The sequence below is a fragment of the Elaeis guineensis genome, chromosome 5 (genome assembly GCF_000442705.2).
Source record: "Elaeis guineensis isolate ETL-2024a chromosome 5, EG11, whole genome shotgun sequence".
Classification (NCBI taxonomy): domain Eukaryota; kingdom Viridiplantae; phylum Streptophyta; class Magnoliopsida; order Arecales; family Arecaceae; genus Elaeis; species Elaeis guineensis.
Window position 1 is genome coordinate 126,987,879 of NC_025997.2, and position 60,620 is coordinate 127,048,498.

General features: G+C 36.2%; 6 protein-coding genes across 6 annotated transcripts; 4 read left to right on the forward strand and 2 right to left on the reverse strand.

Annotated features, from left to right (window-relative positions):
• Window positions 1-1,272: 1,272 nt before the first annotated feature.
• On the reverse strand, window positions 1,273-3,070 carry LOC105045847 (uncharacterized). The gene is made up of 2 exons (XM_073257044.1): window positions 2,900-3,070; window positions 1,273-1,609 (listed from the first exon to the last, which is right to left on the reverse strand). Exons 1-2 carry the CDS (start codon window positions 2,994-2,996, stop codon window positions 1,383-1,385), a joined length of 324 nt encoding a protein of 107 aa, XP_073113145.1. The 5' UTR covers window positions 2,997-3,070; the 3' UTR covers window positions 1,273-1,382.
• A 7,620-nt stretch (window positions 3,071-10,690) lies between these two features.
• On the forward strand, window positions 10,691-14,854 carry LOC105045844 (monothiol glutaredoxin-S12, chloroplastic). Its single transcript, XM_010924266.4, has 3 exons — window positions 10,691-11,162; window positions 13,771-14,338; window positions 14,573-14,854. The coding sequence occupies exons 1-2, from the start codon at window positions 10,743-10,745 to the stop codon at window positions 14,275-14,277; spliced, it is 927 nt and encodes a 308-aa protein (XP_010922568.1). The 5' UTR covers window positions 10,691-10,742; the 3' UTR covers window positions 14,278-14,338; window positions 14,573-14,854.
• Window positions 14,855-20,616: 5,762 nt separating this feature from the next.
• LOC105045846 (uncharacterized) lies at window positions 20,617-23,033 on the forward strand. The gene is made up of 2 exons (XM_010924268.4): window positions 20,617-21,595; window positions 22,409-23,033. Exons 1-2 carry the CDS (start codon window positions 20,681-20,683, stop codon window positions 22,715-22,717), a joined length of 1,224 nt encoding a protein of 407 aa, XP_010922570.1. The 5' UTR covers window positions 20,617-20,680; the 3' UTR covers window positions 22,718-23,033.
• A 1,352-nt stretch (window positions 23,034-24,385) lies between these two features.
• LOC105045843 (uncharacterized) lies at window positions 24,386-32,791 on the forward strand. Its single transcript, XM_010924265.4, has 7 exons — window positions 24,386-24,664; window positions 26,205-26,236; window positions 26,763-26,801; window positions 30,428-30,508; window positions 31,917-32,005; window positions 32,161-32,211; window positions 32,339-32,791. Exons 1-7 carry the CDS (start codon window positions 24,591-24,593, stop codon window positions 32,378-32,380), a joined length of 408 nt encoding a protein of 135 aa, XP_010922567.1. The 5' UTR covers window positions 24,386-24,590; the 3' UTR covers window positions 32,381-32,791.
• Window positions 32,792-34,407: 1,616 nt separating this feature from the next.
• Window positions 34,408-41,416, reverse strand: LOC105045842 (internal alternative NAD(P)H-ubiquinone oxidoreductase A2, mitochondrial). The gene is made up of 8 exons (XM_010924264.4): window positions 40,921-41,416; window positions 40,291-40,510; window positions 39,891-40,051; window positions 39,618-39,683; window positions 37,192-37,355; window positions 36,882-36,996; window positions 34,809-34,988; window positions 34,408-34,729 (listed from the first exon to the last, which is right to left on the reverse strand). Exons 1-8 carry the CDS (start codon window positions 41,335-41,337, stop codon window positions 34,577-34,579), a joined length of 1,476 nt encoding a protein of 491 aa, XP_010922566.1. The 5' UTR covers window positions 41,338-41,416; the 3' UTR covers window positions 34,408-34,576.
• A 4,485-nt stretch (window positions 41,417-45,901) lies between these two features.
• LOC105045841 (iron-sulfur cluster assembly SufBD family protein ycf24) lies at window positions 45,902-51,729 on the forward strand. Its single transcript, XM_010924263.4, has 2 exons — window positions 45,902-47,498; window positions 51,164-51,729. Exons 1-2 carry the CDS (start codon window positions 46,050-46,052, stop codon window positions 51,380-51,382), a joined length of 1,668 nt encoding a protein of 555 aa, XP_010922565.1. The 5' UTR covers window positions 45,902-46,049; the 3' UTR covers window positions 51,383-51,729.
• Window positions 51,730-60,620: the final 8,891 nt, after the last annotated feature.

The window sequence follows — 60,620 nt, forward strand, 5'->3', positions numbered from 1 at the left end:
AGTTGACCACCATGACAATATTCTACTTTAATAATATCAAATAATATTCTCTTTTATTAAAATCAAGGTTTATTATACTTTTGCAAAGCTTATTCATATTAATAAAATATACGTGCTTGAAATATATTACGATATTTTATATTTTAATAATTTCTCATAAAAGTTGAATACTTTCCCTTCAATTAAAAAAAATGAATACTTTCATTTTATTGTTTATGATATTTTTTTAAAATTATTTTATTTAAATTTCTAAAAATATTATTAATTTCTACCCATTCCTATATTTGTATATAGTTTTTCTTACAAGTTCTTTAATACAAATAGTTTTATTTATGCTGCAATTAAAAATTAATAATAGTATGTAGTATATAAATCTTTAATACTTTTACATTATATATTTTATTTAAATAATTTATAATTTTTTAATATATTTTTAATACAAAATCTAGTTGGATCAGTCTTTGAGACTCTTGGCTAAATCAATCTCATGCATCCTCATTTGCGGTCGGAATTAAATTCAGTATTAACGTATACTCTTAACTAGTATTTTTATTTTGTCTCAGGTAATCATATACTGAAGATCTTATCCAAAGAGTTGCAGCTTGTGCCATATGACCTCCTAGTTGATGGGGAGGTTGAGAACCTCAATCGAACAAATCCATCGATCGATAAAAGAAATAAAAATATGCTACAGACTAATATCTAATAATTTATTATAAATGCAGGACAACTTATTATTTTCTAATATCTGTTTAAAATGACACTAAAACTTAGAAATCCTATGATTTCCTGCGATGGCTTTTTAAGTCAAATCAATACTAAAATTGCCGATCAGCTTGCAGCCCAAGGGGAACAGAATTTTATTTTCATGCGATGGACTCAGCATGTCGATTAAATGAGGGAGTGAATATCCTATATCCTGGACGGTCGTATGAAAATGCTATCTGATCCACTTGGTGGCTCGATTGGCATCGGGATGACGTACTCACACGAAGAAAAAAAATCTCCTCGATCCGGATGGAGAAAATCGATCACTTTGAGTGTCCTATGGTGGAGTCTTGTGATTTGGATAAGTCAGCCGCAAGATGGAAGCCATTCGAATTGAACATTCCTCGATGGAAGAGGGTTCTTATGGTTACGCCTAGAGAGGATTGCTATGCGGGTTGCTATGCGGGTCACCTCCCTTCTTTTTGTAATAACAAAAAAAAAAACAATACTAAAACTAAATATACCATCATAAATTAGACTACTTATCAAAAGGAAAAAAAAAAAGAAATTGAACAATGTCCCCTTTATTCATAAGCTAGATATTGCCAACATGCTTCCATTCATTCATAGCAATGCAAGATTCAGCATTAGGACATTGTACAAGGTGGCAGAACCTAGTTCGGTATAGGATGTTTAGGGTGGCGGGAGTGGAGGCCCTGGCTTGGATTTGGCTTAGAATAGTTCACATGATCTTCTTCCATTGCCGCCGGTGGTTCAAGTGGAGAATGCGGCGGTATGGGCACACCGGGGGTAGGCGTAAAGGAGCCATAATCAAAAATATTGTCGGTGTCCCGAGACTTATCTCCATCAACATTATCAGCATATGCCTTGGTATCTTCTTCTGCTCAAAAGGAGAAGACAAGTAAATTAAAGAAAGAAATAAAAGAATGACATCTCTAGCAAATATGGCTAGAACATTCATTATATGAGTAATATCCTTATCATCTTAAATGGCATGTTAATATCTTTATTATATAAATATATACCATACTAGGTATGTATACATAAGGAAATAAAATTAAAAAACCTAGATTTAGGCAAGTAAATAAATTTTATCCGATTGCAATTTTAATAAAAATTGTGATAGAAAGAAATAAGAAAAAATAAATTAACTATAAAAAAGAAATAATAATAAAAACATTTCCCTCTCTTGTTATTCTCTCATAATCAATTTGTGAGGATTAAACGTTTAAAATGATGTTCAGACAAATAGAAAAAAATAAAATTCCAGCTCTAGAAAATATAAAAGAATATAAAATATTGTAGACAGATAAAAAATATATATAGCTATAATTTAAATTTTTATATGAATATTTTTCTCAAACTTGCATTGCTTGCATCAAGTGGTAGTATTCAATTTAAGGTCAACCTAATTTTTGTTGGTAATTTACATTTTCTAATATAAATCACTTGCATTCTCATTTACTAATATTAAATATTCATATCCACAAATCAATTTACTTAACTCACAAAAATGAAAATTTATAGGTGGATAGATTTTAGAAATTTAAGCAATTTTATAAAAAAATTGATGACTCTAATGATGTATTTAATGATAATTAATTAACTAATAAGAACAATAAGAAATATACTATTATGCATTAATCTTTCTTTTTGGAGAGAGTAGGGGGAGGAATCACCTCGAGAAATACCTCTAAGTGGTATTAGTAAGATATAAAATTAGCCTACATTAGTGGAATAGGATGCATGAGAAAAAGATAATCGAAGATCAATAGGCAAAACTATTAGTTGAGCGAACTAGGAGAATCGCCTTGTGGTTTTACAGTTTCAAATCCTAAAATTTGGAAGGGTTTAAAGTATTTGGGATAAGACATCTTGTTTTGTGTAGCCCATTGTTTACATATATTTTATATAAATAATATAAACAATACAAAGATAGATAGATAAATAAATAAAAGAATATCAAGGATAATACAAAGCAATGAATCAAAAATTTTCAAGGGCTTAGAAAGTCACTGCATACCTAGTGTGGTCATATTAGTGATTAAAACATTAAAATTTTGGAGGGTGACCCGGTCATGTAGCCCACTATATATAAAGATTCTTTCTATCATCACCATCATTATCAACAATAAGAACAACAACAATAATAATAAAATAAATATGCCACCTAAAATTGGAAGAAGTTTTCTTGCAGAACATATTGTAATGCAGGACAGGAACAAGAGAAGCCACCAAACACCAATGAAGCACGATCCCAATCTCATCTCTAGCCTCCTCTCTGGACCTTTGAACCTGGTTATTGATAAAAAGAGGGCATCCTCGGGTCTCTATATGAAGAACTATTAGTATCATTTAAAGACACTAATTATTGATAGATTTGCGACTAAAAATATTGTTTCTCTCATGGAAAGATTTGTAGATGCTGACTCTAGATTCATTGTTCCTCTTGCGGATAGACTTGTGGACATCGATATACAACAAACAGGAGTTAAAACTCTCTAACTAATAAATGTCTCTATTTTTGGAGAGCAAGGATGGGTTTGGCTGGGGAGTTTTAATGAATTACCTTGGAAAAGATCCACACTTAACCTTCAATAAGCATATAACATGTGCAATGCACAAAATATGATTTATATTTTCTTTTTCTAACTATTCTTGAAGCTAATAATTATCATATGATTCTAATTAAATATACACAATATTAGAGAATATCATGAAATATCATGAAAGATTTTCGATAGATATTAGAGAATATCATGAAATATCAGAAAATATCAAAGGGATTTCCCATTGATATACCATATTAAAGAATAGGATAAATTATGTTCCGATCCCTAAACTAAATCAATTTTTTTTAAATGATCTCTAAACTATAAAAAGCTAAAGTTTAGTCAACTAATTTAATGTTGCTTTCAGATGCGATTTCAGTGATTTTCTCTCACTGTAAGTTCAATATGGTAATTTTTGATGATTATGAAAGTATTCTTTACTTGCAGCTCAATCGGTGCTGATATAGTTTAAAATATTTAAAAAAAATTAAAAAAATATAAAAAAAAAGACATCATAGTCTTCTCTTAGAAGGCATCCTCTCCTCTCGTCTTTTCGTCCGCAAGGGCCAGATCGTCCTCCTCCTCTCCCCCAACTACATCCACTTCTCCATCATCTCTCTTACTGTCGTATCCCTCAGCAGCGTTCTCACTACCACCAACCCCTTAAATATCCCATAAGAAATTATCAAGCAAATCTCAGACTCCGATCTGATCCTGACTTTTGCCACCCGCCCCCTCATCGACAAACCTCCCATGATCATGATTTTCCCATTGTCCTCCCGAGGACTGTTGGATCGTCATGATCCTCCATGATCCACTTTATAAAGTAAGAGAGAGAAAGGAGTAGATCGTGGGGGACCCCGCTTCCCTTGTGCCCCATTTCTTTTTTGATGGTCTCATCGATTTATTTGCCTGAGAAAAGAAATTAGCATCACGTGCCTCTGGTTGTCATTTTCATTAAAATAAAAATTAGTGGAGAATTCTTTTTCTTTATTTCTCATTCTCACCCTTTCTCTCTACCACCATTTGGCCGCTATATCACTGTTTCACAAGGATAGGAAGTGACAAAAAAATTAAAGAGACAGAGAAGGACGGAGGATGGAGGGATCGAGGAGAGATGGTAGAGGACCCCACACCAACTTGCTGCATTTTTTAGGTGAATTTTCTGCCAATCCACTCTTCTGCAAGCAAATCTTTGACTCCTACTGATCATGGCTTTCACCACCTGCCCTCTCACCAGCAAACTCCCCCGTGACCATCCTCTTTGAGGAGAGGATGTATATTTTGCCCAAGAGCAGAGAATGTTTTCTGAAATTAGAGATTTGATCATATCAATAGTATTTTTTTTAAAATATTTTAAGTCATGTCAGTATCGATTAGACTATGCAAGTAAAAGGTGCTCTACATAAGCATTAAAAGTTGCCATATCAAACTTATGGTGAGAGAAAGTCATTGGAATCGCACCTGATGGCAACATTAAATCGGTTCAGATAGTTTGGGAACTAAATTTTATATTTTTATAGTTTATGAATTATTTAAAAAAATCTGACTTAATTAAGAAACCAAGAATATAATTTATCCTAAAAAATATTACAAAATATTAGAGAATATCAAGAAATAGTTTTTAGCTAATGTACCATATTAGATAGTATCAAAAAGATACCGCAATACGTATCATGTGCACTAAAATCATGGGATCCTGATTCTGTTTATTTCTTGCACTGAAATTATGGGATTTCAATTTTCTAGATATTTGTACACTTATATATATATATACATATATGTTATTTTGATGAATAAAATGAAATAACAAAATTTTTCTGCTAAATTCCAACATGATATTAGAGCCATACCATCCTATGGCCTCCATCAAGTCATAATTTTACTTTTCTTTTGCTTTTCTCCATAGGTGACACCGATACCAACTCTATCATATCTTCGATTTCCCCCGTCTCCTCCACATCTAACTATGAACCTTTATGATCTAATGATCCTTTGGCCAACCTTGTAGGTATTGCTTCTTATTTTTCTTTTTTGGATAATTTATGAATCGTAGATTCAGGACGCACTGATCATATGACTTATGATCTCGATCTTTTGAATACATCTCATATTCATTCTGATTTTTCTGTCAAACTTCCTAATAGCGATACAATTCAAGCAGCGCACACTGGTTCCATTAAACTTACCCCATAATTGTCATTAAATGATGTTTTATATGTTCCCTGCTTTCAATTCAATTTGTTATTTGTCAGCAAAATCACTAAAACACTCAATTATTCTGTTATATTTTTTCTGAGTGTTGTATTTTTCAGAACTTGCAAATGAAGAAGGAGATTGGACTAGGTAGAGAGCTTGATGGTCTTTACTATTTGGAGTGTAAATCTAATCCTTTTGCTTCTATACTTGTCCATCAAAATGAAGTCAATCTATGGCATTGGCATTTAGGACATCCAGTTTCTAGTTTATCTCAAAAATTTTCTACTTTAGATTATATAATTTTTTTTTCTCGAATAAATACATTTGCACAATGTGCCCATTAGCTTAACAATTTTGATTACCATTGTGCCCATTAGCTAAACAATTTTGATTACCATTTTCTTTAAATTCTATTTCATCAACCTTTTGTTTTGAATTAATTCTTATGGATGTTTGGTGATCTTATAATACTCCATTGATTAGTGGTGCAGGCTATTTTCTTAAATATTGTTGATGATTTTTCATGTAGTACTTAAATTTGTCTCATGTAACATAAATCTGAAAATTTTATCCTTATTATTTTTTTTTGCAATAATCAAAATACAATTCGACACCGTCATTTGTAAAATTTATAGTGATAATGGTCTTAAATTTTTTAATCATGATATCATCAATTTTTTGAACTCATTTGATGTGATCCATCAATATAATTGTATTTCAACCTCTCAACAGAATGGAGTAGTAGAATGAAAACACCAAGATCTCCTAAATGCTGCTTGTGCACTTTATTTCCAAGCAAATTTATCATTAAAATTTTGGGGTGATTACATCCTTACAGTTGTCTACCTTATTAATTGAACACCCACTAAAGTACTTCAAGATAAAACTCCTCAAGAGTTATTATTTAAAAGATTCCTTTCTATCATCATTTAAAGATTTTTGGTTGTTTATGCTATGGGTATAATCCAAATATCCAATATAAATTTGATGCCCATGCCTCACCTGGTATTTTTATTGGATATCCTTTTGCTAAAAAAAGTTATAAAATTTTTTATCTTCATTCCAACAAAATTTATGTTAGTAGAGATGTCACTTTTTTGTATCTATTCTTCTTTAGAATACAGTCTACTTCTATTGGCTTATCTACCATAGTTCTTTATCTATTCTTGATCCGGATCTTGCTTATCCACCTAATATATCTCTAGCACCATATTCTTTTTCTAATACGTGTATCTACTTCTCAACCTAACACATCTTTACCGTCGAATCCAGTTATACCACCTTTGCATTAAAGAGCTCATCGACCTCCTGCTTATTTACAAGATTATCACTGTTTCCATGCTCAAGTTCAATCTACTTCTTTCATGACATGTACTTTATTTTCATTTGCAAATTTTTTATCCTATGATTATTTTTCTTCATCTCATCATTTCTTTCTTAGCTCCTTAGCATCTACGGTTGAAGCAAAAAAATTTTCTCAAGCTATAAAATTTTTTGAGTGGAGATAGGCAATGAATACAAAAATTCAGACTTTGAAAGATAATAATACATGGTCCTTAGTCCCTTTACCTTCTTATAAGAAATCTATTGGATATAAATGAATCTTCAAGATCAAGCATAATTCTAATGGAAATATTGAATGATTCAAAGCTTGCTTAGTGGTCAAAGGCTATATTCAAGCAGAAGGCATAGATTATCATGAGACTTTCGGTTTAGTTGCCAAGATAGTCACGGTGTGAGTCTTACTTGCTATAGCTGCTATTAAAAATTGATCACTTTATCAATTGGATGTTCAGAATACTTTTTTGTATGAGGATTTGGATGAGAAGGTATATGTCTTTTCCTTCTGGATATTCTCGATAGGGAAAAAATCTTGTTTGTCATCTTCATGTCTTTTTATGGATTTTAACAAGCTTCTCAAAATTGGTTTACTAAATTCACCTCTACTCTTTTAAATGTAAATTTTACTCGATCCCAAACTGATCATTCATTATTCTATCTTCACTGTGGCAATTTATCTATTTTCATTCTTGTATATGTTGATAATATTATCATTGCTAGTGATGATAGCCATACCATCTAGTGTATTAAAGCTTTCCTTCACCAGTGCTTTCGGATTAAGAATCTTGATAATCTCAAATATTTTCTTGGAATTTAGATGGCTCGATCCAAGGATGGCATTTATCTCAATCAATACAAATATGTGCTTGACCTTCTTCAAGATTATGATTTTGCAAGAGCTAGAATAGTAGATTATCCAATGGAGCAAAATCTCAAACTTACCAACACCAATTGCTAAATTCTTCCTGATCCTTCTTCTTATCATTGTCTTATGGGATAACTTATTTATCTCACTATCACACGGTCAGATATTATATTTTCTTTTAATATCTTGAGCTAATTTATGCATCAACAACCATATAAACCTCACCTAGATGCAGCTCACCATCTTCTTCGTTACTTGAAAAAGTTGCCAGACCAAGATAATTGCTTTCATCTATTGGTGATCTAAAGCTCAAAGCTTATTTTGATTCTAATTGGGCAAGTTGCCTTATGATTCACTATTCCACCATGGATTTTTGCATTTTTCTTGACTCGAGTCCTATATCATGGAAGGGCAAGAAATATTCTACTATTTCTCGTTCATTAGCTAAAGTCGAGTACCAAGCTATAGCTGTAACTACATATGAGATTACATGGTTACATTCTCTCCTATATGATTTTGGTATCTCTTAATTGTTACCTACTCCCTTGTTTTGTGATAACAAAGCTACTCTTTACCTTACTACAAATCTAGTTTTTTTTGAATGAAAAAAATACATAGAAATTAATTGTCATGTCATTCGTAAGAAGCTACAATGTGGTTTAATATGGCACCCTCTTTCTATATCTACCAAGCTCCAAATTGTCGATATCTTTATCGAGTCATTGGCAAAGGATCAGTTTGCTTTTCTCAAATCTAGCTGGGCATTCATGATTTTCATGCACCAACTTGATGAAAAATATTATAGAATATCAAAAAATATCATAAAAAATTTTCAATAGATATTAGAGAATATTTTGAAATATCAAAAAATATCAAAGAGATTTTTAGTCAATATATCATGTTAGAGAATATTAAAAAATATCAAAGAATATCAAAAAAGTTTTATAGCTAATATACCATATTAGGGAGCATTAGAGAGATTCTGCAACATGTATCATGTGCACTAAAATTATAGGATCCTGATTCTATTTATTTCTTACACTACAATCATAGGATTCTAATTTTTTAGATCTTTGTATATTTGTATATATGTATGCCATTCTGGTGAATGAAATGGAATAATAAAATCTTTCTACTCAGTTCCAACACATGATCGATGGTTTCTCTTGCATTACTTTTCTATAAATCGCCAATACTACTACAACATTATTTAGCACTAAAAATTTTAAAAAATATAAGAAGGCTTTATATTATTTCATTATTTCTATAATATTAATGTGGCATTTGGCAATTATACTCCTTTCACAAAATTGTACTAATCTCTATGAATAAGGATGGGATCATACAGATATAATATTTCTAAATATAAGCAAATTGCAAAATTAAAAAAAAAAGTGATGCTATAAAGCCTCACCATGATATTTGAAGGAAAAAATATTTTTTTATATAGTATGAGAGGAATGATGGAATTTATTAAGCAATCTAAGATACAATATAGCTATAGCATGTCTTTGCTTGATATAGAGTAATTTGTTAAAAAAAAATGTACTCAAAGAAGAAATCTTCTAAGCAAACATATGATCTAGTCAACAGTATCACAAAAAAATAAAGATTAGCAATAGTAGCAATCAATAATTAGATCCTGAAATGACATTACATGCTTACCCTACAATATCAAGAAGGTGATGTTCTCCTATCCTTTTCATTTATTTCATTTATTAATTATATAAGTTAATAAATATATAGATCGCTAAAAGTATTATTTTGTTAATCGATTTTAGTAAAAGCCAATGGAGGGCAATTTGGTAATTTAATGCCAATTACTTATATTCAATTACATCCCTATTCTTGAATTGCTGAAACTCGATCTTCACCTGCTCCATGTGCTCCATTTCTTGTAATTTTTTAGAAAGTAAAATATTATAAAATTGAAGAAATGGAGTTTTATTAAAATGATAGATAGATGATCTCCCTTTCTTCTCATGATCCTAATTCATAGAAAGAAAATTAATTTAGGATCTCTTATATTGATAAACAAAGGAATTGGCCTTAGAGATTGTTATAAAAAAAATCTGATCCAATGATAGTGGGAGGAAAAATTTCAATTCTATATAAAAAAAAAAAATAAAAAATATTTATAGACTTTTTATCATATATGGTAATTCATTACAGAATCTTTTATCTATGGTGTTGTGATCAACATTCTCATCGGAGCAAAATTAGTAGTGCCCAAATCACTTTTCTAATAAAATCAAAATAAAAGAAAATATTCATGCGACTTGATATGAGATAATGGATGATGGCCACCATATGCACCAATTTTCAAATGTCCTATTTAGTCAGTGGTCATGCTATATTACGGTATCAAAAGAGAAATAATCATGATAATCTCAAGAATTAAATATAAGCCATGCTAGTCTACTATCAAGCAGTCAATGAATATAATTTATAAATTTTTTAATGATGACTTTCCTTCATATTAAGCAAGAGAGAGAGAGAAAGATGGCAATTTAAGGGTATTATGGAACGGTTGTAATGCATCATTTTTGTAGCAAGAGGTTGTAATACATCATTAAGGTATTGATTTTGTAAGAATTGAGTTGCTATATGTACATGATTGAATTTTTAAATAATTAGATTTTAAATAGATGCTAAATAAATATATATTTTTTTAAAAATAATTATTTATATAGATGGCAAAAATATAGCCTATAGAGTTGATGAAAGTAGAGCCCGCCAAAGGAACTGAAAAATAGTTTGCTCATTTTAGCCAAAAAAAAAAAAAAGGAAAAAAAATTGGTTTGCTCTCCATTTAGAAAGGTGCCAGGCTTATTTGTGACGTAAGCATTAAAATGGACCATAAAAATGGGGCATGGTCACGGTTAGAATTTAATTGCAAGTAAATTTAATTTTGGATCAGTAAAAACCTATTTAGTATCTATCACGTGCATGTCACGTGCAGTTAGGGTGCAATCAAAATAAAGACACGTGTGTTGGGTGCAGATATCCGCGACTCCGTGATAGCCTTCTCCCGAGTAGAGAGACGGAGGGAAAAGATGGCCGCAGCGCTCCATCTCTGCGGACTCCAATCCTTCTTCCCCCTCCGTACCCGTCCCTCTCCCAAGTCCTTCCCCTCGTTTTCCTCTTCTCTCCCTTCTTCTTCTTCTTCTTCTTCTCTCGCTCTTCTTTGTCGCTCCGCGTTCCTGCGCTCCTTCTCCTCCTCCGCCAGGCGCCGCCCGTCCGCCACCGCCGCCTCCTTCGTCGTCTCTGCCGCCCTCGGGAAGCTCTCGGAGACCGAGCTCGTCCCCGTCCCCAAGGGGCCCGAGGGGTTGGATGGCAAGTTCCCCTCTGCCGCCGGCGTCTACGGGGTCTACGATGGCGACGGCGGCCTCCAGTTCATCGGGATCTCTCGGAACGTCGCTGCCAGCATCGCCGCCCATGCCAAGTCGGTCCCCGACCTCTGCTGCGCCGTAAAGGTATTCAATTGATTTTCGTGGTGTTATCCGTTGTTATTCGACCAATTTTTGGGCCTTCTGGGAAGTTTCTGTTCTGTTAATTGGTTCGGTCTTATGAAAAATCGAATTTTGTTCGAACTTTTAACGTATATAATGTCTACTTTTTGAAATTCTCTTGCAAAATTTATCAATTTTTTTTTTAAATTTTTGGTTGTGAATTTAACTGTGAGATTCCAAGAAAGCTTCAATCGAGCTGTTTATAGCGTGACTGCATTCCTATATCTCCTCAAAGAAGTTAACTTTACTTCTCTAAAGAAGTAGAAGATTCATAGGTTGGATTAGAATTCTAGTTCGTCAGTCTCCTCTCATTTCAATCTTTTCCAATCTTCCATTGAGGTTTTCGGTGACGAGGTCGAGCTCCAACTGTTGTGGTTTAAATTCTTGAGGATGTAGTTATAGAACGGAACAGCATCCATTCCGCTAGCAAGAGACGTGGAACTCGATCCCAAAAGCGATGTTTTTGGGTGATTGTCAGGGAGAATGACTAGTTCTTGTAAGACTGATCTTATTTGTTTAACATTTTGATTAATGTTCTCTCAAATGAGGCAAATTCCATGAACCTATGATGGAGGAAAAATGCGAATTGTCATTTACAGTATTAGTGCATTAGGGTTGTTCTGAAACTTATGTTCTTTTTTGGGGCAGAGTCAATCTAAACTCCTACTGTAGTTTAATATAATAATGGTTCTTATGAGTTTGACAGCACCAGTGTGTTGCGGGATTTGGGGCAAAAATCATTATGATAATTACCAGGCCTTTTAGAATTATTCTGGAGGGCAACTAGAGCAATTATTTTGCTGATAACTGGCCCCCTTGGAGGCCTTTCCATCTTGCTGAGATTTATGATGTACTTAGCAATGCGCCTTTTCTTATTCATTTACATAGAAATGCTAATTTTGCCAGATTCTAGTGCGAGGAGGGTTTTGAAGCTAGGGAGATGATCTTGTTTTGTAGACTTGATAGCACATTTCTCTTCTTTTAAGAAAGTCAAGTTCCTTTTCAAAGTGTATATATAATTTCATATGCAACGTAGACATAAACAACAAACTTGATGGCACATACTTCCTATCTAATCCCAAATATTCTATTTTTTTCGTAATTAGTCTTCTGTGAATTTTTCTTCATCTTTGCTTACCCTCCTCAACTTGTATTTGCGGCTCTCCTCACAGGTTTCTTCTCACACAATTCTCTCTCTTTTTGCCATATGCTGGTCCTGCTCTTAACCTTTGAGTAGTATAATTAATCCTTTTGTTTGTAACACCCGTTCATTTAATCTCAACTCTTCAACAAAGTCATCTGATGTGCATGAGGTATCTGCAGTGCCCAAAACTCATGCATACAGTAATTCATGCCTGAACTAGTTTATATGATTTTTCTGATACTGTTGGCAGTCAATGATCACAAAAAGTACTTGGATTGTTTCTCTATTATATTCTCTTGCATTAATCTTATTGAATACATTTTCATCTTAGCACTCTGTTGGAGAATTTAGATTCATAAGTAGTGAAATCTATTTGTCCAGACAACTAATCCAGCCATCAAATTTAGTGACAATTTGCCTCATCTTCTACTTCCAACTTCCAAGTTGCACTCTGTATACCATTTTGTGGTCCCACTAATTTTGATACCTATATGTTCAAAAGTTTCTCTGCACATTTTCTAGGTTCTCTTCTCTTTGCCGCATTTATCTGTATTTGAACTATACACTGAACGAAGGCCTAATTTCTCTTTATATTACTGGAACTAGCTTCCTTTCCAAAACATTGTGTGCTCCTGACTTTTTAAAATATAATTCTGATCACCTTGGAGTTCTCAAGAATGACTATTGATGATGGAGATATTCATTGAATTCTTTTAGTTTCATAGCTAGACAAACTATTGAATGAAGTGTGGCTTATATAGAATATGTCCACACACACACACACACATTATATCTTTAAATAAAACTGTGGATGGAAGGAATGGATTTTCCTTTTTCTTTTTACTGAGAGATTCTGCATTGTCTTTTTTTGATGTGAGAGATTCTGCATTGTCTTAATATGATTCACATCTCTTCATGCTGAAGATAGGACAATTCATAAGTTTTATCTGACAGGAAGCTTTTGTTTGATACTATTTTTACGTGATATGGTTGAATGATGTTTTTAATGTTTACTTGGCTGATTAAATTGCATTTTTAATTTCCAAAAGCATCATCTAAGAGTGTCCTTAATTGAATAAAGAATATTGAATATTTATACTTCTACCCATATATGTTGGTAGTTTCATATATTTTTCATATCACAGCAGAGTGGGCTTGGCTATGATGAAGGGAATTAGAAGCATGAATTGTTGAACACCATACAAATTGCTTGTGTCCATTCTATGCAGTTGCAACATGTCACTGTGTGAATCCAACGAATTCTGTGGTTGAAAATGTCAAAGCCTTCAAATCTTTAAGTAACAAGAAATGGATAAAAATGGCACTCAAACTGATCTTTTTTCCAGACATGCACCAGGGAGCACAAATTTGATGTATGGATCACTATCCACAATATGTTACTCAGACCTCTGCACCTTATCCTTGTAGGTGGGGCTAGTAGATAATGCTGCACCTGACCGGACAGTGCTGACCAGTGCCTGGAAATCATGGCTGGAAGAGTACATTGCAGCCACTGGGAAAGTCCCTCCAGGCAATGAAACCGGAAATAACACTTGGTTCCGGTTGCCACAGAGGAAACCAGACTTGCGTTTGACACCTGGTCGCCATGTTAAGCTCACAGTCCCACTGGAGGAGCTGATCGATCAACTGGTTAAGGAGAACAAGGTTGTTGCATTCATCAAGGGATCAAGGAATGCTCCACAATGTGGCTTCTCACAAAGGGTGGTGGGGATATTGGAGTCCCATGGTGTGGATTTTGAGTGTGTGGATGTCCTCGATGAGGAGCATAACCATGGGTTGAGGGAGACGCTGAAAAAGTACAGCAACTGGCCTACTTTCCCGCAAGTTTTTGTTGGAGGGGAGCTTGTGGGAGGATGTGATATTATTTCCTCCATGGCAGAGAAAGGGGAGCTCGCTGCACTGTTCCAGAAGTAGTACCTTCTGTGGTTGAGAGAACCTTGAAGGCTTGAATTGCATGTATCATTGGGATACAGAGGTATGATCCTCCAAAACCATTTTGTTATACCGAGCATATTTTTTGTAGTGTAATGTAGAGAGCTAAGAGTAAAGCAGCCAAAAGATCAAGGACAATATTTTTTTTCTTCAAAAGAGAGGAAAAAAAAAGGAATACCTATACAACTTATGTTAGTATGGGATTACTTTCAATTTGGAAAAAAAGAAAAAGAACCTCTTTCATCTAATTATTTGAAGTTTCTCGGTGGAATTCCAGAAGGGTGAGCAGGCCAGAGGTGAGCACGAGATATGGATGTTGAACTTTTGATCTCAACAGTGGTGACCTGGCTTGAACTTGCTGTCCTTGTGTATCTTTACACTCAGGCCTCCTCGTAAGTCAGCAGTATGTATCCTGAACTAATTCAACTCATCATCATTCATTGGGATTATGAATTAGCATAATAGGGTCCGCATGACACCAATGTTACAAGCACTGGCTATCTTGTATGCCATTTTGGATGATATAATGCACTACATTAGTATATTCATGTTCAACTTAGATCTTCCATGCCATTGTGGTTCATTGTATTATAGGCAGGAGCTGGTGTGCCCATAGGTTGGTTGTGGAATGTTAGAACTAGGTTGCAGGAATGTTTGGAGCCTGAAAGGAGTAATTCAAGCCTGTTGGCTTCCTTCTGGGGACATGCTTTCCACGTGAGTCCGCCATATATGAACATTTCAAAGGTGATGATTTCGTAAAATTTCAAAAAACTTGTTAGGAAGGGATTTAGGCTTGCATTGATTTCTATTTTATTTTAAGGGAGTATAAGATATATAGCTTAAGAGTAGAATATACTGCATCTAATAATAAGCAAACAATAATGAAAATCTATATTAACCAAAAATTATCATTATATTTCAAGACCAAAAGAGTAGATGTTTTTGTTTTCGTTGATTTTGAAGGCATGCCTTCAAAATTAGTGATGATTGCATTAGCTAGATCCTCTATATGATTCTTTGTGTTTTCTCTTTCTTCTGGAAAGGGTGGTCTGCCACGGGTCATTTCATTATATGATGAAATAAAAAGAAAAGTGGCTAAAATTCCAAAAAGAACCACAACTTCAATGGTACATCACCAAATCTTAACATTTGTACAAAGACGAGAACAAGAATGCACAAAAAAATCAACTCAAACAGAATGCTCACCATCTTACAAAGAACCCCACATAAGGACACTAGTTATGCTGCCTTGTCACCCAGTCGTGGACTTCGTCATCATTTTAAATTCTAATCCACGTATACTTGCATGAATAAATGATCCACAAGCATGCACACAGGGGACTTTGTTACTAGTACGATGGTTGAATCGAATGGTAAAGTGGGACAGAATTGTCAAAAAAAGTCCATGGCTCCATTCATTAGAATTTTTTCTGTTCTTCTAATATATTTTTGGGATTATAGTCTCCCCCCCATGATTTATGGTTTCTCAGGTTCAAAGAGAAAGTGGAGGGGGAGGACGGAAGCCACTTAGCTTACTCTTATGAGAGCCAAGATCCGGTGCCAATTCTCCCACTCTTATTTGGATTACTGAGGTTGGCATTGGCATGGGGGATGTAGATGAACTGGTTGAGACCTTTAGGAGATCGAGAGGAGGGATGTAAGAAAGGCACGTCGAGATTTCTTTCATGGAGGGAGTTTTCTTTGGACAAACCTTTATTGCTAAGTTGGATTTCTCTAAAAACTCAGACCCCGGATTACCCAAGGGTCTAGGCATGTAGCATTATAATGCGAATGAAAAAGATATTTGGTTACAGGTATAAATAAACTATAATTAGTATGTTATAATCATGCTGCAGTATGGCATCCTTATTATTTTAATTAAGTTTACATGACTAAGCCATTTATTTTGTGATGGAATCATTCTTGAGGAATATGCTTTTCCTCCAACCAAACACACCCATCCACACGTTCAACCGCTCTAAAGACCAAGTTTACACTCATAGGGAATGGTTGTCTGGGAAATATAATAGCATCCTTATCTTTATGTAACCAAACTTTTCTTTTTCTTGACAACCCTCTTGTGGGTTGTAAAGACAAGCACACACTCTTATTGGAAAGGGTATTGGGGAATTGTAGCAGCATCCTTATCTTTATGTAACCTAACTTTTAGAGTTCCTATATTACAAGTCACACAGATTTTGAAAATGGATTGAAGGACCCGTATCTAAGCTCCATATAAAGCAACTAGGCTTAGGGAAAAAAAAATCCATGCATCTTCCATTTTCTTCCTAAATTAAGTGCACTGCATGTGTTGCTTGTAGTATTGAATATAAAATAATAAAAATGTATAAAATGCCTGAATTAATAATTTTTAAGGAATGGATTAAGCTACCAATAGAAACAGGGAAGGAAAAGAAAAAATTGATACTTTGGAGGAAAAAGTATCCTAGGATGAATGTATTTAGAGGTGTTGCTTTGGTTAATCAAACCAATACGACCCAACCTATAGTTTGCATCAAATTAGATCTATTTGCTTGGTGGGATTGGATATAGGTTGGTAAATCTCTATATTAAAATACTACAAGAACACATGTAGCATTTTTTTAGGGTACATCACAAATGGCATTTAACAAAAAAAGTTGATATATCATAGACCTCTTGGGGCAGCCTTATCCTTTGGTTGAAGATTTTTTTTTTTCTTCTCTCTCTTATATTTTTGTTTTGCTGTACTATTCTAGACAACATATTATAGGAAAGCACATCTTAGCTAGGGGAACAAGCCACTGCTGCACAGCCACATAGTTCCCTTTGTTGGGCATTGGAGGCTTTGTTTTATTTCTTTTGCTGGATCAAAATAAATAAAACTATGAAGGGGCATATCATACAGGTGGGACTGACGAATAGTGGTGGGGTTATTAGGATATGATTGTTTTTTTTTTTTTTTAATTGAAGTATAGATATGATCGTTGAGGACGCAGAAGTGTGTTGTTTAAAAAGTAATATTTTTTTTTTGGAATGTTTGTCAATCAAAAGAATAAAGAGTGAAAGAGAAGAAAAATAAAAGTTAAAAGTGTCATTATAGGTTTTATTAACTGGAGATTAACGCATGTTAAAGGTATAATGGCTGTTCTCCCGTACTTTTCTATAAAAATAGCTATTGAATAAGGAAGGTTCTTTTGTTTTTGTTTTTTTTTTTGTTTTGTTTTTTTTTTTTTTCTTTGAGGAGAACGGAGACTAGTGGTTGTGCCCATCAGTCACCAGCTTTATTCAGAATAAAAACAGAATTTATAGAGTCCCAGAAGTTAACTAAAAGATACAGAAAAGGATATACATATAAGAAAGGATGTATTAAATCAAGGAAGACGGAGGTTTTGGCATTCTGGAGATAGATGACCACATCATGTGAAGCTTCACGGATGGTACTTCCAAGTTTTGGCTTTATAATAGAATAAATGATTTTGAGAATATAAATAGTTTTACTTGACTAGACTGTCTCGGCAACATTTTTGTTAATTTTCTTGGTTGAATTATACAAGAGTTTACTTCCATTGCTTCATTTTATCTGGAAACCTTGTGGTCCAGCTGCTGTCTCTCTCATCTAGAACTTTGACGATAAAATGAGGGTCTTGACGTGGCACAATCTCTTGGCGTGAGGATATAAGTAACCTGAGTCATCCTCATCTAAATCTTTTCATCTGTCCCCCATCTTCAAAAAGAAAGAGAAAAATAAAAGCAGCTACCGTAAAATGAAAAGATTATGTTATCATGCAGAGACGATATGCTTCTCTTGTTCAGAATTTAGTGATCACTTCTCTTTGAATCTGCTCATCAACGCACATAGCTCTGGTTGTTATCTGAATCCATTTGTATCACCTGTGTAACCCAAGTTCTTATCCGCACCTTTTGATGTTGATACAACTATATATAAATTTTTAAAGACGATTATGCATTTGATAATGTTGGACCGCCGCCTTGTGGTTTCCACATCCAAATCTTCTGCATGTCATGTTTCTAAAATTTATGTTCTTCAAACAACACAATATGACATGAAGAAAAATTTTTTTGACGCCATGCCACAAAAGGATTGCTTAGATTCATGGTGTATGAGATAGACTTGGTCCATGTGCAGTCTTGTGGCCCATTTGCAATTGCCAAATGTGACACCAGCCTGTCTATTGGCTCCCATAATGCGCATGAGAGAGAGACATAGAGAATTAAATAAAAACCAGTTGTAGATTTTTTTTTTTTTTTTTTTTGCTCCTTTTCTCATTTTATTTTGTAAGAACCCAATTGTAGATACTTTTCAAACCAAACATCCCGATTATTAAGTACAATATGGTGGGGTATTAAACAATATTCTGGTTACCGTGGCCTCCTGTGCTTACCAAATTCCTTACTCCTCAAGCTGATCGATAATAAATTTAGAGAAGACATCCCCTAAATAAGCTGGTAAGTAGGAAAGTGTTCCCTTAGTCCATGCCAGCACCCCCCCCTCTCCCTCTGTCGTCCAAGCATAAATTTTTCATTGGTCTGTTGGGTTGAGGATCTATTCCAAACTTCCCTGTCAAGGAGATTCTAGAAATAATAAGGTAAGAAAGTGAAACAGCCAAGGTGGTAGGATAAGCAACAAATTGGTAGGGCTTAGAGCTTTATTAACACAGGAACGGTTTGCCATTTGGCAGAGGGCCCGTTGAGCCATGTTGGATCTGCCAACCCAAGGCAACCCAAACCCATCTCTGTGGAACCCATGGCCTCGACCAACCCAAGTTTTCTTTTTTCCCCTGTGATAATAAGGGGGGCAAAAAACGCCACCCAAACTTTATTGACTGAAGAAATATGTACAAAAGGACCAACATAAAGTAGCCTCACTGTTTTGTGGCAGCCATCCTTAGGGCCTCCTCTTTTGTCTAGCTCGCCCCTCTTGGCTCAGCAGTCTATTATCTTGTACAACCGGCTGTTGCGATCTTCCCCAGCTGCTTTTACCGTTTGGCGGATGCTATTCTTCCATGTCCAAGCACAGCTGAATCCATGTATGCTACTGGAGCTTGATTTCCATGTCGTTTTCGTCTTCTTGTGTTTTCTTATCCTTCCTAAACTGCTAGAACTTTTCCATGTTGCAATGTAAATTGGTGGCTGGTGAGACTCAGCCCTAAAGCCTCCACTTACATTGTAAAATAAAAAAAGATTAACACGGCATATAAATAAAATCTAGGGATTAAGTGAACCATCCGACCAACCCATTTATAAACGATAAATTTATATACCCGAATCTCTTATTTTATGATTGCCTTGTTATTGTTAGCCAGTCTTTTATTCTAAGCTGCTTTAGAGTACATCACCAATAGACCTTCCTCTTAGAAAAGCCAGCCTTGCCCACCTTTCCACCTCCAAAACATTAAAAGCCGCCCTGCAACCTGGTGGCAGAACCCCAACCAAGCTAAAACATAATCGCCATCATTATTAATTATTAATTTACGCACTTTGCCTGGGAAAATTTTAATTGAGCACAAGTGGACAGGAGGAGACCATGTATATTCCATGCAGCCAGGCGAGTGTTTGGTGGCTATTAACCTCACGGCTCATTCACCAAATCTCCAGTGTATGTGGCATATATAAATGAAAACAATGCCCGGTTTGGATTAATAAAGGAGGACCACTAAATCTATCAGTGTTATGTTGGCTAAATCATATGAAAAATTATGAAATATTTGGTTGAAAGAAGTGGAGGTTCGGAATCAGAATGAGAATGGATAACTCTCATTCCAATCATTTGGTTGGAAGGAATTTCATTCCGATTTCGATTCTGGGATAGAATTAAAAAAATTCAATCTATCTAAAATTTAATTCCCACTCTCTCTCGAGAATTTAAATTTTTATTTCGATTTTAACATCGATCATGAATCGAACGCTTTCAAAGATTAAACCATTTGGATTCTGATTTTCATTCTCATTCTGATTTCAATCGTGAACCAAACTCTCCTTTAGAATAGATTACCGTAGAAATAATCCATGTGAATTTTCTTTAACTGTTCCTCCTAATAGTCTCATCTAATATTTCTGGGGAGCGTGACTCATTTTTCTCATAGCTAATCTTACTGTAACTAATATAAATACAAGTTCAATTCTTACCCAAAAAAAGGATTGGCGTTCCATGGGCTCATGTGATCATTTGTAGCATCTTCCCTCATTTATATAGAAAGAAAGTCAATATAATATACTAGATTAAAATGGAATATATTTAACAAAGTATTCTAAATAATTGAAAAGTTTTAATCAGATCCATTTACACGTGGTATTGTCTAGCATCCAGAGGATATAAAAACATCTGGAAGAAGAAACGGACCACGCCAAACTGAACTCCTCCGTCCTTGCACTGCCTCCCCACATGGCTTCCTCCACCTCCACTTCCACCACCGTCGCCACCTCCGACGCTTCCACCCAAAGCCACCACCTTCAGGGCAGCGGCGGAGTCCACGGCCACACCCCGGCGCCTCCTCCTCCGACCCCATCAAACCAACAAGCCTCCAAATCCCTCCCCTCCGACGCCGACGCCGCCTTCTCCCGCTTCCTCCACCAACTCCGCATCGCGCCGAGCCTCTCCTCCTCCTCGTCCTCCTTCTCCAGATACTCTCGCCTTTCCCCTATCTCATCCCCCTCTTCTTCCCATCCCCTCCACCCTTCTCCTCCCCTCGTCTCCCTCCTTGAACCCCTGCCGGACCTCCTCTCCGTCGCCGCCGATCTCGGCTTCTTCCACCTCGCCAACCACGGCCTCCCCTCCCACCTCCCCGCATCCGCCCTCCTCGAATCCCAATCCCTCCTCCACTGTCCCACTATTCCCACCACCAATACTTCTTCTCTCGGCTTCAATCACGAAGACGATGACGACGGCGATGAATCGGATGATAAAGATCCGATCTTTGTCTTCGAACCCGACTGGAATGGATTGGAATCCTTTCCATCTTTGGTGGAATATGCGAAGGAATTGGAGAGGGTGGGATTGGAGGTGGTGCAGATGCTGTCCTCGTCCTCGATCCCCGGAGGGTTCCCCGAAAGCCCGTTTCGAGAGAGGAAGGCGAGGTGTTTGATGTGGGTCTCGGTGTGTTCGAGTATTGCGGAGGGAGAGGAAGGGATGGAGGTGGGGACGATGAGGAGCGGCAAGGCCTATCCATATGTGGTCGGGCTGCAGTACGAGATGAAGGAGTGGAGAGAGCCGAGTTGGGTGCTCGGCGACGCGGCGGAGTGGATTCCCGTCGAGCCTCGCGCCGACTCGATCCTCGTCACCCTTGGAGATATTGCTCAGGTGCGTTCGACTGATAACCCAAGCCTCCTCTTGAAATAATCCCCATACTCGTTTGGGGATGGTGCGGAATAAACTGGAATTATCCCCCTTATCCTGCTGCCAAACTGCCATTTTTTTATCTGGAATAAGGCATGCTTGGTTGAATTGATAGTGAAATCAATATTTTAGGAAAGAACTGGGTGAGGTCACCTTGTCCTGTGATTGCAGTAATGTTTGACAAGCATGTCTTGCATTCATGCCGTGACTGGCGGACATGAACAGTGTGCCACTCGTGAAGGGTGGTTACCAACAGGGAAAAAAAAAAAAAAAAAAAAGGGAAAAAAAGATTTTTTTTTTTTTTTTCTTTTTTGAATGAAAGGGAGGACCCTGCCAAAAACTATTCTAGATTTATAGAAGAATAAATGCACCAATAATGAACGTGACATAGTAGTTAATAATAATAGTAATATAGTTATGCTAAATAAGTAATTATTCAATAAATACTATATTATAACAGTATATATTTGCAGGTATATTATCAAGTGCTCATGGCTTTTTAGGCTTTAACGAGACAGCCAAGGCTCACTGTTGCATTTCATTGCCCAACCTCACCCATTCACACCATTGCACGTAGTGAAAGAAATATCTCCTTTAAGAGGCATGCTTTATAGTTACACTAAACAGGAAAACATGTTCTCAAAACTAACGTCCTCAATTCTCAGAACTAAAACTTCAACATGTAGACCGTATCCATATTAAGGGCTGGTTGGACGCAGTATCCAAATTCTATTGCATTTTAGATTGGTGAAACATGCTGTAACTTTTATTTTGAAGGTTTGGAGCAATGGAAGGTTCAAGAAGGTGAGGGGTAGACCTCAACGCACTTCCCCGCACTCAGATGGTTCCAGTGATTCTGGCCGCATTTCTTTGTCTCTGCTGGTGACCTTGCCTTTGGATAGTGTCATCTCTCCATTGTTGCCACTGGCAGCAGATGACTCTGACCAGGGTATTGCCGATGTTGGTGATGGAGGTTGTAATGATGGTGCAAGAAGGTTTCGAACATTTACTCTGGAGGAATATGCTTGGAGGATTTATCATGAACGCTTCCCATTCAAAGATCCTCTGCTCAGCTACCGGATATGAGATCATTTTAATCTCTCTCTCTTCTCACGGAGGAAGAATAAAAAAACTTATCACTTTTTACCATGTTTGAGCTACTACTTATTTCTTTCATTCTAGCATTCATTGTGGCATGCCTTGTCAGTTAGTTTGTTGTTTACTGTTCCTGGCATAATGATTTAATTTTAGTATTTGCTTGTATTTGGTATAGTTAGATTAGTATGGGGCATATGTAAGGAGACAGGAAGGGGGTTCCAGACTGAACCCTCCTCTGAAATGGACCTTTGTATACATTGGCTGTCAGCTTTTGGCTTATGGAATCTACATGTTTAAAGAGGAAGTTGTATTTTGATAAAATGTTTGTAATCCTTCAGCTGGTAAATTGTTTGATTTTGACTTGTTGCCGTTACATTTTCTTTATCTCAGTGCATTGTGAAGTGACAAATGCAGTTTTACTATTAGCAGATGCAGTCTTATGATTGTACCTTAATCAGATTTGTTTCTTAATATCAAGGTATTTAGTAATATTTTGGTGTCGCCTTGATCAGGAGTGCTGATAAGATACATGAAATGGTAAAGACAATTAAAAATTTAAAATCTTTGCCACACTGATCTGGGCATTCACTTGTTTCGGTCCTTTACATAGCAAAATTTGAAATTGTGGCCACTATAATTCTTTTTGTTCCATGCATTAAAAATGGTTTCAAAAGCCTTCATTATTTTCTCATAATACATTAATGGATATTTTTAAATGTAGCCAATATTGTGGGTTTTTTCGGTATTAATGAGTGTTGTATAACAAAATAATAATTCCCTTTTTTGTTTGTCAAATTTATAAAATTAAGTTTTTGAAAATCAAATTTTCATATTAGCTGAATAGTATTTACCATGAAATGCAAGTATGTAACAATATCCAATTACGCTCTTGTTTTGCTATTGTTATCAGTGTGATATGTCTTCCATATTATTAACCCAACTTCAATTGGACATTCTTTGAACTTTTGATGTGAATGTTCAATCATTAACTGAAGTTAAATTGCACCATACATGCATAATGCTGCTAGTTGTAACAACTGAGTCTAAGTCTACTAACCTTTATTTGAAATATAGTGGTTAATAAATTGTTTCGAGATGATCCATTGTTAAGAGAAACTACGCATAGACTGCTACATGGAGACACAATATGCTTATTATGATTAAATAGACACAACATAATTTGTCAAAAGGAGAAAAGGGCATAACCTAAATAATCTTGACTCCTTATACATTAAATCCGTCATATGTATGTGGCAAAACATCAACATAAGAATCTTCTCTAATCAATTTGTCATCTTAATCTGTTCTCGTTAGAGCCTAGATCAAAAAAAGAGGCCACCACGATGCACCATTTTGAAAAAGTATAACCATTCAATTACTTACATCTTGGCTTTACGGGTGCAAAAGATTGGTGGTTGTGATCCATTCATCTCTAACTAAAACTATTTCCACTATTTTAATAATCCAACAGATACATCCTCTTTGGCACTTGTATTGATTCCTTCCTCAAAGAGCAAAAATAACATTAAGCATGCTGTATTTATTAGACTTCGGAAAGAGAGATAATGTACATAAAGTCGGCACCGTACTTGCCGTAGTTATGCTGTTTTATATAATTTCGGACGGACTTATTTTGACTTGATTTTTATCGAGCGAAACCGGGACAAATTCCCGTCCCTTCCTCGCTTCCGCCCCTCTGGTTTTCTTCTGCCCCACCTCCTTTCCTCGCTTTGCCCTCTTTCTCTCCCCCAAAATCTGGAGCCCTCGCACCGTTCCTTCGTGGGACGAGGACTATACTCTCCAATCTCTTCTTTACCGATCAAACCCTAGAGGCCGTCGAGGAGTCGTTGTGGGGGGATACATGGGCCCTCGAACGTGTGAGGTCTGTAAAGAAGCGCAATCCAAGTACAAATGCCCCACCTGCCTCGCTCCTTAGTAAGCAAAACCCTAATCCCTAGACCCTAAAAACCCTCCCTTCATTTAGCTCGTAGCACTAGCCCTATTTGGAAAATTGGTTTTTTTCTTATATATTTTTATCGGCAGAGTCATAACCGTAACCATCCAGAACTGTTACCAGCGTTGTGTTCGGATTTATAGATCAAATAGCAACAAAAGCTTTCACTTTTAACACTTGCTTATGAATTCTTTTTTCTTAAAAAAAAAAAAAAGTTTGGAGAACATTACGGTCTTCCTCTTTTGTGAATTTGGACTACGAAGACATGGGATATTCTAGCTGTTTCGCATCAATTATAGATGTGCAGTGTTTCATTAGACAGTGCAAGTATACAAGACGCCTTCATCTTGGATATATAATGATTAGCCTTAGAGAGAAGTAGCACAAGTTGTGGCACGTGGAAAAGGCTTGAAAGAATATGCTTCTAGATATAAACAAGAATTCTTGCCACAGCTACGTGTGTTAGGAAGAAATATGACTAATATCTAGGTTGTGGAGCAAAGAAAGAAAATATGAGCACATGGTGGTCGAGTTGGCAAGGAAAATTTAGAGAGACCACTCATGGGAGCTTATGCTTGTTGTTATAGGTAGAGCTGATAGAGGATAGGTTATTGAGAACCATTTAAGTTCATTTTGTCATATGATGAAGGACATAACCTTTGATGAAATTTCTATCTGAGATTACTTTTTTTTTTTTTTTGATGATTCTACCAAGTGAACAAAAGATATTATCTTTTTTGATGCTGAAAAGGGTGCTCATGTGAGAGAAAGATCCACCTAATTGCTCAAATCATTGAGAAAGTGTAGCCTGATCAAGGAAGGAAAAGCCAAGGGGTTATTGATGTAAATTGACATTCTCTAGGATCATGATGGAGCGGCAATTTGATGAGTCCTGTTGTTTCAACATTCGTTCACTATCATGCTGAAAATTTTGTAAATATGGATTTATGTACTTCTCAAGGAAAGGAATAATTGGTGCCAAAAGCACATATCAAGGATGAGCAAAATTATAAATGGAAATAATAAAATGGAGATATAGTAAGATGATAATTGTCATATGACCATAACAATGAGTAGACTCATTCACAAAGAATGAATTATAAAAAAAAAAAGGTGCATAATAAATTGTTAAAGTTGAACAAAAAGAAACCAAAGTTGTATTCTTATAGTTCACGGCTGTATAAACATATATGGATAACAAACGTGCATTAAATCGAATGTTTTTTCTGTTGATTATGTTTTTCTTGGTATCTGGCTGAAAAGACTGTGTTCCAAAAAGCCAACATGTAGGTAAGACTAGGTCATGATATCAAGTATTTTGGGTATCCAAGTTTTTCTTTTTAATTTACCATGAGCTATGATGCTTGTTTTTCTTCGTCATTGTACCACCAAATTTCAACTTTTAAATCTTTGATTTGGAATCTGTTTTAATGCTTTCTTTTAATGATAAATATTTTGGTTTGAAGTGCTTGCTCTGCAACACTACTGATATGTTGTTTTCTTTGCTTTTTGAACATGCAGTTGTTCTTTGGGATGTTTCAAGAAGCATAAAGGTACTGCCCTTTTCAATTTCACTTTCCTGCATTGTTATGCTCAAAGAGTTTCAAAAATTTGTCCTAAAATGTTGAATTACAATGTTTCGCTCTAATCAATATGGGGCTATGCCTAGTGAAAAACACAGTATTCTGGGTGTAGATCATTTGAAATTCTTCTTGGCCATTGATTTCTTTATTGAGTCACTTGGCACCATCCTATGCACAAAACTTTTGCCTAAGCATGTTGGAAGCCAGTTAATCCTGTTTGAGGCTTCATGGTAATCCATTTATCCCTTGGTGCCTTATGACTTACTGAGAAATTAGCTCATCTTGTTCTGCGGTCAAATATCCCCTGTTGTTCCACATTCACTTGGCACTCATAGCAAATATTTCCTTAAAAATTGGACATTCATTAAAAAAACTGTTTTCTTCAGTTCTGCAGTATAGAGACTGAGCAAATATCACTCTGAACTTTTTCACTTTTTCATGCAATTTCTCTTTATCTTCTGCCCGTTGTTGAGACTTTCCTCGTTGACTGATGCAGAAAATCCATGCAAGAAATCATTACCTGAGCAAGAATTGAGTAAGATTTCTGTAACTTCATATGTTTAAACTTACATTTATTTGTGTACATTAAGTCAGTTATTCTAATGTTTTATGAGATATTTATTATATGCTAAGAAATCACTTTTTGTTCGCATTTTTTATTAATTATCATTTTTTTTACTGTGTACACATGTAGATGTGTCACTTGGAAAAAATCATTACAAAACTTCTTAGAGTAGTTATAAAAACGGGACTGGTAACCTATCCAAGGTCTATATCATTGGGTCATTGGTCCAACAACCACATCAATCAGTCAGATTGGATTATAGTTAAAAATATACAAAATTAGATATAATATATAAAATATATGCACAACTATTTATAACCTTTTTTTTTTAAAAACTATTTATGTTTTTTTTATTTTAAATAATACAACATACTGATCTGCATTATACACTACTTTCTAATTAGAGTATAAATAAAAAAATCATGATTTATTTAATTTTAGAATAAATTTCAGGAACATCCCCTCAACTTTAGTCTAATTTCACTTACACCATTCGACTTTAAAAAATGTCAAACTACTCCTTCAAGTTTTTGAGATATTCTAAAGTGATCATGCTATTCACTTACCAACAAATAGTGTTAGCTTTTCCTTTAATAAACGAAAATGCCCCTCATTCATATGAGAGGGGTCGTCGATGAGGAAGAGATGGAGGTGGAGGGAGCCATTGTGGAGGGGATGGGGTCGTGGAGGGGGAGGATGGCATCAAAGGCTTATGGGTGGGATTGGAGGAGGAGAAGAGGGTGGGGAGGAAGGGAAAGAGGGGTCAATGGCAAAGAAGGGGTGGAGGTGGAGGGAGCCACTATGAAGGGATAGGACTCATGGGTGGACTTAGAGGAGGAAGAGGATGAGAAGGAAGAGAAAGATAGGGGAGGAGTCGTCGACAAAGAATGGGTGGAGGTGGAAAGAACCGCTATGGAGGGGGAGGGCTCATGGGCGGCGTTGGAGGAAGTGGATGACAAAAAGGAGAAGAGGATGAGGAGGAAGGTGATGGGGAAGGATGGGTTGCTGATGAGAAGGGACAGAGGTGGAGGGGACTGCCGTGGAAGGGGAGACCTCATGGGCATCTTGGAAGAGGATAAGGAGGAGAAATGGATGAGGAAGAAAAAGAGCGGGATGGAGGGATCGCCAGCAAAGAATGGTTGGAGGTGGAGGGAGCCACTGTGGAGGGAAAGGGGTTATGGGCGACCTTAGAGGAGGAGGATGATGAGGATGAGAAGTGGATGAGGAGGAAGAAGAGGGTCAAGACGGGTCATCAGTAAAGAATGGGTGAAGGTGGAGAGAGCTGTCATGGAAAAGTGGATGAGGAAGAGAAGGGGGAAGGAGGGAGAAAGAGGAACACTGGCGACAAAGGAAGGGATTAATCAGAGAAGAGGGATGAGGTGAAGTTAAGGATATTTTGGTTATTTTATAAAATAATGGTGTTATGTGATGGTCACGTGACATCATTTCGTTAACAGAGATAAATGGTAGGATTATTTTGGAATATCTCGAAAATTTGAAAGGCTAGTTTGATACTTTTAAGATCGAGAGGGTATAAATGAAACTGAGTTAAAGTTGAGAGGATGTTCCAATAATTTGTCTTTAATTTTAATAATATAATCAAAATTGTATATAAGGTAGGAAAATATATAAAATTTATTGGTTTTTTTATTTTAAATAGTAAATTTTAAAAGTATCCAAATGCATAAAATGAGGCTTATATTTTATCTTTAATTTTGCACCAAAGAGTAAATGGGTTGATTAGTTTCCTTCTTTCTATGTAAAGAATTGATTATTTAAATATTGAGTAAATAACATATTTGCATAACATCATGCATAGATATAATTTCTATCGCTTATTGAGCTATTAGCAATGAAATTGTTGTCCTATTGATCAAGAGCATTCCAAGTAACCCATGATCGATGGATTGAATCCCTACACAACCACAAATTTAGCACTATTTTTGAAGCTTTTTAAAGCTGGCCAGTTCACCCTCTTTTGACCTGGTTGGTTCAATGTTTTTTCCCATAAAACCGGTCAGGTCAGTGATTCCCAGCTGGTTCAACCAAATTTATGTTTCCATGTGAAACGTAGACTAGCCGGGGATCTGATTCACTCTTCTTCCCTATCAAATGGTCCTATCTAGTTTTTATTAATATGCTACTAAAAATACTTATCTTTACTCTTCTTAGGTATCGATTTTGTTATCCTTCTTTTTGATGTGATTGTCCACAGCAATTTTTTTCCTACCTAAAAAGAATAAACTTTTGATATTTACTAAAGAGAGAAAAAAATGCTCTCTATCTGATATCCTAAAGGAACCAATTTCTCATTTCGATTTGTGGTCTTAGGATGGGCCATATCTCTTCCCTTTCCAGCTGCCTGCCTCTCTGTCCAGATCAGGTTTCTTTCTTTATTTTCCACCCTTGATCTTCTCTCGCGATTGATATCCTTCATGAAATCTATCCGCCCGCCCCCCCCCCCCCAGTCGTCTCTCTCTCTCTCTCTCTACCTACCCCACGACATCTTCCAATCAATGTCTTTCTAATTGATCTTGCCTTTTTCTTTGCCATTTGAAATCTTTAGTAGTGCCCTTAATAATATGCTACCATCCTTTTTGTTTGGGGATAAAAAATAATGTGGTGTTTTTCCATAGATTTTACACTTCCTCTTAATCATGTACCTCTTTTTCTTTGAGAGAAACAAGAATGATATGTTTACTGAAAGGGGGTGTCTCAAACAATTTATGCAAAAAACAAACTCCAACTATATTAACAGACGATAGTGTTACATTCAAGCACAATGTCATGGGCATATTTATAATTTTATGTGCATAGCAATGTAAACGAGCTAGTCCTTCAAAGTTGAACATTGGGCCCATTTATAAATGGTTAAGCATAAAATTGGATTTATAATTTAAGTTGAAAACCCAGTCCATTGTGAATGGTGTAAGGGGCAAATTTGAAATTATTCTGAATTAGATCTTATTAGTGGTTTTAACTTTGTTTAGCTCTCTATTGTCAGATACAGAGGGTTCCAAGACCTCTCTATCTGATCCCCAATCCAAATAGGACTAGGTTTCTCATTACTAGCTCTGTGCCTTATGTCACCACCATGATTGGCATCTGGAGGAGAGCGGACCATTGAGATCGTGGAACACTATCCATGGCACTGGGTCTACCATACATCAAGCTATGTTTGCTGAGTCATGTTGTCTACATTTGGGACATGAGAAAAAGGGGGAAAATAAGCTTTGTCCGAGTTATAGTTGATCTGATCACATTTGTCTATCAGACTTCTTACTAATATTTTATTTTTTCTGAACATTTTTCTTTTTTGATTTATTTTATTTATTTGTATATTTTATTCATTTTACTTTATATTTATTACATTTTATTTTATTTCTTAAGTTCCATTTTAATCCAATTTTTATTTTATCAATTATTTTCATTTTGTATATTTTATTTTATTTATTATCTTTCCTCAAACATGCACTGCATGTCACTAATTTCTAGTTGGTGGTATAATTGTTGTCAACTATATATATACTTGTAGAGGGATTCCGCTTTTTCCAAAGATGACCTCATTACCTATGTATATTCTTCATCTTTTGCAGCAATCCAGAAGCTACCTGAAAGATTATATCAAGTAGATGAACCAAGCTGGGTTGTTGATAAAGAACAATTTCAATCTATAGGTACTATCTGTCTGGATTTAGATGGCAGTTTCAATTATCTGCATTATTTTAATGTCAAGCTTCAGAGCTTACCCTTTCTCATGCTTCATAGTTCATATTGACATAATCTAATTATGCTTTTCCTTTTTCAGACCTATTGGACTGCATATTTGTGAAACCAAGATGTCTAATTTTTGAATATGTTATGGTTGATGTTGAATTTCAAGGGTCGAAATCATCTTTATGTTTGTTGATTAGTTTCTCGTGGACAATTGACACTAGTACCATGTGCCCATGTGTCCGGTTGCCACAAAGTGTTCCGTGCTTCAACCTCTAGTCTAAAAAACTCATCACTATGAGAGTTCTCTACAGTATAAGTAATTTAGCAGTTCTTGGGGTTTTGTCAAATTTGTAGAGTTGGAAAACCTAAGCTTAAACCTGTTTTCTTTCCTCTACAAGGACATATCTCCTTGACAGCTGCTACCATTGCCATAAGAGAGAGATCTGCCTTTTGTAGTATTGAGATCACTGATCTCCTTATCAGTGCAAAATGAGTGCATGGTGCAGTTTCAGCACTTGGCAGGACAATTTCATAGTCTGGCTTCTGAAAGATGAATCCAGAATAGCTGTTCTCCATGGTCAACAGTTTGGCTTTGGTATTTGTTGCAAGCCAGTTGTTTATGAGTTGCATTCCTGCAGAAGGTGACAAAGGTGGGTAGGTGGGGTCTACATTCTCTTATATCTAGTTCAGTTCTGAAATATGTCACATAGTTCATGCTGCCATGTGGGGCACATATTGCAACAGTCTGGACAACTGTAGGCGCATTCATAGGCTTGTTTGATACTTAACCATAAGTTTTGTGCATATGCTGCCCTGAAAATGGAGTAATCATTTGGGGTCATATTCTGGATTGCCATCTAAAAGCTGGTTTCCTTTAGTTTCTATAACCTCACTTTGGTAACCTAAAGGGTGAAAAAAGAAAAATGGAAACCCTCTGTAACCATATTACCTCACTCAATGATAATGGAGCAACCATACTTTGCTTGTAAAAGCTACGCTGCATTGTATGTCTTTACAGTCTCTTTTGTTAAGTTGATGGCTTTAGCTATCTTCATAACATCTTCTGGTATCATCTAGTGAGTGTCAGTTTGTTCTAAGTAACCAAGGTATTGTAAAATTTGATGTCCTGATAGGTATCAGCAAATGTAGTTCATTTGGGTTGCCTTCTGTTTCTGTCACTCTTTACATATATTTAATATTAACTCATATATTTACATATTCATTTCTTTGTTCTATATCTACTTTTTAGGAGTGGACTAGCATGACAGTTTTGTTTGCTTCCATTTTCTGACATGTTGATTCTCTTTTCCATTTCATGTGTTTTTCTGTATATATATGGCTCTTTTCATGGCATTTCTCTGCATGCAGTGGAATCCAGTGAAATTCTAGATGCCTTAAAGGATGGAGAGCTGCGTAAATTAATACAGAAAATTGACAGCTCTGAAGAGCCAGAAAATGTAATTTATTCTCCACCACAACTTTATGTTGGTCTATTCCTCTTAATTAAAATTGACTTTCGAATGCTTGAAATTAGACCCATGGGGTTATCTATTTGGTTGTGAACTCTATATTAGTCCTCAACTTGCTCAAAGTACCTTTTACCTGTTCACAGGATTTGACCAAGGCCATGGAAGGACAGACTTTTCGCGAGTTCACAGACAAGGTACATGGCATGCTATCATGCTTATATGAAAATTTTCAATATATATCGTTGGGTATGTTGGAAAATGTTGTTGATATACGGATGAATAGTTGAATACTGATAAGAGATTTGATGTTCGTTGATGCAGATTCTGGCTGTTTTGAACCCACAGAACCAGCTTGCTAACTGAGAAATGTCATGTTCCATCATTTTACTTTTGGCGCCCCTTTTCTGAAGGATTTTCAGTCATTTCTGAAGAGCAAGTTATGATGATCAGATATGTTCAGTAGCTGTCTCCTTCCTCAAGCAGGTTTACTGTACTTCCAGCATGATGTGTGATCGACAAAAGCTCTCGTTTTGAGTACGACTATGGCTATATGTTCTGAATTTTGAATAATTTTGGAGGGGGCTTGGGGAAATATGTTGTGTCATTTGTTATTTCCATGTACTGGTTATTTGGTTCTTGGGCAGATGTGCTTTATTTTTCAACCAGGCGCGGAGCATGATTAACAGAGTTTCTTTTGTATTTTGACATAGCTATGGATTTACGTGAGTCGGGTTAAATTCAGTAGAATATTCGTTGTAGTATTTTTGATTTCAATTCGTGCTATTTGCAATGGTGATTTGAATATTGTTTTTATCCTTCTAAGCTTAGGAAGCAAATTGTAGCAACCTGCATGAACGTAGACTTCCATGGTTATTTCAAATCATCAGGAAGTTCGAGTTGGGTGCATATTCTTTTTCTTTTTCCATGTACGTGAAGTTGAATAATGTAAAGTCATTTTTACCATGATGTGCCTGACATCAACCTTATGTGTCATTGTTTATCTGCATCTCATCACGTACGTGTGGGTGGTATTCAAAGGACTATACAATCACGATCTGTTGTATTGTCGCTTCGAATATAGAGTAGTACCAGTCTTTTTTTTTTTTTTTGGTACAAGAGTGGTACCAGTTTTCGATAACATAATACGTTACAGAGAAATGAATGGTTGGGATCCATGTTTCAAAATTTGTTTTATATGATATGGTGAAAATATATTACTCTCATGCCTTTTCCTCCTTCCTCTCTACGTATATAGATTTGTAGTGCTGTAACATAGAGATTTTTTCCACCTTGATGTGTATAGAATAGATTCGCAGGTGACTAAGTAATATCATGGAGATACGCATATAGATAGATTGCGTACAGAGATTTTTCCCTCTCTAGATTTGTAGAATAGATTCGTAGGGAGTCAAGTAGTTATATCATGGATACAGAGAGAGATTGGTAAAGGGTAATAAAGAAGTTTGTGGGATAACAGTTTGACACGCTCTGATCGCTTCACTACCGCGACAACCTTGAACTCGGTGGCACAAACGGACACGGGAACCTCCACTTCTACCCCGTCTTCTCTTCCTTCCCTTGCCAGTGGCCTCCCTCAAACTCACTCCGCTTCTTTTCCTCCCTTCATCTCTTGCCTACCCCTCATCAACTCCCCTTCATCAAACTCCAGCACCCTCCCTCAAACTCACTCCGCTTCTTTTCCTCCCTTCATCTCTTGCCTACCCCTCATCAACTCCCCTTCAAACTCCAGCACCCTCGACTCGATGAAGAATGCCATCGACGAGGTCGAATCTTGTCAATGGAGCTCCCTCAACTCTCATCTGATGAGCTCCACTGAACCATCAGTTTGATCTTGAGGACGTCTCCGAAGCACCCATAATTTTTTTCATGATCGATCCAACCGTAGATTATCATCATTGTAGCCGATGATGTCATGGTATATATCATTACATGGACTCATGAAATCCCCTGAAAATGCGACTAGTGTTGATGTCGTTGATGCGACCGACAGAGCGAGAAGTTCACCACCGTAACAGAGGCGGACAGGTCCGCACCGGACTACAGCGACAAGCACTACGTGATCTACATGAAGAAAAGCAGATATACATATATATATATATATATATAATGAAGATGTAAAGTGATAAATAGTGTCCTGATTAATTCTTCTTTAAGATCAGAGACTGCTATCTAAGATCATATCCAAAGGAAGTGGGGGAGGAAAAAGAAGATTTACCTGCTCATTTTGAATAAGAGAACAAGTAAATTGGTGCAAGAAGTATTGCAGGATCATTCATTACAAACTATCAAAAATCAAGGGTTTATTGAAATTCGTATTTCAATTTCAATAAACCCTTTTGCGTCTGCACATACATCATAGAAGTTAACGCTGACAAAATTGGCAAAAGCCACTTTATTCGGTAAACATTGGCAACAAGAAACCATCCTGATACATTTCAATGCTTTTGAGGTCAAACAAAAGGGGAAAGAAAAGCAATTGCCGTTATGCATATCTGCATTACCTTTCTTTTTTTCTTTTAAAAACCTTTCTAATTTATTCTAAATGCGGCTTATGTCACGACCAAATACAAATGTGGTTGCCCAGTTAATTGCCACATAGAATCTATTCCTCCAACTAATAACACGTGTTAGATATGCCGATCGCCAAATGAACCAGCTAATGAATCCCGCAAGAGACAGCCCCTTTGCCTCCTGAAGGAAAATCGCTGGATTAGTTTCATCACAGAACTCAGATAAGGATAATATAGACAAGTCAGTTGGGAAAACTAACCTTACTCTGACGAAGATCTACAAGAGCTTTGTATCTGCCAACTGTAGCCATGCTTCCCAGATGCCTATATACAAAAGGAGCTCCAAGTTCCAAATTTGCAGCACGATTTGCATGCCCTCCACCTGCTCTACAGACTTGGTTCAATAGGCCAGCCAGATATTTCCCTTGTCTCTCTGCTACCTGCTTTGAACAGCCAAGTTTAAGAGTTGTTAAAAATTAAGCCATGGTGAGACCTTTGGTAGGACAAAAGTCATTACAGATTTCAGCATGTCCAGCCATGTATTCTATGTTAATAAAAATTTAGTTCGCCAACATATTTTTTAAATTATGTGATGTTCTGGATAGAAAGTGCAATCCATCTGTTCATTCCAGAATATTGGTACAGTCATCAGCTTCATCTCACAGTTTTGTTTGGTAAAATTTCATGACTGCTAATTGGATAAAATGTAATCAATAAAGTTTATGATGCCATTCAACAGCCCTATGTGGATGCCAAAATAAGAGCAAAATAAGCCAAAAGCCTTATGTCTAGATTTAGTAGGAAGCTAAGGGTAAGTGTGATTGCATGAGAAATCTGAATCAGCAATTACCTCTCATTATTTCTACCAAAGTGAGAGGTCTTCAAGAGATACATACAGCAAGGCAAAGGTCAATCTCTTCTGAAATGAACATTTTGTATTGATCAGCTATGACAGGTCCAATTTGACCCTTAATTGAATATGCTATTGGTAGATAGCCATTGTAACCATGTTCTGTCCGGAAGGCATTCTAAATTTTTTGGATGATAGTAATTGTTGAAAGTCTACTTTTAGTGGTCATGATGGGTCAGCTACGACTGGTGGCATTTGACCCTAAACTGAATAGGATCAGGTTTGTATCTTTCTCATTCCTTCGCATGAATCCACTGCACAGCTCTTAAAGCACTCTGAACTCTGTCATCCATCCACCTGCACAGATCTCAAAATGACCAGTGAATGACCTAACAGTGGATTTATGCAAAGATAGGTGAATCCTTCTTTCACGCAAAAGATACAAACCCAACTCAATTGAATATGCTCTCTGTAGATGGCCATTATAACTATATTCTATTTGGAGAGCATCTAAATTTTTAGAATGATATTTACAGTGGTAATTGTCTTAGCAACCTCAGAAATATTCTGAAATTTCCTAATTTCGAGGTAGAACCTTTAATCTAACAGGTTTGAAACAGCTTGATTGATAGACAAATTATCTAATAGAAAAAGGTCAAGTAGTTATTAGGGGGGAAAAAAATGAAGAAATGAGATAGATAACCTGTGAGGCATTTTGGGATACAAGAAGTCACAGGAACACCTAAAAGAGGAGAAGCAAATAGGGCATGGACAGGTGAAAGAGAATTTTTTTTTTTTTTTAATAAAAAGTTTGGGATAAGTGATAAAATCTATCAGAGACCATGAGAATGCATTGGTTAACATTTAATTCCACAAGCTTGGTGAATCCTAGAAAGACGAACTCATCAAGAGATTTATTGCCAACAAAGTCAGATAAAAGAAAATAACAATATTTGAGGAAATGATTTCTTTTCTTAAAATTGTATAGTCATGAGGCCACTTATCTATTTATTAATGACATGGAAATTAATACTTCATGAAATAAGATGATTTTGAAGAAATTTCTCTGAAAAAGGAAAAGGTGGAGTACAAATCTATTTGATCTATCAGGTGCTGGATCATTTTTGTAAGGCTCTTCAGTGTTAGCTAGGTTGGCTCTCATGGATCTTAGCCAGGAAACAATCTTGCTACTTGAATACAATTGCAGAGAATCAAACATTAATATACTTTGGTTTAACCTATAGTCGCTACTCCTCTCCTATATTCACTGAGCCTAATCTTTAAGTGGAGAGGGAAATTCCATTAAAATAAATTTGTCCTACATGAAATAGGATGCAGTTAACATGAGTCCCCTTCGAGAAAAGCATGAGTTTCAGTGGCAGCATGATTTTCGCTCATTGTGCTCCAGGTACGCATCTGTTGGTTCATGCAAACCGAGTGGGGAAAAGAAAAGAATATAATAAACAGTGAGATCCTAACTAACCTGGGCCAATGCTGGCAGTACTGGTCTGCCTGTGCTTTCGAGGAATCCACTGCAATCTCCTATTGCAAAAACATCCTGCACGGAAGGGATGCGAAGCCACTCATCAACACCAATCCTGTTAAGGAATGTACAAGTTATGAGGCATCCCTTGTATATGAGCTGCAGAAGAATAAAAGATGCAACAACATAATGTGAAACCGCATTTGCTCATCCTAGATCTTTGATTTGTGCCTACACAAGCAACTCAGCCCTTGAATAATTGTAAAGTTCATATTTCATTTGCAAAGAGTGATAAGAAATAAACTTTTACCTTCCACCTGGTGATTTTGGAAACTGCAAAGAGCTGATGAATGGTGAAGGACCAACACCAGTAGACCATACAAGAAGTCCATATGGAACCTCTGTGCCATCATTAAGAATTATCTTCTCAGGTTGAACATCTTTAACAATGCCACGCACAAGGCGAACTCCTGACTGAGATAATACAGGATGCATAAAATCAGATTTTGGAAATCTAAACTTCACCTATTGCTATAGAAGTAGCTGCATACTCAAGGAATGCCAACTTAGACACAAAAGAAACAAATATGCACAAAACAAATTGGAACTGGTAGTATATAATAAAATAAGAAATACTAGGAGCAGGTTGATCCCTCATCATGCATATAAGAAGAAACATATGCATGTAAAACAAAAAAGGATCTGGTAACATATATTGTAAATGAGAAATTGTACAAGCAGACAAATCTTTCTTCTTCTTCTTTTTTAAAGAAAAGAACAGGTTAATCTTTCATCAGACATGCAGGGACAAGCAAACGAGGACATAGACAAATACACAAAAACATGCACAAAAGTTCAGTGCAGATGTGTTTGTTAGTTGGGGCCATGGATATCATACATATATAGTTGCACAGATTGCACATATAAAATGTACATAATGTGCTCAATGATTGTTTATCTGCACCATGCACACAAAGGAACTAAGGTCTTAGTAACATATTAGCCACTACCCCGTTTAACATAATATTTTCTCCTTCTAGGTAGACTTGCCTTTTGACGCAATCTTTTCAAGGGTCATTTCCATCCTAGGGTGAAAACTAATTATATGCAATTCATTTAGAAGTAAAAACAAATAGAGAATGATACATACACACATGGTGATGCATTTCATATCTTATGCCTGTAATTATGGGGCAACTTTTTCCAGAAGATGCAAGAAAGTGATCAGGCTTGCAGATTTCAGGCCTTTTTCCTTCTTTTCCAGTTTTACATTCTAACTTAGATAGGAAAATGTCTGGTATATTTATAAGACTAGGACTAAAATGCATGTTTCTAGAATTTTCCAACAGTCATTGAGTTTTATATGTCAGGCACGCAGGCTTAAAACAGGGCTTGTCAATTATTGATAAAGGTACGAGGTAAGGAGACTGGAGACAAGTAGTTAGTTAGGGTTTAGCCTCCAGAAAGGGCCTAGGTCATGGTTGGAAGGGAAAAAAAGAAAAGTGACCTTAAGGCGTAAAAAGTTTGTTAAGTACTCAACAATAAAAGAATTTAAGAATCATCACCTAGTTTCAAGGACATGACGTAATTATAGTGTCACACTAAAGAGAAAAGAAAAAATTTGAAGCTCTCTCATGTGTATCCTTAATCTAAACTCAATCTGACAAAGCTGAAAGTTTATTCACCTAACATGTTCTCAAACCTAAACTTCTTTACAGACTTACTGCTTGAATTAGGACTGAATCTCAGAAAAGCAAGGCATATCGCTTGCTTAAAAGTTAAAACTAGTGTGACTAATTATAATAGATGACGATTTAAGAACCAAATGACCAGCCAAGGGAGCCAAAAGAAAGCCTGAACAGTAGTCAAAAGAAAATCAAAAAAAGCAAACACTATCTAATTTATTATTTGAATTTCTATTAAATCAAAGTGCCTCTAACTATTTTTCCGTGATCAAGTGATTGAACCATGATTCCATCATTCATTTTAACTGGATAAATTTGGGTCCACCATCTATGATATTTCATAAAGTAAATGACAATCAAGCAGGAGATAGCCCTTTATTATTTAACATTATGGCCATTCTTGGAAGGATACTCATCACGAGTCTCTAATCAGCAGCTTAAGCATGCTTTCTATCCATGGAAAGTTAGTTTGTCTCCATGAATGCTTGACAATGTAAGCCATGCATCCAGCAGTCACGTGTCCATAAGCCTCTTTTCACAATCTGTCTCACAGAACCATTAATGATAGTCATAGTTTAGATAAACAGAAGTCCCACCTTAAACAACTATAATGTATCAGAGCCTATCATGACCTTCATTTTCATACTAGCTCAATCTAGACAGTTCCACAGAGCTTTTGCAATCATGTACTACATAAATCAAAATGATATGAGCATATATACTTGAAAAATGTTTCTGTCCATATAAAGGTCTCGATGTGAGAACATAAAACTGATTCTTTTATGAGAGCCATTGAGGTTGAATTGAATTCTCAAGGAGAAAGAAGGGAACAGCAATTTAACAATGGATAATACCAGATCGATACAAAAAGCAATGAATATTGAAAAACAATATCAGCATAAAAGAAAATAATGCTCTTCATATAAAAAGTTTCTCAAAGTTCAGGACTAAAGGAGACAGAAGTGTAGAGAGTAATCAAGCAATTTAACAAGCAACAATTGAAAATCAACAAAAGAAGAAATTACACAATCTCTTGCTTAGAGTCACTAACCTTAGTGAGTTGTTTTGTAGCATATGTTCTGAGTCGAACATCGAACGATGATAATATTTCATTTGCCTAACACAAAAAAGAAAGAGTTCACATGATTTCTATCCAACTATGATCTTGACAAGTTTGACTTGAAATAAAATTTTCAAGTAACTAGTTTAGGCAATGTTTTATGAGCTATAGCATCAAACACTCTACTAGAGGAACAAAAAAAGATATAGAGGAAAAACTAGTTCAATTTCATAAAATCATGATGAAGAGGTATCCCAGGAAAACCTCAATTAGGGTCACATGGATATAGTCTTTAACGTGGGAGTAACGTTCATGGACATCTCTAATGATGAAATCACTAAGTTCACCACTGAACTCAACACCGGTGGGACCACCTCCGATAACAACACAGTGCAACAGTCTCCTTTTTTCTTCCTCTGATATGCCTGTATTTACAGAAAAATACCAAGTATTAAATGCATTTACACAAAATCACTGTATACTCTCATATTTGCTGTTCAGAGAATGCCCAAATGCAGGATTTGGGAGTGCCCGAACTACACAACATTATTTACAAAAATAAATACCATACCAAGGTGAAATCATTATAAGAAAACAAATTGATGCACAGTACTAATTAATGCAATAACATCCACAATGTTTCCTATCTTCTGAAATGACATACCAGGAACATCAGACAGCATCAGATTGAGAAGGAGCTTCCTACGGATCTCTTGGGCGTGGTGAACCTCTCGGAGAAAGATAGCATGCTCTCTTACACCTCGTATACCAAAGGTTGAGGCCTCTGCTCCAGATGCAATGACCAACTTGTCATATGAAACCTTAAATTTCCACGGCTCCAGAGTGTCTTTGACACTCCCATCAGTAACGGTCTCACAATGCACCTTACAATACAAAACAGAAAACTTAACTTCACAGAAAAAAAGTACTTAACATGTTACCACAATAAATGTTCTAAATCAAGTGGTTAAAAGGAACAGCTCCTCTAATTCTAAGCTATCAGAGGTGAAGCCGCGGCCCCCTGTTCTTCTAAAATCTATGGGTTTTTTTTTACTTTTCCCTCCAATCTGCAAGTATGATCCTGGTGTACGGGGTGATAATATTCTAATCCAAGAAAAAGTAGAAACTTTTAACACTTTATGACGATATTATTCTTATCCAAATAGAAAGGTAGAAACTTTTCGACAGTAGTTACTGTTATAATGCTCGAGTTAGAGTTATTTTTGACCGTTTCTTTTGTTGCTCAACAATATGGAAAGTCCTCCATCAGAAGTTAGTATTTAGAAGTACTCACCGTGTGGGAATCGGGATCGATGGAGGCGCATCGGGCAAGGAAGAAGTAGGAACCGGGGGCGCTGGAGATGGAGGGCTGGATCCGGCCGACGGGCTCGGCGACGGAGCGGAACTCGAGGGTTCCGACGCAGGTGGAGGCAAGGAGAGGGGTGAACACCATGTGGTTCCTTGGGGAAATGCACACCACGTCGTAAAGCTTGGTGTCGATGCCCTTCATCAGCCGGCATCCCGCCCACCCCGTCCCCAGCACCACCAACCTGGGTTTGTCCTTCCCGGCTTCCGTCGACCCCAGCCCCGAGAAGAAGCCGCCACCGCCCGCAGCCGTCGCGGTGGAGTGGAAGCCGGAGACGCTCCAGGGGGAGGGCTTCGAGGAGAGCAGAGAGCGGGAGGAGCGAGCAAGGGTTCGAAGCCACGCCATGAGAACGGGATCCGAGTTCGGATCGGGACGCCGGGCCTTTGGACTTCTTTGAGGGAGGCGGTGGCGGCAGCGCGACAGCTGGCGGAGTCTCGGATGGATGGATGGATGAGGATGGATGGTGGTGGACCCAGTCTGGTGGGCCCGCGGTGCAGTCCGGACTCCGGAGCCAATTGCGTGGGTCCGGAGTTGTGGGTCCGGTTAAATGTGACCATTTTGCTGGCCTCCAGCCACATGTATGTTTTCAGGTTTGAGGAGGGATGTGTGCTGTGGATCGTCCTTCACATAAATGCTCGTGTTAACTTGATGGATCCCAAGTCATTTTGTAGTTCGGTGTGTCACGATGACAAGAAGGTGTACAGCTTGGAAAATCCGCCATGCTGTTCTAAGAAGTTATCCAGTAAGTTTGGAGCTTATGGTGGGTACGTAATCAGGGTCCATAACATGTAACGATTATATATATATATATATATATAAGTTCACATACACGAAGAATTCAGAAAGCCTTATTTTCCCCACCTCTTATTTGTGAGAGGAAGATGGGTGGTGCAAAATGTGACAATCACAATTCTAACATTATAAGATTTAGACTATAAAAATTTATAACAAATTAACATTTATGACATCCTCAAGATAATAAGGACTTGAACAACAAAATATCCTCTTTATACTTCTCATTCACAATTGAGACCCAATGTTTCCAAGTAACATAGATTTTTTTAAAGCTAATCCATCATGCATGAAAAAAAAAAAATAATAATAAAAAGAAGAGATTTTTCATTTTGTTGAAGATATTTTATGAAGAGTTACTCTTAAAATTTACTCTTATTGGTTGGAGTTTCTTAGGTAGATACTAAATTTTTATATTATCTCAAGATAAACTATTAAAGCACTGTAAGTCAACTACCAACATCCAAGGACTCACCTTCCGACCAAGTGCCATATGATATTTTATTCCAAGGTTATCAAAGTTCTTGCCAATTTGATTTTGACTTTGAAACCCATACCCTATCTAACCAATCGCCTGGTAAAATATGTCAAGTTTATGTTTTGAATGGATCTACATTTGTCAGAGAAATTGAACCAACCTTTTTTTTGTTTGGAATAAACTTTTGTCAGATTCAATTAACTCCACTTCATAACTAGGTATAGAATAGACCAAGCCTAAGGGTCTATTTGGCCAAGCTTTTGAGAGGAAGAAATTACTTATTTTTTAAAAAAATATTTATTTAAAAAAAATAAAATATTTGATCAAATTTATTTTAAAAAATAATCTACTTCTGAGTGGTAGCAGAAGTAATTTTTCTGCTACAGGAAGGAAATAGAAAATTGAAGTTTCTCTTTGAAAGCAGAAGCAGAAAAAGATATTTTTTTAAGATAAAAATATTTTAATTTAAAATTATTATTTATCATAACTATTCATATTTATTTTCACGTAATCCTCTCATTATTCTCGCACTGCCTGATTGCCTAATCGCCCTTTTTTTTTTTTTTTCCTCTCTTGCCTTGCCTCTTTACCATTTGAGACTCATCACTGGCGAGGTTTCCACATCCATCGTCTTCACCACTGGCCAGTTGCCCGGCCACCGTTTTTATCCTTCAGCACTCGTCGACTCTTTCTCTCTCGCCCATGCTAGCGCTCGTCTCTTTCTATTGTCTTTTGTGAGCACAAGTTCTCATTTTTTTTTTCTTCAGATCAACACTGTTGGTTGCCAAAAGGTAATACCATCATTCTCTCATAGCATTTATGTCTTCCGGTCGTTGAATCACTGAAATTATTCAAGACTATTGTTGTGTTTTTGATTTGTGCTGTTGCAATATTTCATTTGCTGCGTAGTTTTGTTTTAAGATACCACAGCAAGAAACTATTGAAGGTTCTTTCTTGGTGGCTTCTTTAGATTTGTTCCTGGTGGTTTATTTCTTTTTCATTAACTCTGTATCTAAATTCTTTCATCTTTATTTTTTTTGATACCCTCTCTCATAGTTTTATGGCAAAAATTGCATGTCACATTATTTGTATCTTTTAGGTCCTTTTGATGATTGTGAAATGGAATGACATATGGTTTATTTCTTTGTTCAATGTTATTATTAATTACATATTTTTCAATTTATATTGACAAGAAAATGAGTAAGAAAGTGATACAAGATGGCACTATTGAGAAAGCTAAATAGGATGTACGTACCGTAGAATTGTATCTGAATATTTGTGTGGAAGAAGTTATGGCTGGAAATCGCCCTGGAACTCACTTCAACAAAGTAGGTTGGACTAATTTGGTGCAAAAATTTATCGAAAAGAATGGAAGAAACTATGATAGGGTCCAACTTAAGAACAAATGGGATAACCTCAAAAATACATGGAAAGAATGGGATGCTTTAGTTGGAAAGCAGACTGGATTAGGATGGGACCATGAGAAAAAGACAATTCAAGCTAGTCCTGAATGGTAGAAGAGGAAGATAAAGATAACCGTAATTATACTATTTATTCTTCACTTACAGATAATGATTTATTATTTTGTTTTGGAAACTAACTTTTCTTATTTTCCTTCCATGATTGTAGGAGAATCCAAGTGTAGAGAAATTCAGGGAGAAAGGTTTACAGTTTCGAGAACAAATGGAGATTTGTTTTAAGGATGTTGTTGCCACCGGTGAACATGCACGGGCACCGTCATCTGGAATGTTACCAGATGGTATCCAAGGAAGTAAATGGTTTCAACCTGAGCGACCATTTGAGTTTGAAACACCTGCAAGTAATGAGGTGGTTGTGGATATTGATGACTTTGGAAAGATTCAAGAACGAATCGAATGATTCAAGAACAACTCCAACACTCTGGACAGACTGTTGGTAGACACTTCCATCAAATTTTAATGGTCTGAAATTGGCTGTGGTCATTATTAAGCCAAAAGATTCAAGTTTTTCGGATGTTCACCCTAAAATAAAATAAGATGATAGGTATTGGCTAAATTTTAAAAATTGCATTGGAGCTGTTGATGGCATACATGTACCTTATATCGTTCCTTCTAAGGAGCAAATTAAATACATAGGTAGGAAGGGGTTCACTTCCTAAAATATAATGACCGTATGTGATTGGAACATATGCTTCACATTTGTATAGCTTGGATGGAAAGGTACTGCACATAATACTAGAATATTTGACCAAGCACTTAGGAGGCAAAACCTTAACTTTCCCCATCCCCCACCAAGTAAGTAGCACTGCTTATATTATGCATCATATCATTTTATTATGTAAATATTGTTTTCTATGTAATATCAATTAATTATGATTTTTTTTTTTATTGCTTGGCTTAGGTAAATATTACTTAGTAGATTCAAGCTATCCAACAATGGTTGGCTATTTAGGACCATACAATAGTGAACGTTATCATCTCCCTGATTTTGGACGTGCCATTAGTTTTAGAAATCCAAATGAGGCTTTTAATTTTTTTCACTCTAGTTTGAGATGCACAATTGAAAAATTATTTAGGGTATGAAAAAATAGATTTCCTATTTTACGCTCAATGTCATCGTTCAAGTTTGATACTTAGGCTCATCTTGTCTCAACTACTATGGCTATACATAATTTCATACGACGATATTCTTCATTGATATTGAGTTCAATCATTGTGCTGATGATGACATTATGCTAGAGATTGAGGAAGGAGACGGGCCTTATAGCATTCCTTTAGAAATGCAAGGTAGGTCTTCTACTATTATGGAGTTGACATATAATAGAATTAGAGATGAAATTGTCGAGAACTCTCCTCATGTATAAGTTATTCTCCTTCTTTTTTGGGATAAATTTTCAATATTTAGTGAATGATGTATTTTGATACATATATATTATTATAAAAAAATTATGTAAAATATTCAATATGTATTATCTTTGATTCAATTATATTTATATTGATTAAAATTTTTAATATATTTCTTATTATTTTATTTTTATATTTTAATTAAATAAAAATTAAAAAAATTAATTAAAGTTAATCATAATAAATATTTAAAATTATTTCTTTATTTAAATAATATTAATTATAAAATAAATTTATATATGTCTTTTTTTCATAATTTGACAGTCAAAAATATTTTTTTTGAAAGATTTGACAATCATAAATTGCTTCTTGAATACTGGTTAAAGTGCTTATCAAATAATTTTGCCAAACACAAATTACTTCTCTTTCACGGCACTTCTTCTGATATTTTATTTAAAAAAAATTATTTTAAAATAAACTGATTTTCACATCTTGATCAAACGGATCCTAAATATATGGATCGATTTTTTAATTTAATTTTAATTATTTTATTATATTTATATTTTTTTTTCTCCCTTCAATCTACAGAATACTTGCAAGGTTTATTTTATTTTTTTTATAATTTATTTATTTATTTATTTTTTGATAACAGGATGATAATGGAGCGGCTCACAGGACCTGGGCCAGGAGCTGTAGCCCATATGATTTTTGGTCGACCTTTTGGATGACCGCTGCTTTTATGCCGTGCACATGCATGACATCATTAGTTGTTGCCGTAACTTTATCGAATACCTCGTTCCAACGAAATCGGATGAACCCAACGAACCGACTCACTTCCGATCAATCCACGTGGGCGACGCAGAGCTTGCCTCACCGCACCGCCGTTCCATTCCCCACCGCATCCCCTCCACACGCCCCTTCTGTTCTCCCACCTCCATTCTCAGCTCCACCTCATCTCTCTCTCCATGGCCGCCTCTTCTTCTTCCCTTCTCCTCCCGCCGGCGATCACCGCCCCCCAAATCCGAAACCCTAATAATGGGAAAAACAGAACGAATTACTCGCTTCTCGATCCGGGGCTAGGATTAGGGTTCCTCCCCAACCGAACGGTAATTCACCCCAAGAAGTCCTCCCTCCGGGTCCGAGCTGTCCAGACCGACCGCCAGCCCAGCCGCCCCCCCGGCGGCGGCGGCCGCGTGGACGACGACCCGATCCAGCGGTTCCTGAAGCGGGACTACAAGTGGGGCTTCGTCTCCGACATCGAGTCCTTCTCCATCCCCAAGGGCCTCTCTGAGGATACCATCCGCTCCATCTCCGCCCTCAAGGACGAGCCCGAGTGGATGCTCCGCTTCCGCCTCGACGCCCTCCGCCGCTTCCTCTCCCTCTGTGAGCCCCGCTGGTCCGACAACCGCTACAAACCCATCGACTTCCAGTCCATATGCTACTACTCGGAGCCCAAGCGCAAGCCCAAGCTCCACTCCCTCGACGAGGTCGATCCCGAGCTCCTCGCCACCTTCGACCGCCTCGGTATCCCCCTCAACGAGCAGAAACGTCTCACCAACGTCGCCGTCGACGCCGTCCTGGACTCGACCTCCATCGCCACCACCCACCGCGAGGCCCTCGCGGAGAAAGGCGTCATCTTTTGCTCAATCTCCGAGGCCATCCGCGAGTACCCCGACCTCGTCCGCCGCTACCTCGGGCGGGTCGTCCCCCCGGGGGACAACTTCTATGCCGCCCTCAATTCGGCCGTCTTCAGCGACGGCTCCTTCTGCTACATCCCCAAGGACACCGTATCCCCCATGGAGATCTCCACCTACTTCCGGATCAATGACCGGGACACGGGCCAGTTCGAGAGGACGCTTATAATTGCCGACGAGCGGAGCTATGTCAGCTACCTGGAGGGCTGCACGGCTCCGTCCTATGACAGGAACCAGCTCCACGCCGCGGTGGTGGAGCTGTACTGCGCCGAGGGGGCCGAGATTAAGTACTCCACGGTGCAGAACTGGTATGCAGGGGATGAGGAAGGGAATGGTGGCATCTACAATTTCGTGACGAAGAGGGGCCTCTGCGACGGCAATAGATCAAAGATTTCGTGGACCCAGGTGGAAACGGGGTCTGCGATAACATGGAAGTACCCCAGTGTGGTTCTGAAAGGGGATGATACGGTGGGTGAGTTCTACTCAGTGGCGCTGACAAAGGATTATCAGCAGGCCGACACTGGAACGAAGATGATTCATGTGGGGAAGAATTCGAGGAGTAGGATCATTTCCAAGGGTATCTCAGCAGGCAAGTCAAGGAATTGCTACCGTGGTCTTGTTCAGGTCCAGCCCCAGGCAGAAAATGCTCGGAATTTCTCGCAGTGTGATTCTATGCTTATTGGTGACACAGCCGGTGCTAACACATATCCTTATATACAGGTATGTTCCTTAAACCAGGGCTAGCATTGTTGTTAATATGGTTCGCTTTAATAGGGTTTGATGTATCAGTGTTAGCTCCATTTTTCCCTCTGCTCAACGAATATGCTTTGGTGTTGAGTATATAATGAAAGGGCACTTGTGAACGTGGATTGCTCTGTTTTAATTCTATTATTTTCTACTTTTTTTTTTTTTTCTAAATACAAATAAGCACCTTCTGAGATTCTTTGATTAAACTCCAATAAGTGGATCGAAGTTTGAACTTCTTTAAAACCTCGATAGATTCTAGCATGTTACAGGAGGGTGCCTTTACACACACGCACGCACGCACGCACGCATATAAACTTCTGTGCTTAGTGACTTTAGTTTGAAATTTGGTTGGATATGGTATAATTAGCTACAAGAGGTTGGTTAATTTTGGTGCTCTAAGGTTCATAGGTAAAGCCAAACTGCAGTTACTTGACATACCTTGCATACTTGGTGATGGGAAAAGATGGCATAGTGAAGACACATTTGCTGGAAGGTAAAGGAAAAGAAAGAACCAAAGAAAGAAAGGAGGGAGACAACAATGTTGGATATAGGCCACTGCAGATCGCTGCTTGCAAGCTTCTTTGTGTCATTTCTTGGGTGTGCGACAATGGGCTAATTACGTCTACCTTTTGGTTCAATATTATTTCTTAACAAACTTGACATCAAACTTGCACATTCGTGTTTATATCCAGGATGTAAAATACTCTGGTGAATGGTTTGGATTGGTTGATGATACATGAGGATGGAAAGTGAGATTTGTGAATGACTATTATATCTCAGGAAGGTATGTTAGACATTCATGAAAAAAGGAGGGGTTGTGGTTCAAGTTATGTGTGATGCATCTATAATTGATCCAGATTTCCGATAATAGATTTTGAGACTGGAGAGGGATTTTATTCAGGGTTGTGAAAACTATTTGATCATATGGATAAAAGAAGAATTTGATGCATTACATAAGGCAAATGTGATATTGAACCATATTCATAAGGATACACGACATTGCATTGAGGTATCTTATGAAGGGTTGTGAACTTTGTCGACTGTTGCTAATTAGTGCAGAGGAGGGGTTTGACGAAGGGTGATTGCTAGATTATTATGATGTGATGGAACATGAGAGTTTCAACCTTTAATGATTGATCAGATGGTTCCAGAGAGATTGGCTCTGACACCTCATTTCAGCAGCATTAGAGGTGTTTTAAAAATCTAAACTGCAAAAACATGCCATCATTTTGTCAACCAGGAGAGAAAAAGTCAGAAAGAAGGGAAGGAAGAAAGGAAATTGAATTTGAAAAGCCAGACCAGCTCACACTCCAAAACGAGGTCAATTCCATTGCGCGCCACGAGTGAATGGTACACCTCTTTTCCTAACATTATCCATTGGTTTGGCTTTATTCTGAGAATCTCCTATTCCCTTTCAGATATATCACCTAGTACTTGCCGGATGATCTTCCAAGCTCTTCCAAATATCTTTCTTGAAATACAAAATACCCTATTAGCATGCAATATAATATAAATATCTATGATAGAATTCTTGATGATATCGAGCTAGAACAACTTGTTCTTCCTAAATACCCCAATTCTGGGCCAAAAAATTTTCCGCCGTTGCCATATAATATTCATCACTATTTGGTGATAAATAAACCACCCGTGCCCCTTTTGATCTTTGATATTATTTCATAAAATGGAGACTCTATAGATCCCTAACGACCAATCCTTGCATGAATAGCTAAGGATCCAATAAATCCAATCTTGATTCCTTTGGATGTGTCGATTGGACAAATACATCCATAGTGGCTAGGATGGATATTTCATACCCGAATCTAGCACTCAAAATTGCGAAATGAACAATTTAAATGAAATCTTTCAATTTCTTATTTTATCATGTTTAACTCTATGTATTCCTTTATCCATGATTACATTGGATGTACAAAAATGGCTATAACAGAGTTTTTGTTATTGGTAGCTCTAGGAGGAATGTTTTTATGCGGTGCTAATGATGTAATAACTATCTTTATTGGATTACAATTTTTTGAAATGATTTGATGGATGTAAAATTAAGGATTTATTATATTCTACATTATATTATAAAAAGTATTCTTTAATATTTTTTATATCTAATAATATCTACATCCAGCTATATATTTTGTATATATATATTCCCCCCCCCAACCCAAAAAAAAAGGAGGGTCCATGAAAGCCAAAGATAACATGCAGTCCCCAAATTTAATCTTGGTTTTCTGATACCTCATGTGATTCAGATTGAAGCTAGGATATTGGTGATATCCAAGGGAACAGACTATATTAATGCCCTTCTTTGTGCATTTGCGTGTCTTACTTTTCTTACTATGTGCACTTGCACTCTTTTTACTGACCCTGCAAAGGAGCCACAGGGGATATGAAAATTAGCTCAGAGGCTGGATATTTTCTTGCAATACGGTCACTGTACTATCTGCATTCTGTCTAGGAAATAGCTTTGGAGATTGTTCATTTTATTAGATGTCCCAGGATTCACATTCTGTTTGCTTGAGAAACAATAGTCTTGGAATGCTCGTCTTTGTACCACGTAATCTTGCAGTGTGTCACTAAATCCAGTGCGGATGATTTATGAATTGGATTGTAATCCCACTTACTATAGGTTCTGCTAAGCAAATGGACAACCTTTGCATGCAGGACATAGATTCAGCAGGTGCTTTGGTTGTATTTTTCAGAGGTTTGGAATTTGATCATATTCAGCTTGAGACATCAAACTCTTCGATCAAAAACAAAAGTGGCTGGTTTTTGTCTGTTGCCGTACTCCACACTTCTGTTTGTTCCAATTTGCCCGAGGCAAAGTTGATTTTGTTTTGTCCTTAACAGGATAGTTCGTTTCAACCCTCCATTTCAGTTTGCACGTCAAAACACAAAATTCATCAGCAAAAGACTTGGATCGAGTTTATATGATGCTCCCATTTTTAAGAAGCATCTTTAATGAAAATCTAGTGGGATGTACATCCACCAACCTCCTTTCTCAAAATTGAATAAAACAGCCATAAATTGCTCATTTGGAGAGCGGGAGACGTCATGACATTTTTTATTGGCCTTCTTGTTTTTCTAACAGAGTTTTACCTCTATAGTCTGAATGAAGATGGTTTAAGCTTGGTCCGTTTCATTATATGAGGTTCACTCTATGAATTAAGGCTGTTCCTTTCTCAGTGCTGCTAGAATTCTTGTTCTACACTTTTGAATGATTGTTTTGTGTGCATTTGGTTTCTGTTAAGTTACAGCATTCTCAGGTCATTTACATAAATAATGTTGTTATACCACATGCCGAGGAAAAAAAGGTACAACAGAACAGGTTTTCAAAAGTCCAGTCTTTTAAGTATGCACTAGTTTTGATTTTGTTTACATTGATGCATGTTCCAACATGAGTTTTAACTTCCTTTATAGCTATTTGCATTATTCGAATTAAGTAAACAGTCTCAGTATTGTTGGTTTCCTGTTTATTGCAATGCTCATAACATTAGGAACTAAATGTGGAATAATCCATCCACTGTACTTCTATAAGTGCCCACTTACAATTTGATCGATATTAGAACTCTAATATATACAGCAATTCCTTATTTCTCATAATAGTCATCAATTGACTGTATATCAAACAGGTAAAGAACCCTACTGCCCGTGTAGAGCATGAGGCAAGCACTTCCAAGATTGGTGAAGATCAGCTGTTCTATTTTCAGCAGAGGGGAATTGATCATGAAAAGGCTGTTGCAGCCATGATTGGTGGGTTCTGCAGGGATGTTTTTGATAAGCTTCCTCTAGAGTTTGCATCAGAGGTGAATGCACTCATGAATCTAAAGCTGGAGGGTTCTGTTGGATAATTGTGGATTGTTGCTGCAGATGGACCAGTGAGCTTTTGTTTGTGAGCTGCCTAAAGGTCAACATTTGTATAGCATTAAAGGGTGAATAAGTATTGGTAAATGGGCATGCAATATTACAGATCCTGTACCAGCATTACTAGGAATTGATATTACAGGTCTTCATTTTCCTTTATTCTTCTTCTTTTTTTTTCTTTTTTTTTTTTTGTGAGAGAGGAATCAGCTGCTTGGTAGGTGAATTAAAGGTATTAAATTGTGATACCTTATGTATTCTGAGTTACATGTACTATTACCAAAAAGTTTAGCACCTTGATTAACCAGTCCTATCGTGTCTTTTTACTTTTGGTAAATGAGCTCCGTGTCCCACCAATATTCTTTCAGATTCCATGTGTTTGTTGACTGAAGCCAAATTATATGCTGGTTTTGCCAGCACAGAGCAGAGTTGTAACTTCCATCTCCCAAACTTCATTCCGTTGTCTTTGAATAATTAGCAGCAAATATATAGATTTATATGGATTTATGAATAAAATGGAAATGTAAATTTTTTTCTCTAGATTTAATCTCACAATAGGAATTTCTGACTTTTTATGTATCTTTTTCTTCTTTTAGGTCAGATCTTGTTTAATTCTCCTTTTCTTTTTCCTCCTGTATTTTTTTTTTCTTTGAATAATATTAGATGGATCGTAGTACCACTTTTTTTTTTGTTACGGCTTATTTTTCAATTTATTCCGTGTCTTCTCCAAACTATTTGATATATTCATTATATCACTTTAATGGTTGGCAGTTTGAGATTACTTTTATAGCAAGCACAATAATTGTTTATGATATTAATGGTAATCGTATGTATATTATCAATTTATTATAAATTTGATATTTTCTGAACAAGTCTAGATACTTTATTTTATCAATCCAAATTAACCATAAATTTTTTTAATTAATAATATTCATTTGTAATATAAATTGATCTAATTGTATTTCATATTCTAGGTGATTGGTTGTTCACTCAAGCTCAATACAATATTTTTTGGGTGAAATAGAAGATATCTCGATCAGGAGAGAGAATGGATAAATCCTATATGATCCAATATATTTGACAAGTTGCATTATACATTAACCCAAATTGCATCTTCTTCTCCAGGACTCCAAAATAAAATTTTTTTCTCTAGATTTATTCTCACAATAGGAATGCCTGATTTTTGATGTATCTTTTTCCTTTTTTAGAGTAGGCCATGTTTAATCCTCTTTTCTTTCATTGTCCTATATTCTCTCTTTCCTTGAATAATATTAGATGGCTTTTGTGTTGGATTTTAGGTATTTTATATGCAGCTTTTAAAATATTTTTGAAAAACAAGCAGTGGAAGACTAGATTAAATCAGATTTAATCCTACGCATGCATAGATCCAAATTAAATACCTATGGATCGAGTTCATATAATGATAAACAAAATTAAGAACATCTAGTTTTAGAGAATAAAATAATTTTATGATCAAATCACATATCTGAATCACTGAACTCCTTCAAATCCGAATCTGAGAATGTCTCAAATTTTGATGTAACCACGCATGTGTCCGACCTCTATGAGTATCCACACGATGTTTGATCTGATCGGAGACTCTTTGATCTCTTCGAGATGCTAGCTCTCTTATAGAGATCGTTTTTTTGTTAGTTGATTAGGATCTTCTTCAATCTCTAAAACTCTCTCAAAGAAGAAGAAGACTAAGAGGAAGAAGATAAGAAAGAAGAAACTATGAGAACCCTTTCTCCTTTCTCTTCTTCCTTCTCTCTAAAATATCCTATGCCCAAGAGGAGACCCATCCAAAAGCTCATGCCCCAAAGAATATTTTTCAGATTATTTTCCACGTCCCAAAGCCCCTCCTTTTATTGGTGGCATCTAGAAGTTGATGGGGTTTAGGTTTTGAAAACGCCAATCACTTTATCAAACTAAGGCTTCAGTTTCAATTCAAATTCAAACTGATTTAAACTCAAATCAAACCAGACTTGATCCTAATCCAAGAAAGGGGATAAGCGAGGGCGTGTAAGGGCTTTGGCGTGGTCCTTTGGTGGTGCAAAAACCAGAGGGGCAATCCCTTTTTAGGTGTGAACAGGGGGTGGCACAAGGAGATAGAATCCTAGTCCAATTGGGATTCCTTTAAGGACTGATTTCAATCTGATTTAATTCTAACCAAATTAAGATTAGATTACACCCTAATTAAGTTAATTCTTATTCCAATTGTGAACTAAATTAAATCTGAATTAAATCCTAATCTGATTAGAAAATTGATTGAATTAAGTTTTAGTCAAACTAAGAATTGATTTCTTTATGTAATTGAATTATCTCATAATGTAATTAGGCTTGATCTAATCAAATCCAAATCAAATCAAACTGAATCTAATTCAATTAGATCTGATTTGAATTTCATAGCTCAATTAGATGGAGCCAAACAGCAATTTAATTGCTAATTGATCCTTCTACAAATCACTAACACTTAGTGAATTAGTTAATTGCAACTTTTGCATTATCAATCATATTAATAAATAAATCTTATTATGATTCATAATTGTAACTCAACCATCTGATTAGTCAAGAATTTTTTTTATGTGTGACCTTATAAGTTCTATTTTATCTAGTAGTGAGACATACCATGATCTCTATCATAGTATCATCGAAACATCTTTCGATGGACTAGAACAATTCTAACTCACACTCATTAAGGATCATTGATCCAGAATGATCCTAGTGAGTTCTCATAATCCACTAGTGACACCTGACAGTATGTGGTAACAATCTAGCATAATAGAAAATAGAATTTCTAGGTGTAGTTACTGTGTGATTCAGTTTTTCTGTCGTGAGTCTCGATAATACGGAGGTCATGAAAACTCGTCAAACCTCAATATACGTCATATGAAAGATTCAATTAACTCAAGTCTAAATATAATACTTATAAAAATTTCTTTCCATCAATCATCTTGTTATGGCCATAGACTTATGGACTTGACTTCTCAAATCCCATAAGACCGCTCTTTATTTACTAAGATCGATATATTCTTTATAAGTGCACATCCTACTCCTACAATGAACTGCTGTAGCCTACATACACTACAAGAATCCAAATAGCTAGAAAACTGTTTATCTACAATCAAACCACAGCAATCCTACTGTGAGCAATCGAAGTACCATAAGTCAAAGAACCACTTACACCATTACAGCATCGAAAAAATCACTAACGAGTGAGTAGACATTTATGTGATCTCCCGTATGGTCATGTTCAGTACCGATGTTCTCTAACAACCATCCGCACTCTCGCTCGGTGTCTTTATATTGTAGACTTGAGACTCCTCTATCCTGAATGAAGCGATCCGTGCGTCGATCTAACTGGATCAATCACCATCTCCATGATGATCCATCGATCGAAATTAATTTAGAAATTAATTATACATGTCTCAAATCTAAACTCTTTAGAATATGTATCTTTAAATTATTAATTTCTTGGACGATTCTCGGATACATACAAGAATGGATAAAAATTATCCACTTTATTGATAAATCAATTATTTAAGTATAAAAATATATTCTAAAATTATTACAATATGTCTACTATATTGGCTTCTAGAACATACATCTAACAATCTCTCACTTGATCTAAAATCAATTGACCACTAATTTTAGTCCCATCTTCTCAAGGTGGACTTCAATCTTTGATTGGCTCAACTACTTCGTCAGTGGGTCTACTATGTTGTCCATGAAATTCACTCTTCGTACTTTGACGTATTTCTTCTCGAGATAGTAGCGTATTATATGATATCACCGCTCGATGTGTTTTAATTTCTGATGAGACCTGAGCTTCTTAGCAAGTGCTATGACATCATTGTTGTCGCAATACGATGTGATGACATCTGATGTTATTACTTTAAGTTTCGTAATGAACTTCTTGTACCAGAAGATTTTCTTTGTAGCATTTGAGGCAGCAACATATTCAGCTTTCATCATTGAATTCACAATGATAGATTGCTTGAAACTCTTCCAACTAGTGGCACTACCATTGCAAATGAACACACTCCCTGATGTAGACTTTCTATCATCAAGATCAGACATAAAGTTTGAATCAGTGTATCCTTCAATCCGTAATTTCGATCCTCCTCCAAAGATCAAGAATAAATTCTTAGTTCTTTTCAAGTACTTAAGGATATTCTTCACAGCTATCCAGTGTTCCTCTTCTAGATTCCACTAATATCTGCTCATGACACTCACAATAAAGACAATATCAGGTTGAGTACATAGCATAGTATACATGAGACTCCCTATGGCTGAAGCATAAGGGATCCTGTTCATGCGCTCAATCTTCTCAAGTGTACTTGGACATATCTTTTTGGAGAGAGTAATACCATACCTTAGAGGTAGGCGACTCTTTTTAGAATTCTCCATGCTGAACTTTTTCAGTACTTTCTTTATGTTTATTTTCTATAACAGACCAAGCATCCTTTTAAATTTATTTCTATAGATTTTTATTCTCAGAAAATAGAATGCTTCCCCTAGGTCTTTCATGGAGAATTCTTTAGACGACCATCTTTTAACCGAGGTCAGCATAGGAATATCATTCTCAATAAGAAGAAAGTCATCCACATACAGTATAAGGAATGTGATAGCATTTCCACTGATCTTCTTGTATATATAAGATTTTTTTTTGTTCTTGATGAAATCAAATGATTTGATCGTATCATTGAAATAAGTGTTCTAGTTTCGAAAAATTTACTTCAATTCATAAATGGTCTTTACAGTTTGCAGACTTTGTGATCTCCATCACTAGAAGTGAAATCCAAAGGCTACTTCATATAGATATCTTCCTTAAGATATCCATTCAAGAATGCAGTTTTCACATCCACCTATCATATCTCATAATCATAAAAAGCTGCAATAGCAAGTAGTGTGCGGATGGATTTAAGCATATCTACAGGCGAAAAGATATCCTGATAGTCAATGCCTTCGTACTGACTATAACCTTTCACTACGAGCCTAGCTTTATAGATCTCTACCTGATCATCTGTATCTATTTTTTTTTTATGGATTCATTTACACCCAATAGGTACTATACCCTCGGATGGATCCATTAAGGTCCATATTTGGTTTGAATGTATTGAATCAATTTCTGACTTTATAGCACTCAATTATTTTTCAGAGTCGATGTCTGACATCATCTCGTTATAGATTTTGAGATCATTTTCATGATCTTTATCTCCAACAAGAAATATTTTCTCTACATCCTCAATAAGCATACCTCAGTACTTTTTAGGAGGACGAAAAATTTTACTTATTCTATAAGGTAGAGGTAGAACTACTGACTCATTATTAGTGGGTTTAATAGGTTCTATAACTCGTTGCTCTTCAGAGACTTTCTCTTCAAGCTCAATTAACCTTCCATTGCCACCATTCTGAATAAATTATTTTTCTAGGAATGTGACGTTTCGACTCATAATTATATTGTGATCTTTTGAAAAGTAAAAGTAGTATCCTATTGATTCCTTAGGATACCCTATGAAGCGAGCTTTAAAAGATCTAGTCTCTAACTTGTCTGCCATTTGTCTTTTGACATAGGCTGGACATCTTCAAATCTTAAGGTGACCAAGACTTGATTTCTTATCATGCTATATCTCATACGGTGTAGTAGAAATAGATTTAGAAGGAATCATATTTAGTAGGTAAATTACGGTTGGTAGGGTATATCCCGAAAGATTTAAGAATAAATCAGTGAAGCTCATAATAGATCGGACCATATTTAATAGGATCATATTCCTCCTTCAGATATCCCATTGAGTTGAGATGTACCAGGAAGAGTCCATTATGAGACAATGCCATTATCCTTGAGGTAGTTCAAAAATTCTCCATTAAGATATTTCTCTCCTCGATCTGATCAGAGAATCTTAAAAAAATTTTCTATTTATTTTTGTACTTTATTTTTGAATTTTTTGAACTTTTCAAAGACCTCAAATTTGTGTTTCATAAGAAACATATACCCATACCGTGAGAGATCATCAGTAAAGGTAATGAAGTAGTTGTAACTATCTTTGATCTGTATATCAAATGGGCCACACATGTCAATGTGTACCAGGGCAAGTATCTTAGTGGCCCTTTTTCCATATCCTACAAAGGCTAACTTGGCCATCTTTTCTTAAAGGTAAATGAGCCTAAGAGACCATCTCTTTCTAATTTGTTTATCCTATTTTTTTCAATATAAGCCTAAGGTGCCACATATACTTGTGGTTAATATCATCTCTAGATCGTTTATGACCTATGGTACTATCGACTATTTGCTCGTTTACATTCACACACACATTAACATGCAAGTGATAAAGACTATCAATTAAAAGACAACGTACAACTAATTTATTTCTCAAATAAATCGAATAGAAGTCTTTATTGAAATTAAAAATAAAATCTTTCTGTGCTAGTACAGTAATAAAAATTAAATTTCGACTAGCTACAGGCACATAATAATATTCTTTCAAAATTAATCTAAAATCAGATGATAATTGAAAAGGATAGGTGGTAATGACTTCTGCAGCAACTCTTACTCCATTGTCGATCCGAAGGATCATTTCACCGTGCCTCAATTCTCTACTTTTCACTAGATGCTGTATAGAAGTATATATATGAGCACTTGAATCAGAGTCTAATACCCAACTAGAAGTTGAGAAAATCATAAGGTTAGATTCAACAATGAGCAATCTAGACATATCTTTTGAAGTTTGTCTTCTTTCTTGATCTTTAGGCTATCTAAGTACAGTGGATAATTTCTCTTTCAATGCCATCAGCATTGTAACGGAAACACTTTCCTTTATCTATGGCCTTTTTCTCAGTGTCTTTCTTTGATTTTTTCTCTTTCTTCTACTTCTTTGCAGGTTAGTTCTTCTTCTTTTCTGAAGACTTTCTTTTGAAAGAAGATGCCTACTCCATAGTAAGAATGGAGCCCCTTGAACTTCAAAGTCTCCTCTGTAGTAACCAACATGTTCACAAATTCGGATAGAGTGCAATCTAACTTGTTCATATAATAATTTACTATAAATTATTCGTATGAACTAGTCAAGGATTGCGGAATCAGATCCACTTGCAATTTCTTCTGCATCGTAAGGCCGAGCTTCTCAAGCTCCTCCAGGTCCTTGATAATTGTCAGATAATGCTTATGGACCGACTGTTCTTCGCACATCTTGGAGTTGAAGAGTCTCTTCAAAACATCAAAATGCGTCGTTTGGCTCTGCTCACCATACAACTCTTGCAGGTGAGTGATCATAGCCCTGACAGTTGGCATGTGTTTATGTTGGCTTTATAACTCATTTGATATAGAAGTCAGTATGTAGCACTTAATCTGATTGTCATCATCCGTTCATTTGTTTAGTACAACTTTCTGTTCAGTACTAGAACGGTTTGGTAAGAGAGGGGGGTCCTAATCGAGAACATATCCTAACTTTTCTGATATCAAGACTATCTTGAGATTTCTGAGTCAATCTTTGAAATTGATTTCGATCAAATGATTGAATTCTAAGATACAGGCTAAAAGATTTGAAACTAACATGGTTAAACTACGAAGAGTAAAAATTCTATTTAGATATTTATACTTAAATTTATATTTATTCTAGAAACTTTTAGAAATAAATAGACTTCCACTAGTTTCTCAGATATCTCATATTCTTCGGATGGAAAAATAAAAATCCTAACACAACAAAAATTCTTAGTGGGTACTATGATTCCATCGATGTACGTGCATCTCATCTAACAGATATTGATAATACGTTATATCGATGAGTAGACAACTCTTGTCCAATACTTCTTCAAACATGATACAGTGATTCGGTCTCTAAGTTATGTAGGCTCACCTGACAGATATTGGTTGCATTTTTTAATTAAGTCAGACCCACTATTCATAAGTGGGTATAAAGCAGTCATTGGATCTCTCACCTAACAAATATTGGGTCCAACTCCATCTCTATCCTGAAGTATCAATGCTATAGAGTGGTTGCGTATTTTCGATGCAACTGAACTACTATAATCAGTCGAGAACAATCAACATCAGTTGTACGTCCGTACCTCTACAATGATGGAAGACTGCTAGACTTAATATGTAAATGAGGAGGTTTTTGATTTAGGTCTCATCTAATTAGTCATCACCATGACTAGTTCTATTGGCATGGGCTAAATCAAACCACCAAGCAACCTGATTCAAGACTTAATCTACCAAATTAGCTAGATAAATGAAGATGAGTAGGAGGCTCCCCCTTGAATATTCAAGGGTCCTAATTAAGTAACCACTATCTAGCACTTACTTTAGACACCAATTGATCAATTGATTTCAAATAGATTAGCTTAAGTGATTGAGGCTCGAGTCACTGAGCTGAATTAGGTCCTTGGATCAATCAATTTAACACAGATTTTAATCGATCCGACCAACTTCAACTATTGATTTGATCGTAAGCACTCTTAACCTAATCCTAATCAACTCTTGAATTTGTTTGATCAACTGCTCAAATCGACTGGGTTTCATTAAGTTCAAATCAATTACCCTAGATGTAATTTAATTACTAGACCTAATTTGATTTAGCCATGAGCAATTGTTAATATTATTAACATTAAATTCAGATCTAAAATCTAAATTTTATATTTGAATTATATGAATGATTTAACATATTATGATCTTGAAACAACTTTCAGATTTTCGATCTACATTCTAAATTTAAGATTTAAACATGTTATGATTTTGAAACTAATTTTCAAATTTCAGCAATCATTCATACATAATTAATTAGATCTAAAACTATTTTTCAGATCTAAATAACTACTCATATATCTCATATATGATTAAAAACTGATCTAAAAATAATTTTTCAGATAAATAAAAATCAGATTTAAACATTGAAAATACTTTTTAAAAGGATCCAACATCGATCTAGGACAATCTTTTTAACATAAGGGGTAAATCTTATGCTAGGACAATCTTATGGTATATTGATGTCAGATCATTAATCAAATTAATTTTAGAATTGATTAGAAATTAGATCTCATCTTATTTTCATGCATATGAATCCGTGGTTCTGATACTACTGTTGGATTTTAGGAATCTTCATGCAGATTTCAAAATATTTTTGAAAAATAAATAGCTGAAGACTTGATTAAATCAGATTTAATCCTACGCATACATAGATCTAAATCAAATATCTATGGATCTAGTTCATATGATAATAAACAAGATTAAGA

Excerpts from the sequence above, each read along its gene's own strand:
- LOC105045846 (XM_010924268.4), top strand. The coding sequence starts at position 20,681 with ATGGCTTCCTCCACCTCCACTTCCACCACCGTCGCCACCTCCGACGCT. Across the intron at positions 21,596-22,408 it reads CCCTTGGAGATATTGCTCAG|GTTTGGAGCAATGGAAGGTT; the intron begins GTGCGTTCGACT and ends TTTATTTTGAAG.
- LOC105045842 (XM_010924264.4), bottom strand. The coding sequence starts at position 41,337 with ATGGCGTGGCTTCGAACCCTTGCTCGCTCCTCCCGCTCTCTGCTCTCC. Across the intron at positions 40,052-40,290 it reads GATGCTGTCTGATGTTCCTG|GCATATCAGAGGAAGAAAAA; the intron begins GTATGTCATTTC and ends CTGTAAATACAG. Across the intron at positions 36,997-37,191 it reads CCAAAATCACCAGGTGGAAG|GATTGGTGTTGATGAGTGGC; the intron begins GTAAAAGTTTAT and ends ATTCCTTAACAG.
- LOC105045847 (XM_073257044.1), bottom strand. The coding sequence starts at position 2,996 with ATGAGATTGGGATCGTGCTTCATTGGTGTTTGGTGGCTTCTCTTGTTC. Across the intron at positions 1,610-2,899 it reads AAAACTTCTTCCAATTTTAG|AAGAAGATACCAAGGCATAT; the intron begins GTGGCATATTTA and ends CCTTTTGAGCAG.
- LOC105045841 (XM_010924263.4), top strand. The coding sequence starts at position 46,050 with ATGGCCGCCTCTTCTTCTTCCCTTCTCCTCCCGCCGGCGATCACCGCC. Across the intron at positions 47,499-51,163 it reads ACACATATCCTTATATACAG|GTAAAGAACCCTACTGCCCG; the intron begins GTATGTTCCTTA and ends TATATCAAACAG.
- LOC105045843 (XM_010924265.4), top strand. The coding sequence starts at position 24,591 with ATGGGCCCTCGAACGTGTGAGGTCTGTAAAGAAGCGCAATCCAAGTAC. Across the intron at positions 26,802-30,427 it reads ATTACCTGAGCAAGAATTGA|CAATCCAGAAGCTACCTGAA; the intron begins GTAAGATTTCTG and ends CATCTTTTGCAG. Across the intron at positions 32,212-32,338 it reads TTCGCGAGTTCACAGACAAG|ATTCTGGCTGTTTTGAACCC; the intron begins GTACATGGCATG and ends TCGTTGATGCAG.
- LOC105045844 (XM_010924266.4), top strand. The coding sequence starts at position 10,743 with ATGGCCGCAGCGCTCCATCTCTGCGGACTCCAATCCTTCTTCCCCCTC. Across the intron at positions 11,163-13,770 it reads ACCTCTGCTGCGCCGTAAAG|GTGGGGCTAGTAGATAATGC; the intron begins GTATTCAATTGA and ends TTATCCTTGTAG.